Below are 60,349 nucleotides of genomic sequence, written 5' to 3'. Positions count from 1 at the left end.
AAATCAGCAGTACAAATGTACAATAGAATAACTAACTAGAAAAACCAGTGACACTCATGAATTATCTGTTCTAATATGCAGGTAATACAAAACAATTCAAAAGAAAAACTGAAAAAATTGAACATACATGTGTATTTTTTGAAGGTAAATTAAGTTCAATGACTATCAAAATGTCAAAAGAAAGCATTTTTGAAAATGGGTAAATAAACTCCATCTCTTTTAAAAAACACTTTTACATGGTTTCTACAAACAAGAGGGCCATGATGGCCCTGAAGTCGCTCACCTGTACATAGGCCCCCTGAGCAGGGCCAGTTTAAACCCCGGGGCTTTTATTTTAACAAAGTTGGAAGACACCCATTAGAAGATGTTTCATGTTAAATATCTTAGCTCTAGCTCTTTGGGTTCTTTAAAAGAATATTTTTAAAAGTTTTTACTATATGTATTTAGGGAAAATCAATGACCCCCTGGGGCGGGGCCAATTTTGACCCAAGGGCTTTTATTTGAACAAACTTGGTCAACATCCATTAGAACATGTTTCATGCTAAATATCTTAGCTCTAGCTATTTTGGTTCATTAAAAGAAGATTTTTTAAGTTTTTACTATATGCATATAGAGAAAATCAATGACCCCTGGGGCGGGGCCAATTTTGACCCCAGGGCTTTTATTTGAACAAACTTGGTAGACACCCATTAGAAGATGTTTCATGCTAAATATCTTAGCTCTAGCTATTTTGGTTCATTAAAAGAAGATTTTTTAAGTTTTTACTATATGCATATATAGAAAATCAATGACCCCTGGGGCGGGGCCAATTTTTACCCAAGGGCTTTTATTTGAACAAACTTGGAAGACACCCATTAGAAGATGTTTTATGCTAAATATCTTAGCTCTAGCTCTTTGGGTTCTTTTAAAGAAGATTTTTTAAAGTTTTTACTATATGCATATAGGGAAAATCAATGACCCCCTGGGGCGGGGCCAATTTTGACCAAAGGGCTTTCATTTGAACAAACTTGGTAGACACTCACCAGAAGATGTTTCATGCCAAAAATCTAAGCTCTAGCTCTTTGGGTTTTTTAGAAGAAGATATTTTAAGTTTTTTCTTTTGGTTGCCATGGCAACCAGAGTTCTGCATGGAATTAAATTCTTTGAACAATTTTTAAAGGTGACCACCAAAGGAACATTCCTGTGAAGTTTGGATGAAATTGGCTGAGTGGTTAATGAGGAGATGTCATTTAAAGTAAAAGTTTACGGAAGACGGACGAAAAGCGATCACAAAAGCTCACCCTGTCACTTTGTGACAGGTGAGCTAAAAAGTACAAGAACAAAAATCTTTAAATCCCAACTCAAAAGTGTCTGTACATATACAATTAATCATCAATATGTATCAAAACACAATACAGCCAATGTTGTGATAACTCATCTAAAATAAATAATCTGATGTAACTGAAATTCACACTTTATAAATATAAATTTTTAGCACTTCAAGCTCAACAGTAATGTTTCATTTTGTTTGGTTTAAACCCTTAACCTGCTGAATTTGTGTAATGACCTGCTCTGTATTTTGGACAGTTCATTTGAAAATTAAGGTATTTCAATTTCAAAATAGAGCTACTAACAGTATACAGGCTGGTTATACTGCATGAAAATGTAGACTGGTCTGGATCTACACAGGAGGGAAAGGCTTATCACAACATGTTAAGGTCAGTCTTCCAGCGTTATTTCTGACTAAAGAATCAAGGTATTCATTTAATATGGAGAAAATGGTTGAACCTTAGTGACCAAATCATGCCCGAGGAACATACCTTAATTACTCATTATAAAGACTACTGATTGTAACAAATGTCTCTTTCAGAAATGATGTCAATGCATAAGTAAGTAAAGATATACAAGGCTCATCCTTGAGTGCAATATTTTACTTGCAGAAATTTATTGAAATCTATGAAATTCTTTCTGAATATGTCTAATATGAATAAAAGAATAAAAAAAATATGTATGGTAAGCCGTTTCCCTATAACAGGTCAAGTAAAGTTGCTCTTTTCTTAAAAAACCCCCCAAAAAACCCCCAAAAAACGGCCAGTTTTTTTAATGACACTATATATTCATATTGTAACCAACTATAGTGTTTAAACATAACATATCTACTTTGTGGGAAGTCAAAACATGTTTACCTTATATTTACAAAGAGACTGTGTAGCAATTATCATTAATTTTTAATATCAAATTTGAGCATATCTTTAACATGTATATTCCAAATTAAGATACCACAGCCTAAGTTACTGCAAAACCTGAAGCCATCATATGTATAGACAGATAGTCATAACTATTCTACTGTTTGTCTAAATTTTAAACTATAATGGCAGAAAAATGAGGAAAATATGATTGGCAAGTTGAACAAGTACATTGTATTTATCAAAACAAAATTGTATAAAATCGGATCATCATCACAATACATTGTACTAAACTATAATATACCATTCAATTAAAGCATATGAGTATAATTTTGAGGTAATTGTGTTGCTTGTTCAAAAAAGATTATTGTTTACTATACAAAGCACTTCATGTTCACATTACAAATATATTACAATATACTGATTCCTTAAATATCTTAACTTTACACACTTGATTCCTTAAGGTATTCAGATTTCATTTTTTGCCTCATTTTTATTTCCTTTTCCTGTAGAGCCATTTTTGTCAGCATTTTAGCGGTCTGTAAGTGAGGCTGATATCTTGGAAAGTCACTACTGTGGTCTTGATATAGGTGTGGATTATATGTATTTATAGGGGCACGAGACCTCGGTTGGTGGTATAATATTCTAGGATCAGCAGTATGACGATGTAGATAATCGTTTTCTGCAAACTGTTCTATATGATAATCTTGTCTGATAGGCTGCATCGTGGCATACCTGCTGGCACGTTCAAAGTTGGATGTGTCATCAATAGGCTGTGACAAATAGTACTGCTCATGTATGTCATCTGTGTTCACCTGGTGATAGGACATTGGTCGCTCCGCCTTCACCCTCATACTTCTTCTCTCTGTTAATAAATAACATACATACTATTTTAGAATTGACCAACCATTTAAGGAAACAAATAATGGAAATGAAGGGAAAACAAATGCAAAAGCATGTGGTGTTAACGCTTGTCTGCTAAGGGCAATGACAATCTTGGTAGACACCCACTAGAAGATGTTTCATGATTAATGTCTAAGCTCTAGCTATTTGGGTTTTTTAAAGAAGATTTTTTCAACTTTTTACTATATACAAATATGGAAAATCAGTTACCCCCCGGGGCGAGGCCAATTTTGACCCCCAGGGCTTTTATTTGAACAAACTTGGTAGACACTGACTAGATGATGTTTCATGCTAAAGATTTAAGCTCTAGCTCTTTCGGTTTTTTAAAAGAAGATTTTTAAAGTTTTTTCTTTCGGTTGCCATTCTGCAATGAATTAAATTCTTTGATTGACTACCAAAGGAACATTCCTGGGAAATTTGGATGAAATTGGCTGAGCGGTTTATCATACTTTATGAGGAGGTGTCGTATAAAGTAAAAGTTTATGGATGGACGGACACCAGAGGGCCGGATGCCGGACGAAAAGCGATCACAAAAGCTCACCATGTCACTTTGTGACAGGTGAGCTAAAGAGATGAAAATATCAATAATTTGTTCTTCAAAGTCAAGGTCATTTATCAGTGAAGGCCAAGGTTTGTCTGGTTAACTTAAAGGGCTATCCTAAAAGTTTATTACATATATGTTCAAGTTTGAAGACAATCCATTCAAAAATAACAAAGTTCAAGGTCATTTGTGGATGAATGTCAAGGTTAATCTGGTTTACTGAAAGGTCTTGCCCCAAGGGTTGTTGTGGCCAAGTATGAAGACAATACACCAAGAACTTAAAAAGTTATGATCAAGGTACAAGTTTGCGGACGGCGATGGCAACGCCGAAGCGACTGTAACGACCGATACATAAAGAAAAATATTCTATAACGGTACATGATAATGCAATTATACAATACCGGTAGTTGACATAATAATTCCGACATATACAGTAGGGAAAGGTTTAATTTTCTGCAGTTTTTAAATCTGCGGTGTCATTATGAAAATCAGAAATAGCAAATTTAAAGTTCCCGCAGAAAAAAGTACTTATATGGTACCTATATTGAAAAAAAAGAAAAAAAGTCGAGCTAAAAAGGAGAGAAATAACAGATATGTATAGAAAACATTCAAACAGTTTGCAGTTATTTGAAGCCATCAGCATTCTATGACTCTTAATCCCATATTAACTATTTCAAAGAAAGTTTTACAAGAAAGTTACTTACCATGTCTGTCAGCTGATCTATTCCTTGTTCTTGTTTCTCCTCTATTACTTGACCTTCTTGAATCAAGTTCACTTCTACCTCTTTTATACTGTTCTTCTGTTCTCTCACCAATAATGACTGGTCTACTGTCACTGTAGGCCGGTTCTCTAGTACTTAATGCAGTAGACCTATACTCTACATTACTGACTGGTTTATCAGTATAATCTGGTACCCTATTTTCGCTATATTCATTCCCTCTAACATAAGCAGAGACTGGTCTACTGGGAACCATTCTGTCATGTGCAGTATTGATAGCACTCTGCCTATGTGCAGTATGACTAGCTTTAACAGGAAGAGGGGGCTTATCAGCACTTGTTCGAACTTCTGCAGGTAAACTTCTTGGCTGCTTATCTAATATTGCATGACCTTCAACTTCCAGCCGCTGACTTTCATACTGGGGCAGTGGCACTCTCGGTGGAACAGAAAATTGTCTGTCAATGGCTGGTCTATTACTGTTATCGGAATACTGTTTTCTTTGTGGTTGAGGAGTAGACCAACCACGACCAGTTACAACCGGAGGGGAAGGTGATTTACGTACTTGTTGTGGAGTTGCAAACACATCTGGTCTCGGTGGGGGGTTATTATTATTAGACACACTGTTGACAACTTTTTGATTATCAGTTTTTGGTGGATTGTCATTTTGTCTTCTACCATCCATGTTACCAGAGCTGTCTTTATAGATTTGATTTGAATGGATTTTTAACTTTGGCACATATCCATTTAATTGAACACTATCTCTTTCATTGTTTAAGATATTTGATTTATTTCTGCTGCTTTGGTTCTGATACAAAACAGCGGCCGTCCTACTACAATCATCTAGTGGTGATGGAGGAGAACTATCAGTGGGACTTATTTCACTACCAGATGTGAACGAATGACTGTTCTTACTAGAATCAACACTATCCGATCTTCGGTAAATATTTTTCACATTACGTGGTGATGGCACTGAACCATCCACTCTATCATCAGATTGTTTACTGCGCACTATTTGCTCCGCTACAGTTATTTTATTTCTTCCATTTGTTCGTGAACTAATCTCATCAACATACTGATTTTGGGAAGCTAAGTTTTGAGTTCTATTTGGAAATAATTGTTTTCTAGGAGATTCATGTTTAACAGTTTGTCGGGGAGAATTAATGCCCATGTCTTCACGCCTTGGTGATTGATCTTCAAGCTCTCTAAGAGAACTGACAGGTCTTCTATGCTCGACTTGTGGTGAGTTGATACCCTGTCTCAATTCTTCCAACAACATTTCCTCTTCTTGTTTATACCTATCTTGAGGTGGCTCTGATTTCCCTCGTGACTGTTTTACAGTCCTGTAATTGTTCTCAACATCCAGTTTCACTCGCTCCACATACAAATCTGAATAATCTCGTTCAATACCAATTTTACCTCCAGAAGGAGAGTGAACTATTGACTTTGCCTCTTCCACTGGTGAAGAGCTTACAACCTGCATTGACTGCATTGACCTTGGAGGCCCATATACTGAGAACACCCAATGTTTTTGAGACTGAAGAGAATCTATTGTCTGTTGTGTAAGTTTCCTTCTCTGATAAAACAGAAGATAGGCAGCTCTAGAGACAATATCCCGTTGCTGAAGAGGTTTCACATGGGTATCATCATACTCGTACCATTTCATATCTACTGGATTCTTACAGAAGGCTGAAATATGAAACATACAGAAATATTTGTCAAAGCTGGTAACCAAAGTGGTCAAATATAAAAACAACCTTGGAGTATGAATTTTCAAAATCTTGTATTTTTTTTTTAATTCTGATAGAAAACTAGGAATGTGTCCATAGGACATGGATGTCCCACATTCTGTTGCAGGACAGTATGACTTAAAGGACAAAGGAAATAATACATGACTCCCACTAGGTGGTTGGGGCATAAATGACAATGCTGACATCTTAATTTTTCCTAATATTGAGCTGCAAGAATTTCAAATCTCAATTTTATATCCTGAAGTATGCTTGAAAAACATAAAAACAAGCAGAACTCCAGATGCACAACTACACATGCAGACCAACATTCATGTAAAGTGTTTCGTGACTCTATGTTAATTTTTTTTTTAGTTAGATATGACATAAGTTGAAACCTGAATTTTTTAATCTAGTCAAGGGAAATACCTTTACAAATACTGAATAAGTCCATACGCAAACACCAAGGTGAACACAAATGCTGACCAACATTGCTGTAAAGTTTCATGACTAGGTCAAATATTTTTTGAGCTACATGCAACACATATTGAAAATTGCAAATTTTTACACAACAAAACTTAATTAATCCAACGCAAAACTCCAGGTGCACAACTTCACAGGCTGATCAACATTCTTGTAAACTTTCTTCATCCTATCTCAAGCACTTTTAAAGCTACATGTGACACAACATGGAACAGATGCACGCACAGACAGGGACAAATCTAAATGCCTGCCAAATGACCCAATTTGAAAATAAGTTAAAAGCTTTTAACTCAAATCAGGGTAAGAATAACACAAAATATGATTTTTTTATTTAATTATAGAGTGTATTTCTTCATTTTCTTTTGTATATTTTTTACTTTTAAGTGTCCCAGTTGACCTCAGAGGAGTTCCTTAAACTGCACATACTGATAATATTTAACTCACCTGTGTAATGACCTCCACTCATGTTACCATAGTGATTAGAGACAGCATAGAGGTCATAGAGGTCAGATGTTATTTTACCCTGTGAAGTGTCATCTTTAATTAACAGATGATGACCCATCTCGAGATCCGAGACTGGAAAGTTCACTAAAATGTTTAGCTTGTTCCTTCTTAACCCAGACTGTAGAAAAAGAAATTAAAATATAATCTTTAAGCAAGCCACTGATAAATACTGTACTTTAAAAGTTTAAAGGATTTAACTCAATACAGGATTGGAGCAGTACCTCTAGACGCTTGCAGAAATCATGATCACAAAAAAGACAAAAATTGTTGTTTTTTTCACCGATTTTTAACATTCTTCATTCATTATCATACCTAAATCGGTGTGAAAAGATGAATTAGACCTATTAAAGTTCATTCCGTTGGGTAAAAAGGCAAGATTTTAGCATTTTATCATTCAAGCGCCTTGTCTGGTATATACTGGAATACGGTATTTAGTGCTGTGCTCCAATCCTTTTTTTAGTCTCACTCAAGTTTAAATTTTAATTATATACAGATTTGTTGATCTCTTTAGTGTTCTCTCTCACATTGGTGTCTGAAATTTGTATCAACTTCAACCCATTTACTTTGTTAACATATACATCAAATGATAATAAAATAAGGCTGAAACAATAACTTATCTCTCCAAACAGTTACTGAGCCTCATTACCGCTGTAAACAGTTACCCTTGACATAGGTATTTCTGTCTATTATGACAGCCAGTGTTTTACCTTTTTCTTGCATATTAAATATTGGTATTTCAAGTATTGATAATATTAGACTTACATGTCTGAATCGTTTAAGATGCATAACAAGAATATCAGGTGCTGACCACAGTCCTAACTTTTTAGTGGCCCCTTCCTGTGTCTTCTCACAATTAGGGCATTGCCAAGCATCGCCATCTCCAAGCTACAAGAATCACACTTATTTTATATTTTGAAAAAAAAGGACTTATTTGGCCTTTTAATCCCAATATAAGGTCATTTTAAATATACAGTATTTTTCCCTGATACTTTGAATTCCAAATCATAATTAGTAAATTACAGTACACTAGTTTAGTAGCTGGCATCAAACATTAAGGACCATTTTAATTTTATACTCTGAACTAACCAAGAGCACACCCACTTGAAAACTGCTGGTGTTGTATGAAGAAACAGAACAGGTTACACATATGAAGGCAGACATCTTTACTGGTAACCCATCACTCCCCTTGATTTGAATCAAAATATCTTAAAACATATCCTAACTTTTATCAGTTGTTTTAAGATATATTGGTGTATATTAGAAAAAATACTTTATAAAACAAACTAGTAAAGTATTTAGTGTTTTAATTTCAAGATTAACCATTTTTTGTTTGTTTAAACAATACGCAACAGATATTCTTACGAAATAAACAAGGATTGTCAATACCTTCTCCTCTTTTGTGAAGAGTTTCAGACATTCTTCCAGGCTAACATATGAAGGTTGTTGCTGATTTAACCGTGCCTTATGTACAGACGGATGTTCCTCAACATAATCTTCATCATCATCGACCAACCTATTTATAAAATATATTAAATTACACCTTCATCAAATACCTTATTTTACGAATACCGTATAAGTACTTATTTCTGAGGGCTTAAAATTCTGCAATTTTTGTAAAAATAAGGGGTTGTTAATTTCTGCGTATCTTATTTCTGCGGTGTCATCAATTCTGCATTGCTGCTTTTTATTTCTGCGTCATAATTCAGATATTTTTACAAAATTAACCGACAAAAACAAACAACATTTCAAGATTTGTTGATGTAACATGTACACTACTCCCGGTTAACAGGCAGAAAACTGATAATGTGTTTCGCCGCAATCATCATGTATCGGATATATAGGATTATACATGTTAATAAACATGCAATGACAACAATTTTAATACTGTATGTGTATAAATATGAAGTGTGAATAATAAACAATGGCAAAATCGCAGTATGCACAAGATATTGTACAAAATCAAAAGAGTATGTTTATTGCACCTGTCATACTACAATAGTTTGATTCTACAAAGGAATCAAGCTAAGGCTGAGCAAAAATCATACAAACATGATATTTATTTAAACTAAAGAGAACAAGCAATGTAACATTTTTTCTAATATTTTATTCACGACAGATACATAAAGAAAAATTCCCACCTACAAAAGCTGGTAACGGTACACGGTAATGTAATTATACAATACCAGTAGTTGACATATTCCGACATTTACAAGGACGGCTTAATTTTCTGCGGTTTTTAAATCTGCGATGTCGTTATGAACCGCAGAAATAAAGTTCCCTCGGAAAATAGTACTTATACGGTATATACCAAAAATGTATTTAATAATTTATAAATTACATCATCATCAATTTATAGTACATGCATATTACATATATCAACATGTTAACATGGCCATCCCCCGCCAAATGTGTTTGCTCATTGGAAGAATATATATGTAGTAGAGCAGAATAATTCAATACTAAGAGGTCTTTTGGTAATGAAAACTGATGGCTGAAGTGATATTAGTTTCAGATTTGAAACCTATGTGAATACTGATGGCTGAAAATAACAAAGGGCAATAACTGAAAAATTATGCATTGTAGCATTATCATTCAGGTGTTGCACTCCTCCTAAATGAGATCTATCCACCTATCAAGTTTCAAGTTGATACCTCTAACACTTTTTGAGATAAGCTCCGTACAAAAAGTATGAAAAATAACAAAGGGCGGTAACTCAAAAATTATAAAGGGAAGAGTTATCATTCTTGCACGCAGCATTCCTCCTCAATAAATAAATCCATTTATGAAGTTTCATGTTGAAATCTCAAAGACTTTTTGAGTTATGCTCCACTCAGGTGAAAAATTAAGTATGAAAAATAACAAAGGGCAATAACTCAAAAATTATGAACTGTAGAGTTATCATTCTTCAGCACTGCATACCTCCTGAGTGAGATCTATCCACCTATGAAGTTTCATATTGATATCTCAAAAGCTTTTTGAGTTATGCTCTAGACAAAAATTAAGTTCGAAAAATAACAAAGGGCAATAACTCAAAAATTATAAGTAGGGTAGAGTTATCATTCTTGTGCACTGCACTCATCCTCAATATGATCTTTCCACCTATGAAGTTTCAAGTCGATACCTCAAATAGTTTTTGAGATACCGGTATGCTCCGGACAAAAATCTCGGACGGAAGGAAGGACGGACGGTGACTATTTCTATATCCCCCGCCCCCTTTTGGCGGGGGATAATAATACTATCATTTATCAACTACTTTATTTATGAAATTAATTCTACCCAATCCTTTGCATAATTTTAAATTAAAAAAATCTAGCACATTTTATAGTTACCACATGAAAATTTGAGGTAAATACATTTCCATTTAAAGACAAATGTTAATACAAAACATTTTTTCTACAATGATGGAATGAAAAATGCTGACATGCAAATAAATACAAGTAGATTTTATCAAGAAAAATATCTTATCAATATCAGATACTAAAGGATAACTGATTCATATAATAAGGATATTAAACAAGAGCGATCAGTAATCACATGTGTCGCCTCATGATGGCCAATTTTATGTTGGGACAAATTTTGTGACAGACGGACAGACAGTGCACAACTAGACTTGGTACTGATCATTCCTGTAAAGTTTGGATGAAATTGCACCAGTAGTTTATGAGGAGTAGTCCGGACAAGTTTTGTGACGGAAGGACGGACAGACAGACAGACGGACAGACAGACGACGGAGAAGTGATCCCTATATGTCGCCTCTACGGGACACAAAAAGGATACTGATCCAGAACTTGTATTTGACTTGATGATTTTGCTGGGCTCACAAGTTACGGATCAGCATGCTCTTATAATGAACATTTTACCTCCTTGAATTCAAACTATGTCAGTATGTGTTCAACCATGATGTAACACCATTACAACATCCCTGATCACTTCTATATAAAATACACATTTTCTTTCTAGCTTTCCTGTTGCATCTGTACATGTGATAAATGCAGATAATATAGCACAATATGTACATAAATACCTTTTTTTCATCTCAGGATCCCACTCTATGACAAACTTTATGTGAGTTGGTCCATAATCATCATTATAGATAGAGAGAGCCCTACAAAAACAAACACTGATTAAATACTGAGCAGTAAGTTGCACCTGGAATACATTAGTCATCTACCAGTTAGAACCCCAACAACATTCTGAATGGGCATTGGCCATTCAGTTATGTCATTGAATGAATGAATGAATGAATGAATGAATGAACAAATGAATGAATGAATGAACTTAAATCTGCTGAGTTCTTAGTTTGTCTATATCCTAGTAATGTGCTCAGTTCCCCTGTCTAGTAATGAAATTATGTTTATACAACAGATAATCAAAAGATCCAATTTTCTCAGGATGAATATTTATAACTAATGTTTCAACTTTTCTCTATCTTAAGTAAATTTGTTGGAAAAGTTCTTTAAAAGTGACCTCAGGAAACAGTTTTTAGGAGCAGACAGACAGACAATCTGACAAGACACCCTGAGGGTAAATCTTTATGGATGCTATATTTATAACCCTTATATTATTATGATGTTGGAGTTTGAAGTAAATGCTATAAGAATCTAAGTTCAAGGGGGACATAATTCTGGAAATAGTCAAGCCAGAGTATTTAACATTCTCCCAAATGATTTGAGTTATAATAAGACACATATATATGAAGTTTGAAGTAGATACAATAAGAAAATTAATAGAGAAGTTATGAAAAACTTGAATCAGAACTCTTGACAAGGTCACTGAAGCTTGGTGAGTACTGGACAGCTCTCAATATACTCCATATAGTAAAGATTAAAATGATGTGTATTATCTCCATACTGCCATCTATCCATATTTTATGTTTCATAAAAATATTTTCAGTACTTTTTGCGTTGTCATTGGATCCAGTGTTAAATTAGCATATTTTCAGTCTATTTGTTGCCATAGCAACCAGTTTTCAACATAGGAAAAAAAGAAAAAAAAACTTGCATAATCTCCAGACTGCCATTTATCCATATATCAAGTTTCATAAAAATATTGTCAGTACTTTTTGCATAATGGCAGGATCCAGTTTTGTGGACTGACAGACGACATACAACCAAATTGGGATTAAGGCCCATTTTTATTGTTATTTTCTTTTGTTTAATAGAGGGCCATGGCCCCTTATTCTATTGTTACAGAATAAATTTTATTGTTCTTTTTTGTTTACAGTTAGAAGGCCCTTTTGCGGACAGACAGACTGATGGTAAACCTAAAGTCCCCTTTGGTTAAACCGGTAGGGGACTAAAAACCCATCAAATCCCCTAAAATCATCACACCAGAGTTTAATCATTTAAGGTTTATTTCTTAATTGTTATTTTCATTTTCTTTTCCTTGAAGTGGATAGAGGACTACAATAAAACTATAAAGTCATGCTCTACCTATCAATTGGTTCTGTATACAGTGGCATGTCAACATCATCTGCTAAGTAACTGTCTTTAGGTCCGCTGTCAACTACTCTGATATCAAATTTGGCACCTTTGTAAGTCTACAACATCAAAGACAACTATTTTATATACAGTAAACACATATGTATTTGTCTTTTTTATGAGGTTCTTGTATAACATGTAATGTCCTAGTCAATAAAAGACAAAAGATAAAATTTATGTAAGTATTGAAGTTGTCAAGAGTGTAAATGAAGAAAAAACAACCTAATGTGCTATCAATAATTGTAATTATTATTTTTTTTTGGTTTAAAACAAATCATTTACCTAATACAAGAGGGCCAAGATGGCCCTAGATCGCTCACCTGATCAATCAAACTCATCAGAGCAATTTCTTAGACAAGCATCCTGACCAAGTTTAATGACAATTGAGTCAAAAATGTGACCACTAGAGTGCTTACAAGGTTTTTCCATATTTGGGCAGTGTGACCTAGTTTTTGACCAAAGGTGACCCATATTCGAGGTTGACCTAGAAATCATCAAAACAAACTTGCAGACCAATTTCCAGGATATTTGGATAACAACAGTAACCACTAGAGAGTTAACAAGATTTTCTATTTTTAGCTCATGTGACCTAGTTTCTCATCAGAGATGACCCATGTTCAAACTAATCTGAGCAAGTACCTCGACAAGCATCCTGATAAAGTTTGATGATGATTGAGGCAAAAATGTGACCATTAGAGTGTTAACGAACAAATGTGGACGGACGACGGATATTCAACGATCCTAAAAGCTTACCCTGAGCAAAAGTGCATGAATTTCATTGGCTCAACTACTGATACATGTATAAACAAATAATGCATGAATCTACAATGTGTTGAAAACAGGCAATTTTCAATAAATCAATAACAGAACATTTTTATAAAAAATTGCAAACTATATCTTGTTTGTTAAAATAACAAAACAGATTAAATTCCTTATTTTTGTCAAAACATTTATTCAAGCAAACATGTGTTAAAAATTTAGGTTTAAAACAAGAATATTTGTTATACCTATAGATGCTCATCTATGTGGCTTTTACAAAACTGAAAAAACGACCTTACTATTAAAAGTAGGAAAATCTTTAATAAGCCATCTAATATCAGGGAGCATAAAAATATCAGCCTTACATTGCTCTGATCCAGTACTCGTTCAGACACTGCAAACCTCATACTCTTTAATATACATCTCTGTAACTGTAAGAACTCTATATCTCTGTTGATCTTTATAACTTCTGGGCAACAAAACCTAAAACTAAACAAATATGTACCAAATTAGTTAAACATGTATTAGAAGCACTAAGTAAATTTTTTCCAGAAAGGATAGTTTTCAAAGTTATGGTACAAAAATGTGTGATTTAAAACAAGCAAGCTTTCTGTGATGCAAGTCAAATGGTGAATGGACCACCATTACCTATGTGTAAAGAAAAGACATTATATTGTTTGATTTTAATTACCAATATCATATGTCCTTATAATTATGTAATCAGGAGTTGATCTGATTAACCTTTATTCATTTTGACTTATATACAATTAGACAACAGATAGCATGACTTGCATCTTTATTGTACATGTAAACATCATTTATATTTACCTTTTGGTAGCAGAAAACTTTTCAATATGGACAATCAAAATTTGGATAAGATCTGATCCTGGTGTTTTGTTAACCTCACTAAACGGAAATGTTTCAAACACATAAATTGTCTCTGATTCATGAATATCTGACAGTGGTTGATCATCACCAAATGTGTTTCCAAACCCTTTCTCATTCAGTTGACAAAGGACAAGCTAAAAAGAAGTTTTAAAAGAATCATTATCAATAAACAGGAGATATTTGCAATAAAAAGCTTACAACTTACTCAAAATTACTCCATTTTTTCACATATAAAGCAGCAGAGGGCAAAGCTAAAAGCTTTGTTCTTTTAGAGATAATAATTAGCAAATGATTTCTTTGTGATAGATTTTGATTCACTTGTACATTTTCAAGGATCAGAAGATTAACTCAATCACAAATGTATTTATAAGCAAGATAATGTATTAACAAAATAGTGATCAAGTTTTTCATAACATACAAAACTAAAATTCATATGCATTATGTAGCTAGTGTTAAATCATGGCTACACACACACACTACAGAATAATGTCATTATGTGCATCATTGTAACACAATTTGTACTACAACAAAGTATAACTTTTTGATTTGATCATTACAACAATGTATTTTAATACAATAACATGAAGAAAGTAGTCAGTAAGTAAGTATATGTACCCACCCTCTTTGGTGTAACATATAGTTCATGTGCAAGTTTGTCCCTTAGTTCTCTAATGGAGTCCATGATGTTCATTTCTAAGGCAATTCTCAACTGCTTTGGTGAATCATCTAAGTACACAACTGTTATATATACTGGACGTGTGCTTTTTTGAGGTACAGGAAGTGAAAGACAGAGGTATGATTCGTATGTATTGCTTTGCTTCTTGCAATCAAGACATGTTAATGATGATTGGTACAATGCTTGGAATTTATTGTAAATATCAAAGCCACTGCAAGCATTCAGAACCACTTCTGGACTTGTTAGGACTGTCACTTCATTCTAAAGAAAAGGAATTTGTGATTAATATTACTATTTACAATTATGGTTTTTCATTTAAAATCAAACAATTATCAGCAAATGATTCATAAACATTATAAAAGTCTATTATAGTTTATGTTATCAGCATTAACCATGATACAATTAACGTTACGCAGGTTTGTAAAATACATATAAATGTATGTTACTCACTTACATGTACTATCAAAATCTGCTAATAAATTATAATTATGTAATCATCACAGGGATGGAAAATTCCACTCGTCCAGATTCAAAGTGAAATCTACTTTGCTGTGCTTTTTTACTTACTGCATAGACAGTTTTTTACGTATCACACAGCGCTTCACAATACGCCTCTGGGCATAAGTAAAAGGCGACTTCTGATAATTGACTGCATAACATATGTGTGTGACATGATATGCAGCGCCATCGGAAATATTGAATTCGTCGATGTAAACATCCCAATTAATAACTCATAATTTATATGACATGATGTGTTACTTTTAGATCTGCGAGTTTAAAAAAGTTACACTCTCAATCGGTCCAAGCATATTTGGCAGTAACAACAAGCAATGTCACTTAGACTGTGTAAATGTACTTGCATATAGATTAATACATAACAGGAGCACAAGTAAATAGCTCACTACAGTTATTTTCGCATCAAATTAAATGTTGGCAAATGTCGCAAAAATACAGATTGACGCAGGGCTTCCAATAAGTTTCAAAATCTGGAACTCAGAGACTACAAAATCTCTAATATATAGTAAGTCACATTATATAGGTAAAGAAGAAAAAAGCATTAAATTTTGGAAGTCAAAAGCCAAAATCAAGGAGTAAATGACTCCCAAACTTCCATTAACGGAAGCCCTGTTGACGGTCGATAAATTGATCATTTAAAAACAAATAAAGAATGAAGAATTTATAAGTTTTAGCGATCAGTATTTTTTTTCATGTTTTGTGTACTTTACTAATGCTTTACAAGCATTTCTATAAAAGAAAATTTAAAAAAAAAAAAAATGATTTACATATGATAAACAGAAAAAAAAACTTTTGAAATCATAATCTTTATTTGATTGAAATGATAGCGCTATGATGTTCACCACTTGATTTCAGTCGATTTAATTTAGGACTTACTGTATATCTAATAATTTATGCAATATAATACTTGTTAAAAAAATACTAATTAAAAAAAAAATTGTGTTTGAATTAAATTTAAAAATATGTATATATGTATTATTGTTATGTACACCTTTAATGGCAGCAGGCTTTATACAATAATTTAAAGATGACTATTACAGTATTACTGAGTAAATGGATAAAAATAACTTTTTATAGATCAAATCAATGCGCTTAGCATCCTTTCACTTCTCCTTATGTCCTCAAACTTCTCCTTGATGGGAGCAGAGTGAGAAGTCACTTCTCCCTAAATTTTTGGTCTAGCTACAGCCCTGGTACTGTACACCTATATTCTAATTAATAAGTAAATGTATCAATTTAACACAAATTTAACACAGACTAGTATTCATCAGTTTAAATATAAATATAATCACCTTTTCCTTTTTAGTTTTAGAAAGTGTTTCTTTTGCCTTTTTCTTTGAAGAATGGTGAAGCTCATCATTAAGTCTATCAAGCAGCCAAAGTAAAAATTCTTGTGCATCATGCTGAGATGAACCTTTATACTGTACATTGAATTTGCTTACTACATTCTTAAAATGACTTGAAATTTCAGGTGTATAAGATCCTGACCATAAAGTTTCTAAAAGGCGTCCCACCTCTTCACAAACTTCACACTTAGATGCACCAACCAGCCTTTTAGTGAAACCTTTTCCATTAAACAACTCTTTGTATTTTTTCTGTATAAAGTACTCAGAGAATAAGTCTGTGCTACTAAGGCACTGAAGGATAGTGTTCATAAAGCAAGTGTTGCCATGGTTTTGAATTCCAAGTATTCCAGGTGGGGCGTCCCATATCGGCAGTTGTACAGAAGACGATAGCTGTGTCATGTGGGTTTGATGAGACAAAATACTCTTTTGAGAACTATGGCTAACATCATCATCATAACGAATGACTTGTAATTCCGAGTCATTTGCTGGTGACCGTCTTCGTTTAGATGTTGGTGTCAGGCCTCCTTTTAATTCAACTGGAACATAATCACAATCACTCGTAGCACCACGACTTTTATACTCTAACATAGGCACATTCATATAAAATAAAGTCTATAACAATTAAAAAAATCATGTAACCAAATAATTTTAAAATATCATAGTAAATCACGACTGGAGACGAGTTACATTTTAGATGATTTTCATTTTTTGTTTTCCTTAATCTACTTCGGCTTTCTTAATCATTTCCGTAACTTTTCAAACAAATGAACATGTTGCCAGTGGTAAAACATTAAAAATACCACATAACCTTTTATGATCCTGTATAAATCTACATTGGTAAAGCGCGTGAAACAAATATTCAGTAAATATATTCTGTATTTCCGTGTTACCTGTCAATTAGAAACCATGTTTACATAGAATTGTGGGTAACAGGTGTTTTTTTTTGAAAACGAGGCTTTGTTGTTTTTGATTTATCGGAAAATCAAAACAACTTTCATCGATCAGTCAGTCAAGACAGACAGCCTGACGTATCAGTAGAATTTTCCAAATTTGAACGAATAAAATTAACGAATGACAACTTAATTCATTTATGTGGAAAATTTAATCAGTAAATTATAAAAATATAGGATTTAGATTAACTACGGCTTTAATTAAGTCTGTGAATTAAACTGTCTGGGGCGCGTTGTCAAATAAAGCAGACCTATTTGATGCTGGTTCATGTGTTACTTCCATACAATAACCAGGGTCATTCAAACAATTGAAAGACCATGCAATAACCAATAATATCTGGGATATAACGACATTTTTTATGTTCCAGATAATATATTGGGACTCTGAACATACATCATATCTTAAAGAAGGCTTAAACACAAGTCCTGTGTATGATAAATTCCTGAACATCATTGATGATCATAACCTTGTACAAATGGTCAATGAAAGTACACGAAATGACAATATTCTTGATTTATTGCTCATTTCAAACCACACTCTTGTTAACAACGTCAAGGTCATACCTGGCATATCAGATCATGACATCATATCCACAGAAATATCTTCTAGGCCTACCCTCCTCAAACAAAAGCCTCGTACTTGCACCTTGTATAAAAAGGCAAACTGGACCGAGTTGAAAACTTTCATTAAAACCTCAACATCTGAAATACTTGAAAAAGCTGAATCTTTGTCTGTTGAAGAACTTTGGTCGCAGTTCAAACACACACTTGAGGATGGCATATCAAAATTCATACCCACTAAAAGAATTACAGCTAAACCATCTTTGCCCTGGATAACAAAATCCATTAAAAAATTAATTCATAAAAGAGACCAGCTCTATAAAAATATTAAAAAACCAAAAACAAATAAAAATAAATCTGATCATGATCAATGGCTAAAATTTAAAAATTTGAAATCGCAAATAAAAGCTAGAATTAAACAATCATATGAGTCTTACTTAGAAAACATCCTGAACCTTGCAGATGATGATGATGAAACTAATACACAAAGTAAAGTCTGTACCAAAAAACTATACACACTTATAAAAAACTCTAAACAAGATTCACAAAGTGTGTCTCCATTAAAAGATCAAAAGACTGGTTCTCTCAAAATTAATAACACTGAAAAAGCAAACATTCTTAACAAACAATTTCAATCAGTTTTCTCACCAATTATACCACTTACACTTAAAGATCAATGTATACAAAAACTGAGACTCATGGATCCCAGAAAGTATTGTCAGTACCCACAAATGAATGACATCATCATCAGTAGGGCAGGTGTACTAAATAGTGTTGTCCCGATTGTCTCTGAAAATCGATAACTAATCGGACCACCCCAAAATCGGCAACAATCGATAGTCATTTTTAACAATCGATTATTTTAATGTTCTACCACCGCTGAATTGCTTAGGGCGTAACTTTTTTACACACAGTCAAATAGAAGTTTACCGACCAAATCTCTTTAATTCCAGAGGATCCTATAGTCTTTTTTTGTTTGCCTTATCAAAAAGATATACAGAAAAAACATGGCTAGTGAATAAGTGGGCAATTTGAACGACTTTGTTTCCTGAACACCAAAGCAAATTCATCTTTGCCTCTCACAAAGTAGTATTAGGTATTTGTGTTGTTTGTTTTGAATTCAAAGAGTAAATCTTACTTTAATCAAGGAGACAAGAGCTTATTTATTCTCAAAATATGGTCACTACTGTATAAAAATACATACAAGGATTGGTACCTTAAAGGAAAAAGGGCCAAAAAATGCAAAACTCACCACCCACAACATACTCTTTGATCTTCAGCATGGATTCAGAGAAAGACGATCATGTGAGACACAACTCATTGAACTTACTGATTACCTTGTGAACAACCTTTCAAATGGCAAACAAACAGATCTCATACTTCTTGACTTCTCCAAAGCATTCGATAAAGTAAACCATCTTAAACTCTTAGATACCCTTCAAGAACATGGTGTTTGTCCTCAAATTATAAACTGGATACAGTCCTTCCTTATTGGCCGTAGACAGACAGTAGTTGTGGATAGTGACTGCTCATCTGAAGTCCCAGTTACCTCTGGAGTGCCCCAAGGCTCTGTCCTAGGGCCCCTTTGTTTCCTTCTATATATCAACAAGCTACCATCTTCTGTCCTTAAATCCCAAGTCAGATTATTTGCAGACGACACTGCTGTATACTTAACCATCAATTCCTCCTCAGACCCCCCAACTCTCCAACATGATCTAGACAATATGGTTCTGTGGGAGAAGCAGTGGGACATGGAGTTTAACCCTTCAAAATGCCAAGTCATCCATATCACCAAAAATAAAACCATAATTAAACACAAATATATGCTCCATGGCCAAGTCCTAGAGTCTGTTACAAATGCTAAATATCTCGGACTAGATCTATCTGCTGACCTGAAATTTAATACACATATATCTCGAATAACTTCCAATGCAAACAGATCCCTTGGCTTTATTAAAAGAAATGTCATCACTAAAAATGAGAAAGTGAAAGAACTAGCATACAAGTCCCTGGTCCGCCCACAGGTTGAATATGCCTCAACTATTTGGTCACCTTACACTAAAACCAATATTGACAAAGTTGAGATGATCCAGAGACGCGCAATTAGATGGGTTAAAAGGGATTACTCCCCTCACTCTAGTGTCACAGCATAGTGTCCCTCATAGCATTATACTATGGAATAAACTTCCTAGTAACATTGCCACCCTGCCCAACCTGAGTCAGTTCAAACAGGCAGTGGTGGGTTTGCAGTACTAGTCTTACTCCCAGTGTTTTTAAACTATTTTATCTCTTATCATCTTGTTTCACTATTAACATTTTAACCATGACTAGAATACATTTTCAGTCTCACCTTCCAAGCATGTCAATGTTTGGACTTTTCTTTTTTAGCTTTTCTTTTCACCTTTTACTAACAATCCGACGTGCACTAAATTCCTGCCTTTAACACTCGTAAGAGGGGTTGGCAGTATCCAGAGATAGATAAATATATATACGCGGATACTGGTGCATGTCATGCGCAGGGTACCGTTTGTTTTCAGTTTTAATCATTTTTAAAAGAAGGGGACATACATATACCGACGAGCAATTTATGGTACCTTTAACTTATAGATTGGATCTTTCTCAAATTTTACAAGCGCGTGTTTGGCTACTTTTTGCACATGCTTTTAATTAGGTCACTCATCCGTGATAAGTTCTGCATGAACATGAGAAATAAATATGAGATTCAGCTGCATGTCTGCACGAGGAAAGTGTTGATATCAGAGACGTTAAAATACATAAGTAATATGTCTCTGGTGTTATGTTTGTTTTTTTCCCCAATTATTAATAGTCTCTGAAAGTTACCCACACGGATAGACAAAAAGTATCTTTAACATGTAAAGTGATTTGCATGCAATTTCTTATATACTAGCAAAGAAGTGACTACATTACTTTTAAATGTGCTTTGTAAAAGCTGCCTTTTATAAATTTCATAAAGCAAATTGCTACAATTGTTTAATAAAATGGGTTTCATAGCGACATCCCGTTTTTTTATTTTGGTGCCCAGACGACAAAAATGAGCTTTATAAACTTTAAAAGTCAGCGACCTCATTATAGCGAAATCGAGAGTACATTTCCTATTTACATGTGAAACTTCGCCTTTGGTCATCCGAACATCAACAGAAAATCGTTCATTATCAATGAAAATATTGATCTTGCATGTGAACTTTTTACTTTAGATATTGCTAAGCAATGCATTCCAACATATACAGCGTTAGTTAGGCCTAAAGATAAACCTTGGTTTAATTCCGAAATTCGAAAAACATCGCGACTTATGGATAGACAATTTCATAAAGTATTGAATTCAAATAACATATATGACTGGAAAACATCAACAACAACAACACAACAAGAAATAATGTTAATTATATAAACAAAAATGCTAAAAACGTTTTCTACTACAATTTAGAATTTTCACTAAACGATCTTAATAGTAATTATTCGCGCAAATATAGGAAAACGGTAAAAATGCTCGTCAAAGAAAACTCTTCTGATTCGGGAGATATTCCACGTCTTAAATGTAATATCACAGATATATCATTTTCGGACACAAAAAAAGCAAATACGTTCAAAGGTTTTTTTTGTTTCATTTAATGTTGTTTTTTCTTCACTCTTTCAATTTACTTTGTTTTAAATGCTGTAAATTATATCCCCTTAAAACTTTTGTTTTGTGCTGTACGCTCCTTACAAATGTATGTCTCAGTATAATTGTTTGTTTTGTTTGCTTTTAATTAAAAACTTCTTTTTTTCTCCACCCATAAGTTTGTGTATGCATACTCTAGTTAATTTTAGTTAATTTTTTATGTCTAGTTTTTATTTGTTTGGGTCGTCAGACCAAACAAATAATGGTAGCGAAATTTCAGACCCTGATATGCTTATTTGCAAAATTCGCAAGTAGTCCGTCACGAACTCCTCGAAGCGGTTACATCCCTTTATAAGTACACAAACGCCGACAAATTAAGGGGAGATCACTGAATAAAGATTGTCAAATGACAGGCGCATTCATTTTCAAACCTTCTCACGGAAGAAAAAATATTTCCCGATTGGTCGAAGATTTCTAATATTGTGTAATTCTTTAGCATTTCCGCAAATTACCTGTAATATATTTGTCGTATGGTCCCTTTCACATGTAGGAATGGCTGCTTATGCCTGTAAGGACATAAAACATACGCCTTGAAAAATAAATAAACAAGATAAAGTATTTCTGGCGCAAACCAAGAGAAATATTTATATCAGAATGCAAAAATAGAGTTCCGAAATACATAAACGATCAATGGAAATATGCATGATAATGAAACATAATGAATAACAACAATTACCTGTAAGGGCATAAAACATACGCCTTGATAAATAAATAAACAAGATAAACAATTTCTTGCGCAAACCAAGAGAAATATTTATATCAAAGTGCGCATGCGTGAGGTGGTTTTTCCGGGAAGTTTGTAAAAACGGAGGTCCGGCATGCAAATTATGTCAAAATGAAATATGAGAAATTAGTTGTTATAATGAGATGATGAAATGGAATGATATAGGAATGATATGGGAAAATGGATTGTATATCGGACTGTAAAGAAACATAGATAACAGACAAATACAAGTGATATATATACAAATACAAGGACAAAATGATACATAAAAACGATATTCAAAAACACGAATATCGACCACATGACATATTCAAATAAATTTGTTACGCGGATTGGATGAATATCATGTTAATCAATGAAAATTGCTAGGCTATTTTCGTAAAGCTTTGGATTATTGTTATCACCTAAATGAACATTCGTTATTTAGACTTTCTGAAAAAAATAAGTAAGGATGTTGACTCTATGACAGGGACGACTTTAGGCAGTCGACGATCAATAATCAATATCAATTTGATTAGAAATTAATAAGGATAACAAACGCTAATTTAGAATAAAATAGTTTGCTGTTTTCCTATAACATCCCCGTTGTCCAGGGGTTACACGCTCGTTTAGGAAGCAAGACGTCTGGGGTACAAATCCCAGTTAAGGCAACTTATGTTTGTTTTTGTTTTTAAATTGTTTAAGCCAAATTAACATTGAATTGAATATCAGAGTTGCAATTAGCCTTATAGGCAATTTACTACATTTATTACACTGGAAAGAGCATTGCCGGCACTTCACAAAAACAAATTGGTTTATACAGAGACATAGATAACAGAGATAGACAACTTCCCAGCCAGTTCAGATATCACGCGTGCTTGCTAAACTTACAACTTGTAGCAAGTAAAACTTATTAAGCAAATATCAAAATCAGAAAAAAAAAACAATACATTTTCTGAAAGCTTATGCATTTGTCTATGGCTGCAGGTAATAACATTTATAATTCCCATTTACATAAATAATTTAATCATCAATTTTTAAAGACAACTACTTATTAAATTTTGTTACAGATCTATTCATATGAAAAAAAACTGGCTCAGTGGTTTTGTTCTGCTATGCTTTTCTGGGAAGTTATCAATATTTTAACATGCAGCAATAGATAAAAGATTTAACTTTCAAATGGTTAATAATATTAAAGGATCAAATCTACATCCATTAAGTTTTACTTGCTACAAAATGCCTTATTTTTTCAATTTTTGATAGGCATAAGTGATACTTCAATGGAGTATATAGGAGCTGCTTATTCTCTGTTATCTACATCTCTGGTTTATGATCTGACAACCTTCACCTTTCCGACATTCTGAGACCCAAACAAATTCAGCGCCTTCTGGGCTTTGATATATCCTTAAAGTCATTTATCTGTTATTTTTAGGCAGTTTTTAGATTTATATGCTAGTTTACGTTAGTTGATTAACAATCTTTTAGCAAATATTTAGTACTGTATATACTCTAAATATCAACTAGTAGTGTTTTCCCTATTTTCTCTTGTATTCTACTACAATGAAATTATTAGCCAACTTTATTCTATAGTTCTTATTACAATTCAGCTGTACTGTACATGTCACTGCTTTTGTTTTAACCTATATTATTGCATATTCTTCTTAAGTTTACTGCTTTTAATTATGCTTAAGCTATGAGTATTCAAGAGGAACTTTAATTTTTAGGTTAAGTGTATGTGTTTTATAGTCTTTGTTATTATCAGTAAATAGTTTATTAGTTAATATTTTTAATGTTTTATAATTTGTAAAAAAAACAACAACAGATTTTTACCATTTTTATACCCCCTCACTTCAAAGATGTGGGGGTATATTGCTTTGCATTTGTCTGTCAGTCGGTCGGTCAGTAGATCAACTGGTTTCCGATCAATAACTAAAGAACTCTAAAGTCTAGGAACTCCAAACTTGGTATGGGGATTGTTTATGACCAGAATATGAACCCAATAGTTTTTGGGGTCTTTATGTCAAAGGCCAAGGTCAAATTGACCTTGAATGTCAAAATAGTTTCCAATCAATAACTCAACAACTCATGGGACTTTTACCTTCAAACTTCAAAGCTCTCGGCCTGTAGATGACCCCTATTGATTTTAGGGTCAAGTGGACAAAGGCCATGTTGACCTTGTAGGTAAAAACGGTTTCCGATAAATAACTTGACAACCCATGGGCTGTTGGTCCTAAATCTTCGTAGATGCATTGATCTTGGCAGGTAGATAAGCCCTAATAATTTTGGGGTCAAGGTGTCAAAGGTCAAGGTAATATTGACCTTGTAGGTAGAAACGGTTTACGATCAATAACTTGACAACCTATGGGCCATTTGCCCTCAAACTGATAGGTGCATTGGTCTTGACCAGTAGTTGATTTTGGGGTCAGTTGGTAAAAGGTTAAGGTCACGTTGACCTTGTATGTCAAAACAGTTTCCTATCAATAACAACCTATGGACGCTTGAACATCACACTTTACAAATACATTGCTTTTGGTCAGAAGATGACCTCAATGGATTTTTGGGGTCCAGGGGTCAGAGGCCAAGATCACATTAACCTTATAGGTAAAAACTGTTTCAATATATCAACAACTCATGGACCCTTTACCTTGAAATTTCACAGATGCATTGGTCTTGGCCATTAGATAACCTCTATTGATTAAAGAATCAAAGTCACATTGACCTCGTACGTAAAAACTGTTTCCGGCCAATAACTCAACAACTTAAGTTGCCTTGGTTGATATTTTTTATTAAACTAAAATCCTTTTGATATACACATTTCAAGGTCTAATGTAATATAGCAAATTAGCTGTCATTAAGGAGGCCTACATGATTCATAAATTTATGCATATATTATTTGGTAAGATTTGTGATAACTTTGTCATAAAATTGCTGCACATAACCTTCAATGTCAAAATGACCTACTGACAAGTCATGACCAGTAGATATACTAGATAATCCCCTATTGAATTTTGTTCACCAGGTCAAAAGTCAGTCCCAATAATCTGAACATATGACTGATTAGCTGCCGATAGGGGGCATACATGTTTTACAAACATGTCTTGTTTCTTTTACAGGCATACTGTATTTCTTTTAGATTTTGCACTTGTTTGATAACTGATTTCAATAAAACTTTAGAGACAAAACATATACCCTGATAACGAAAATGTTCATTTTTTTTTTGATGAAGGTGTTGCGTTAGAAGTGAACTTATTTTGTAGTGGTTAAAATTTTAGAACATATTCAGGGGATGTACTATTCTCCGGTCTCCTAACGGTAATTCCCGGTCTCTCCCGGTCTATTTTGACCGTAATTTACTAGATATCACACGTTTATTGTCCGGTCTCTCTCGGTTTTGGAGTAGATATTTTATTTGATAACGTAACAAATAAATAAGATTTTTTCTCCAAAATTGAATGTTTGTCAGTTTGGTTACAATAATTAATTAACACAGATCATCTCTCAAATTTATTTATTGATCATTATTATTATTACTATAAATAAACTTTCAATTCTAAAAATAATAATTGCATTTTCATTTTATTTATGTATGATAAAAACAATAAATACATAGAATAATTGAATAAAATGGTACATTTTTATGGCATTAATGAAACATTATATCTACTCGCGTTTAGTGAAGAGATTCTAAGTTACAAAGTAAATTTTATGAATTATTTAATTGATTGATATACATGTACCTAAAAAATAAATAAATGGTTATAATATATTAAATCATAAAATAGAATAGAATTACATTAGAAATAATGCAAATAAATAGCAATTAAATCATCATAATGATTATTTTCGATAATAAATATTAACAATTTCTGATAATATACGTCTACAACCAGCAATTTTATTGTAAAAATCTATTAAAACGCTATAATTCATATTTCAAAAACTTTCGTCAAAAAAGTCACTCTAGTTTTTTTAGGAAACCCCCAATTTAAAGATATTCGTTAATGTTCTTAATATTTTCTTTTTTTTTATAAACATTATTTTCTTAGAAAGTCCCAATAATAACTCCCTTAAAAAATTCTTTTTAAATTTATCCACGTGAATTATAGCTTTTTTGCAGGGTTTTTTTTTCGCCCTTCATTTTTTATGTTTTGTAAATTATTTTTAAGTTCCCACGGTAAATTTTGGGCACGATATTTAGGTTTTATTTTTACTGTTTCCCTTCTTGTTTAAATTTAAAGGCGAAAGTTTTGCATATAAATAGGGATTTTTATAAGTTTTTTTGATTTAAAAATGGGTGAAAAAAAAATTGAAAGACTGATTTGTTAATAAAAGGTTGTTAAGTCAAATAATTAAATTACATTTGTAATTATTAAATGAAATTGTTTAAATGGATTAAAACTTGTTGTGTTAAATTAAATTTAAAAAAAAATATTCAAAAAGGAAATGTGTTCTTTCTTCAAATGTCTTGATTTATAAAATAAAATTAAAAGGAAATTCGCGGCAATTTAATTGTTTAATTCTTTTATTTGAAAATTTTATCTTTTTAGATATTGTCATCAAATGCTATATACTGTACTTACGCTATTTACAGGCCGGATTAATTTTTCTACTTCTTGTCCTTTGCGAAATAATAACAACTACCGTATGTTACTATAGCTAGACGCACTCAATTATATAATGCATCGTTTTTACCATCCTCGCTGGGACATACGATTATCGTATGTCCCAGATCCTCGTTAGAATTATGGAATAACCTCGACCCCAATATACGAAACTCTCAGACACCAACATATTTAAATCTAGACTAAAAAATCTTTTTAAAGCACCAACTGTTCCGAAGCATTATTTTTATGGCAATATTGCATACACGTTTAAGAAATAATTGTAGTAATTTAAATAACGATTTATATAATAACCATTTGCATGAAGACCCTTTTTGTCAATGTGATATTGTGATTGAAAATGCTGAGCATTTCTTTCAATTTTTAATTTTAGTTTAACAAGAAAAAAATCTTTCAGAAACCCATTTAACATCCTTTAAAAAGAAATTTGGGGTGTTGAAAATTTTAAAAAACGAGATACTTGTCATTTTGAATCAGTTCAAAAAAATTTTCAAGACGACCGACGTTTTATAATATTTTTTTTTTCATTTGTTTTTTTTCTAAAATTTTTTCATTTAATTGTTATTTGTCTAACTAATTACTTAAATAAAAAAATATTCTTACAATCTTTTTCCCAAAAACCAAAATTCAACTTTATTTTTAAAAACTGCAGTGGGTCGGATGGAACCCGTGGTGGATCGACTTAAAAAACAAAATTTTCACTAAAATTTTAAGAATAAATAATTTAAAATAAAAAACATATTTTTTAAAATTTTTTGGGGTTAAAAGTAATCATTGTTGCCTTAAAAGTATTTTCTTCTGTAATATTAATTTCTGGGAAGGGCTTAAGAACTTGTTGCCCAACCCATTTGCATTTTGATATATACTCATTATTTGTATGATATGTTTGTAAACATGTATTTAATACAATAAAATATGTTTAAACTAAACATTATAATATTAATGCTGCACTTATTTATTAAATAATGAAAAAAAATACAAACCGCTATATATACGAAAATTTAACTTATATCAACACATTTTAAAAAGATCTAATAATGTTTAGAATACCACACTTACCGGGCCAGTAAATATGATAACTATTCGCCGGTCTCTCTTAAATTCCGGTTAAAATAGACCGGGAGAGACCGGAGACCGGAAGCGACCGGACCGGTGAGTCTTTTTGGCAGATGGCGGGAAAAGAGTTGGTAAGGTATTTTGCACATTCTGACATTTTTGTGTCGCCTCTACAGAGTGGTGGCGAAATATAGGGATCACATCTCCGTCGTTTGTCCGACTGTCTGATCGTCAGTCACCAAAGGGCTAGTTTCACGAAGTATTTCAGGCAAAAACGTTTACTGATCAATATCTCAACAACCCCTGGCCTGGGCTCTTTACTTTCAAACTTCACAAGTGCATTGGTCTGGGCCAGTAGATAACGGTAGACAGACGTTTCACTATTGAGACAGTTCACACCAAGACGGTTCACACCAAGACGTTTCACTCCCAAATGGGAGTGAAACGTCTTCAAGACGTTTCACTACCTTTTATAACCAAAAATTTTTAATTTGATATATACTAAAATAGACCTAAAAATATTGAAAATGAAAATTGAATTGAACTAAAAATAGACCTTAAATTTTAATAAAAATTAATAAAAAAGGGGGATTCATTTTTTTGTCAATGACTTTAAAAACTCTTTATTCCTTCTTTATTGTTGTTTTGAAATAAGGTGTTCTTTATTCTTTGATCTATATGTGCAAATTATTTACATTTATTTCACTTAAAAAAACATACTTTTGTGATTAAAAATAACACTTTAAATATAACTAACTATTTGATCTTTTGTAAACATGGAACTCAAATAGGCAAATTTATTTAGCATAAACAATCTTGTGAACAACAATTAGCTTTGAAGTAACGTGTTTTTTTGTTGTTAATTTTAAAACATGGGATAAAAAATTGTTAACGATTATTTAATGCTAGTATAACAGTGCTTTGCGAAACATGTCAAAAATTTTATGGCCATTGAAATCAGAAATATTCGTTTAAATTAAATTAGAAGCATTGGGACTTTTTCAATATTTGTCATGTATAATCATTTTTTGTGGACAATTTCATTATGTATAAACAAACTTAGGGAAAGAGGTTTCCTATGTTTAAATTGCTGTTGTCAATATTTAAATGATCCAATAAACAACTGATTAGTAAACTGTTGATGCTTTGAGTGGAGTGTTTATACAACTGATTTTAATAGTGGTGTCGAAACGTTGTCTCAGTGTTTATACAACTAATTAGGGGCATGAGATAACACCAACAATAAAATTAAGTTTGTTTATGGCGTACTGTTTAATAAATTTGGTTGAAGAAAATATTTTTTAAAATAATTTATTTTATAACATGTTTCGCATTCATTGTTTAGAGACTTTACAAAAATAATCATTATAACTTCATTATAATGAAATAATCATAACATTATATAAATATATTAAATATATTGAATATTTTATTGTTGAATAATATTAGATACTTTAACTGTGTTGATTATCAATATTTTAAATGATACTTTATATATGTCTTTATTTTTCTTCTGTATTCTATTTTTTTTTTTTTTTTTGGGGGCGTCCGTGGCCGAGTGTTAAGGTCGTCTGACTTCAATCACTCGCTCCTACACCGCTGTGGGTTCGAATCCCGACAGGGACTTTTTGATTCTTTCATTGAGGGAAAGCTATCCCAAAGCTAGCTATGGAACGTCGGGTGGTTCTACTCAGGTGCCCGTTCGTGCCTGAAATAATGCACGGAAGGGCACCTGAGGTCTTCCTCCACCAGTAAAGCTGGAACGTCGCGATATGACCTATACTGTGTCGATGTGACGTAAAACCCAAAACAAACCAAACCAAAAACTATTTTTTTTAATTTACTATAAATGGAATTTTCTCATGTTGTTACACTTATAATAAAAGTGATATTTCAGAAATTTGTTTTTTAAATGAGTAATCTTCTAATAATTTGTATTAACAATACCATTGAAATCAACAAAATGAAACATTAAATTGAATTTCCTTTTTACACTGTTTGATTTTAATGAAATTAAAATTTGTTAACTTTCCTGGTAAACATCTCTTAAAAATTGGGAGTGAAACGTCCATACAATTGACAAAATGGGAGTGAAACGTCTAGGTGTGAACCGTCTTGGGAGTGAAACGTCTCAATAGTGAAACGTCTTGGGAGTGAAACGTCTGACATTCGTAGATAACCCCTATTGATTTTTAGGTGACTGTGTCAAAGGTCAAGTTCAAAGGGGCTTTTACTAAAATTAACCCTGTACGTTAATGCCCCAGAGTGGGTTATGTACAGTATTGGAAGAAGAAGAAGCTTGTCTGCTCATTAATGCCTACTGGTTGGGGAGATAACTTCGGCTGGTTGATAAACTCGGCTTTTTATAAATTAATCGACTTATCGGCCTTTTATCTGGAAATTTTGTCAAGTTTGGTAAGATATTTAAAAAATAGCACAGACATTTACCCGTTTGTTTAAAAAACATGCCTATAAATAGTACGGGAAATCCGATTGCTGTACGCATGCGCAGTAGATGCTCATTTTGAGGCCCGTACAGGGTTACTTTTATATATTGACCGACTACCTGTAAAGCAGACGATGTTCACGGATACATTTTGTAGATGAATTTAGACTCAATTTAGTCTTGCAAACTCAGAAAAAGTCCGATTGCACAAATAATCACAAATGTAATCTTTAGTGCAATGGAATTGAAAAACTGATGTAAATGCTCCGTTATATGTTATGTGTAGGTTGAATACCACCTAAATTAATATATTCCTTCACTTGTAAATTTTACGAAGTTCCCAAGCCAAAATACATTTGAGTCACTAATTCTAAAACTACATATTTCGTATGTTGATAAATGAAAATACATGTCTTTTTACAAAAAAAGTATCCGAGTTTTTTGTTGTTTTTTACACATAACATTGTATAAAAGTAACAGTCCTTATTGAAAATTTCTGATAAAAAATATTTTGTTATTTGACATATATGAATAGCAAAGGAATAACAAAATGTCTAGACATGTTATTCTACGTTTTGATTTAGGCCATCCTTAAAAATATGTTTGTTTGCAGTAACGCGACCGACTCACGAAATTTGCCCCGACTCAAACTTTTTTTTATGGTCTGGAGAAAAAAAATTTTTTCGTCGCCGAAAATTACGCCTTTTCGTTCTTTTAAAGTCCTTTTTGTTTTTTAGTCAGCGCATTATATCCGATGTTTTTTAGTCAGCGCATTATATCCAAGATGGCGTCGCCCATCAAAACGAAACAAATCACATTTTCTGTGACCGTAAACCTCGTAAATAACAAGAATAATATCAAAACCCTGACAAAAAATGCTATTCGTAAGTTTAATACAGACAATACGTGGTTTGATGTCTTTGACATAACATGTGAAGGAATTCAGTTGCCAGAAGAAGTCGAAGAAAATTTTGAGAAAGTGGCGAAAGTGAAAGTGTGTAGCACAATTACGTCAACTGATGTTTTTGATGCGGATCCATATGACAATATTAAAACTTTAATTGATTTTGACTCTAACTTAAAATATGTCACTATTAATTTGAACGTTACTGACTCTGAAGGAAGTAAACAGGGTCCAGCTCCTGGTCAATTGAAAGATGCTTTCTCTGTGTTGATGTTTACTCAGGGGCCAGCAGGAAGGATACAACCAAATAAAATTCCATTAGATAAGCCAAGGTTTAATGGTATGAATTTAATAAGAAAAATATTAAAGCTGTAAAATTAAATTGAAAGTCTCTTTTTGGTGTTTTTATTGTATTTATATCAAAGTGTGAGATAAAAACTTTACATTCATTTTTTTATGTTTCAATATTTAAAAATGTTTTGTTTTTATTTGCACATATAAAATCTGCATTGATATACAAGAAAAGTTTCAACTTCTTGTTTTACAAATTTTAATCATAATTAATTCAATGTCAGAAATACATTAACTTTTTGAACACTTTAAATTAAGAAATTAAAAATCTTTTTATAGTTTTTTTTTAATCTTAATGTTAAAATGTCCTTATATTTCAGCCAAAGATAAGTTGTACAATGACTTGGTGGATGACATACCTGAAATTAAATTTTCTAGTTCTTTACGGCAAGATGATGTAAGTCGTCAGATGAACATACTTGTTAATGCTTTATGGTACATTGATGGAAGTCAGGACAAAATTAATTCAAAGACAGATTGTAACAGTAAAATTCCAACAAGGTTGGTAGTACAACTAACAATGAAATATGTTTCCTAGTATAGATATGACTTTAAGAAAATGACTTGAGGAATATTTATTTATATGAAAAAATATCTTCAATTTAAGTTGCTTCAAATAATTTTTCAAGTTTCATATTAAAAAAAGTTTTTAAAGCAGTATACTGTTTAGAACTTTAAACATCTGGCAGTACTTGTTTATTTTACTCTTATTACATGGCATTGCTTACAGTACATTACTTTATATGTAGTTGATAATTAAGAAAAATATACAAAATACATCTATTCCAGATTGACCAAATACACAGGTTACAATGATTTCAAGAAGAAGCGCAAGGCAGCTCCACAATTATCATCAACTGAATTAAAACAACATGCAGATCTGGTACTTCGATTGTCCTCATCAACATATGCTATTTCATGGGGATCTTTTAAAGAAGACTTGACTGGGTTATCTGTGTGCTTACATCAGTATGCATCCTATCTAGAACAAAGTAATACTAAACAGAAATTCAGACAATCCTTACTTAATCCAGCAAGACCACTTGGGGATCATGCTGTTGTTCAACCATATCCAAAGTGTGTAGGTTCAGTCAAACCCTGTTACATGATATTGGATCAAGTTATGTCAGAATCTGAGGAGTATATTCCAGTGCTCTTTGATGAAAATCTTCATACACGAGAAACATTTACTAAAATGAGTAGAAAAAGATATATTGAAGGGTTGTCCCTCACTTATTCTGTGGATGTCCTCTCTTATGATCCAGGTGCAGGTCTAGGAAAGGTTGTATTTTTATGGCGTGTTCCAGAAAACAGGTCTCCAGTTGAAATGATGTCGTCTGCTGCCCGTGTATATAAAACTTTAGAGGCAAAATTGCCTCAATACCATACAAGGCAAATGCGTAAAGAATTTGTTAAAACTTATTCAGGTGTAACAGACATACCACCCCATATCTTGAGGGCTATTTACTTAGATTTAACATTAGATACCTCTGCTTGTCAGAACCCAGCTATTGAGTCAAGACTTCGACATGCTCTATTAACAGATGACCCAGACATAGCAATTGATCTTCGTTCACTTAACACAGGTAGACCAATTGACACTTTTGATATATTTTTACCAGCTGGAAAAAGAACTATCCTCTCTAACGGCAACAGATGAATGCCGACACAATTCTGTTGAACATTTCAGTAAGTATATATCTGTTAGGGATCTAATTGATCAGACTTCAAAGAAATGCCCGGAAGGAACCAAAATTCCAAAAAAAAGTACAGTTCTATTTTCATTTGTGCCAAAAAATGCATATGTTAACACAGCCAAACTCTATAAGGGACGCATTAACTTACAACACAAGGTGCAGACGAGACAATTAAGGCAAGCCCATTGTGATGAGCATTACTGTGCTGCAATTTTTTCATATTTAAAAAGATATGCAATTAAGTTTAGGGACCAATCAACTCTTGTTTGCATGGATGATAAGTCTAAAGTAGATTATGGGGAGCCAGGGATGGCTGTTCAAACTGGGGTGCGTGGGAAAAAATCTTTGGTTCCTGTGTCATCTGTACTAGGTGCCTTAGACCATGATGTCTCTACAAAGGGCTCATTGACACCTTCTGTGTGCTTAGAGGTTGACATCCCTGAAACGCCAGAGGATAGTTTCTACAGGGGACAAGTGTATGTTACATTGAAGGACTCCATCTTTCAGCCATCAGGACCATTCAGACACGCCACAGAGTTAAAGGATCTGCTTCTAAAAACTGCCAGACACTACGAAAAGCCATTCCTGCTTATGTATACAGATGGTGGCCCTGATCATAGGACAACATATGCAGCTGTAAAACTATCACTGATTGTGCTTTTTAAACTTTTGGACCTTGATATTCTCATAGCTGCAAGAACAGCTCCTGGGCACTCATGGGCCAATCCAGCAGAAAGGATCATGAGCCTTCTGAACTTAGCTTATCAAAATGTAGCATTGAATCGCACAGAGATGAGTAGTGATTATGAACAAAAGCTGAAATCATGCAGTTCCATGAAAGACATTAGAAAGAAATCTGAAAAAGAAAGAGTTCTAGAAGATGCATGGATGAAATCAATTGAACAGATTGTAACTTTTCTAAATGAACGCACTGAACGAGTACAATTGAAGGGTAAAACATTTAAGACCGGTATTCCTGCATCCAAAGATGACATTGCTGAGTTTGAGTCCAAGATTCATGAGCTAGTGGCTCCAGAAATTGTGCTGGGGAAGTACACACAGAATGACATGAAAAAGATTAATGGTTATAAAGAGTTTATGGAAATACATTGTCGAGAGGGTCACTATGTTTCCAGGTTTGTTGACTTTTTTTAACTTGCATATTGAATAAAATTTCAAAGGAGAATTCATTATAGATGTTCAACATCCATCAATATGACAGTTTGCTGACTGTATTAAATAGTTTACTCTGTCATAATTTGACCGTGTAATACATGAAGATATAAGACACCATCTAGCAAAACTCTGAGTTAACCTCCACCATGTTAAACATTCTTAAATGTACCATAATTGTTGTCTTTAGTGATGTTTTAAGAATAGAATATATTAAAGTTTAAATCCTCATTTTACTGTAAAACTTAAGTATTAAAGGCCAATTATAGTTTTATTTTTCATTTATTTAATAGTTTCAAAATTTCATTATTAATATCAAATATTTTTCTATAACCACTTAGGGTCTTCAAATGTAAGTATATGCGTACAAAATTAAATGTCTAATGACTAAACTAGTATAGCTTCTTTGTCATAACATTTTCCCCATGAGTTCAAGTCTAACTTCTTGCTTTCTCTATGTCTTGCACCGAGTATACCGGTATATATTATAATATTTTCATGTCTTAAATTTTTTGAGTGATGAAATATGATTAAAAGTCCATATTAAAGTATCAAATTGAACATCTGATATTTGTTAAATTCTGCATCTTTAAAATACTAAGAATTCCTGATACCAAAACACATGTTTAAATGCTCTTGGCACTGAATCATATTTCAACACTAAAAAGGTTACTGGTGACTGGCAATGTAGTTAAAAGTCTTCACATGTATGCAGCGGCTAGATATAGATATTAAAACAGAAAACTGGTTATTTTATAATTATTTATTTCAAGTCAATATTCAATTCAAATACAATTTTATAATTGGTTTAAAAAATAATATTACAATTTGATATCATCACTTTTTGTCAATATAAATAAATTAACTATGTCAGAAAGGTAATTAAATTTTATAGAACTATTTAAATGACGTAAGTCTTCAGAATAAATAGCAGTTATTAAATTACAATCTATTTACATTTATATCCTGTTTAATATCATTATAATTTTAGCAAAATGTATTTTTTATTTCTTAAATGGTTACTTATATATATTCCTAGGTAAGGAAGTGTGATTTACAGACTTGCTGCACACCCGTACGAAATGCTTCAAAAGAAATTCCATTATTTCTACCTGACCCAGAAATAGATCAAGGTAATAGAGACCACTTCAAAAAGTTTGAGGATGTTCTTGGCACTGATACTTCTGAACAAGACAGACCATCTGGGCAGACTGAATCTGTTGCAAAAGTTGCTGAGCAACAGCAGGTATTAATGTGGTGTACCTATTGCATGTACATTAAAATTCCGGGATAAAAATTAAAAAAAAACAATTATTTTTTTTACTTATTAAAAAACTTGGTGATTGCATTTTTTTTTTAAATACTACTATTAACGTTTTTATAAATATGGTGAAAAGAAAGAATTTTTTTTAGATGTTTTTTTAAAAAAATATTTTTAAAGAGGGGTTAAGGTTGTTGAATTCAAGCCCCTTGCCTGTCAATACTGTTGAGCTGCACCAGTGACTGTGAGAAAGCTATCTAACTAGCATATGGAACATAGATAGTTCTACTTGTACACCTGTCATGAATATCTATTTATTCAATGCAGCAAAATATGTAATAAAGGGATATAACTTATTTTTGTTATTGTTATAGGGTTGTCAAAACCGCATATTAGTTGCCCAAAATGTGAGAAGTGTGGTAACTTGTTATGAATGCGGCAAGCCCAGATGTATCTATGCCAAAAAAGCTCTGACAGTCCGCGAGACAAGAGGTTTAAAAAGGACCCTTGAAAAATACCAATACACATGTGGGTCATCCATAACTGTTGATGGTAAGACCAATATTAATTCAATTATCAAGTCATACTATTAAAAACTTAAACATGTGCACTGTTGAAACATCTAGGCAGTAGTATTTAGTATTTTAAAAAATGTATTTGTTGCAAAACAGTCTGAATAAAGCCTAAAAGCTGACATCATTTGTTCTTCATAAATCTTCTTTCCAGGCATAATATACATAATACATAATATCTATTTCAATATGATAATTATTTCAAGTTTAAATTAATATAGAGCATTGAATGTAGTAAAAGTCTTATTTTTTTTCCCATTTATTTAGGTGACCAGTTACAAGGGGTTGTGTTTGTTCGCCTACAGTTGTGCTGTACCAGTCCAATAGAGCTACCTTACTATTCTGCTGCAGCCCAAGCAGTTGGTCGCCAGGACATATGCTGTTACTGCACTGAAGTTGGTGTGCGGGATGAAGATTCTTTAAAATCATTTAGAGTAGTTCTACCAATATGTGACAGTTGCAAAAACAGTGGGAAAAAAATAATTACAAGATTACCAAAAAAAAATTGAAATCTGTTTATATGTATTGAAAAGTCATATATTCCTGGAAATAGAAGAAATAAAATGTAGTTGTTATTGAATTAGCATTTAGTTGTCAATTTATTCATTTTTACTCGATTATCAAAGCATATAATGTCGATCATTTAAAATTCTATGTCTTCTTGGGAGTACAGTTCAATCAAGAAGAAAAAAAATCGACCTACCTACCCACCTTGAAAATTCTGGGTCGGGTTACTGCAAACAAACATTTTTTTAAGGATGGCCTTACTCATTAAAAATGATTTAAGAAGAAAAACAAAGAGCCGAAATTATCTACTCGCGCGTGTTAAGAATGTGCTTTTTACGTACCTCTTCCAGGGCCTCTCAAAATTACCCGTCTTGTTTCTAAATATAACTTTTATGGTGATACCTGAATATCGAAGAGCTGAAGTTTAGTATGGTACAAGATTCATCAGAATACGTAAACAACTAAATGAAATATGCCCCCAAAACACCGATTTTCGGCCGAGTTTATCCCCCAAACCAGTAATAATACTTAGCCCGGGGTTCTATGATATCACGGTACTTAACGTTGATCGGAAAATATTTAAATATAAATATCATAAATGAGTGAGATTTTTCTTCCATCTTATAATTGAACCTTTTCCAGAACTGTTTGTCAAAAAATTATTTCAAAAGAACCAATAAAAATGACATTTTTTAGAATATTTTCAATGTCTGCCATTTTGGGTAATTTCAGAAGAGGTTACTACGGTATCAAGGTAATCCCCAAAAAAGCAAGTATGGAAGAGAGATGGGTCAAGTTCTTTCAGTTTAAGTTGTGAAAATCTTCCAACAGTTAACTTGCTATAAAATTAAAAAACTATATGAACAGACTATATGTCAGTATATGTGTTTATAACATATTTTAATTGACTGTGTAAAAACCATTAAGGAAAATGGTAGTCAAATATGAACGTTTTATAAAATAGTTTTCTTGCAACAAATACATTCATTATTCACCAAATTAAATTTATTGGCAGATGAAAATGAATCTAGTGTGCAAGTTTTACAAATATTAGCATCGTCATGTGTTGCTTTTACTAACAGTCACAGAAAATTTAAATACCTTGATATCATAGAACCCTTGATATCATAGGAACCGAGTATACTGGTCAGGAACCAGTTTCCGGACATAATTCAAGTTTTTTTAATTGTCTATTTTTTAATAATAATCATGCATTAATAAAACTAACATACCAAAAACCTGAGCTCTAACTACATCCGATAACACAATTAATACTGCCTGGTGACGTAAGCTATGTACAAACTGAAGGGTTAAATTAGGTCATTAAAAGTGTAAATTGTTCACTCTTGCAGAACCAGTTTCCGGACATATATTAATTAAGCTGCTATTCATTTCTTTTTTTAACTGATAATTACTTTAATATAACAAAAAAATTATTCTCACATATTAGCTTTCTTATATAATTAAGCTGATTTACTGAAAAATGTTTATGATAGGAAAAACAATGATCACGTGATGGGTCTCGGAATGACTGAAAAGTGAAGTGTACGGCAGCAAAGAAGTGCAAACGTGGAGTAAACCTAGCTAAACACCTTTTTCCGATACGTTACAGATTTAGCTCTGGAAATTACACCCAATGAACTTCGAATGAAGTACATTGTGCATTAATTGCTACCCCAAATTATATCTCGAAATAAACAAAATATTGCGCATGCGAAGAACAAATTACATGCCCCAAAGGTATATAAGGCTGTTTTTAAAACACAGGTAAGATATCCTCACGAAATTTTAATGATGTATCAACTTGGAAGGAAGTTTATTTTCACAAACAATCAAACCAAGTTTCTTCATGACATATAATACCGGTCGTCATCGATAAAGCCAAAATTAAGCCGTTATAATACTTGTCCGGAAACTGGTATTGTCCGGAAACTGGTTCCTACCAAGTACCCACAGTGTATTAATTTTGACATTCCACAGTGTATTAATTTTGACATTTATATAATTATTTTCTCATATTCACGCCATGATGATGGCAGTGGCAGTTCTAGGGTCGTAGGAAGGGGCGGATCTTGAGACAGGGCGGACTGTACCAGGGGGGACCTTATGTTTGGACAGGGCTGACCATATTTTGGGACAGGGCTGACAGTGACTCGAGACAAGGCGGACTGTGCTTAATTTCAAATTTAATATTGCTATTTCATTTATCTTTTTACATTTTGATATCAATGTCATCCTAAACATGTCATATTCTAAGCATTTTCATATTGAACAGGTTATTATTAACATTTAGCCATGCAATTATCAGTAGAGTAAAAATCTCTTGTATGTAAAACATATTTTCCTTTTGCACTGATATTGAAAAACTTGACAGAATTGCCATAATTTTTTTATGTGCAATTCATAACATTTAAGCTGTATAGAGGAAAAATGATCATTTATATTAGTTTTAAATTCGTTTCTATAGGAAAACCAAGAAATGTAATCATGTATATAAATTCTCTAAACAGACAGCATCTTAATTAAAACAAAGCAAATAAATTAACTCATCAAAAGAATCAAAATTGAGAAGTCAACAAGGAGCATGCAGTCAAAATTGATAACATTTTAGATAGAGTATTCCAACAAGACACTTTCCATCAAAACATTTCTAGATAGTTGCACAAGCCTTAATGGCCGTGCATTATAGTGCATTATATTATATGTATACAATCATGAATGTATTTTAAAAAGTAAATCAGTCGATATGCATGCAGTTTTTAGCTCGACTATTCGAAGAATATGAGAGCTATTGTAGTCGCCCCGGCGTCGGCGTCTGCGTTGGTTAAAGTTTTTTGTAAAGTCAAATATCTCAATTATTACTTGAGATATTCAATTGAAACTTACAATACTTATTTATAGTAACAAGGTACATCAGATTGACAAGTTGGATAACTCTGCCTACAATATTGACAGAATTATGCCCCTTTTTAACTTAGAAATTTTGGTTAAAGTTTTTTGTAAAGTCAAATATCTCAATTATTGCTAGAGATATTCAATTGAAACTTACATGTACAATACTTATTTATAGTGACAAGGTACATCAGATTGACAAGTTGGATAACTCTGCCTACAATATTGACAGAATTATGCCCCTTTTTAACTTAGAAATTTTGGTTAAAGTTTTTTGTAAAGTCAAATATCTCAATTATTGCTTGAGATATTCAATTGAAACTTACAACTACTTATTTATAGTAAACAAGGTACATCAGATTGACAAGTTGGATAACTCTGCCTACAATATTGACAGAATTATGCCCCTTTGGAACTTAGAAATTTTGGTTAAAAGTTTTTTTTGTAAAGTCAATATCTCAATTATTGCTTGAGATATTCAATTTGAAACTTACAATACTTATTTATAGTAAAACAATGTACACCAGTTTGCGAAATTGCATAACTCTGCCTGCAATATTTGCAGAATTATTTGCCCCTTTAAAACTTAGAAATTTTGGTTAAAAGTTAAAGGTCTTCAAAGATATTTACTGGAAACTTTACACATGCACTTAGGGTCATAATTGGAGGGGTCATAATTGTATGTCACTGACCAAGTTCCATAACTCTATCTTGCATAAAGGCTGATTCATATCCCTTTTCACTTAGTCTCTTGGTTAATGTTTACATGCAAGTTTTTACATATCTCAATAACTATTAAAGATATTTATTTAAAACTTCACATATGCATTTAGGGTCATAATTGTAGGTCACTGACAAAGATCCATAATTCTATCTTGCATTTAGGCTGATTTTTCTCCCCTTTTTCAACACTTAGAAATTCATGGTAGGGTTTTGCTTGTAAGCTGTTATCTCAATAACTACTGAAGGGTTTGTGCCTTTTTTGGGACAACTTTTATGCATTCATAATAATAAATCAGTGATTTACTTGATAAAACATCTTAATAACAAGCCTTTGTACCTTTTTTCAAATTTATGTATTCATAGGTAATTAGTAATTATTATACTCAATAAAACACCCTTGTGACATTACCTTTCGAATAGTCAAGCCAATACTGTATAATTAGACTCTCTCTAAGGCCTATAACATGAATTTATAAAAAAAAATTAGCCCTTTTGTGAACTTAAAAAATTTAACATTATCAAGGCTCCTTTACTATCAAGCACTAAGAATAGTCGAGCGTGCTGTCCTACCGACAGCTCTTGTTAAGTTTTGTACTCGTATATATGTTTGTCTGACTATGTCATTATGTTTTAAAATATCTTTTAAATAATAAGTCATCTTTTCTGTATACGATGTAAATTTTGTCAACCTTTCGTGATCATTTTTGTAATGTCACTCATCATCATTTTACGCTATTGTTTTGTATTGTTTTTCAAATGTCAGACGTGAATAACAAGCCTTTTCTATATGTATTGTTTTATAAAGGAATACCCTCTTATTACTTAACAAACAATGACATGCATTATCCTAATAATTGGACAATTATCAACTGCATAATGTCCAACTCGATGCTGTTTTAAATAATTTCATTAATCAAATTTATTCTAAATTAATAACTGCATTGATATTTGTATATGTTCATAATGATTTAAAGAAAAAAAAGAAAAGGCAATTATATTTAAATATTTTTATTACATTAAATCACGGTCCGCCTTGTCTCGAGTCACGGTCCGCCCTGTCCCAAAATATGGTCCGCCCCGTCCAAACATACGGTCTGCCCTGTCTCACGGTCGGCCCTGTCCGTAATTCAGTTCTAGTTGGCACAAATCCTATAACTCTCATTTGTTTTAATGCCGCAGCATCTGCGATGGCATGTAGCGATTCACCTGTGTTTGTGTGTGTGTGTGTTACTAAGCTACATAGATTATATAGTGAAATGAAAAAATCTTCTTGTGAAAAACCACTTGTCCAATTTCAACCAAACTTAGCAGGATTGTTCCTTGGGTGAAGGGTTTCCAAAGTTGTTCAAAAAATTTGATTCCATGCAGAAATCTGGTTGCCATGGCAACCAAAAGAAATGATAAGAATAAATTTAAAAAATCCACTTGTACAGACCCACACTGCCTAGAGCTTAGATATTTTGCATAAGGCATTTTCTGGTAGACCTGTACCAAGATTGTTCAAATTATAGCCCTGGGGTCAAAATTGGCCTCGTGCCGGGGGTCACTGATTTTCACTATGTACATATAGTAAAAACTTTAAAAAATTCTTCTTGTCTGAAGGTGCAAGGCTTAGAGCTTTGATATTTGGTATATGATGTCATCTCTAGGTCCTCTACCAAATGTTTAAATTTTGCCTCAAGTGTCAAGATTGGCCCAGCCCAGGGTTCATAGGTTTTCCATATATGTATAAAGTAAAATCTTAAATAGTCTTCTTCTCTGAATTTACAAAGGCTAGAGGTTAGATATTTGGCAAGAAACATGATAGTTCAAATTACAGCCTGGGGCCAAAATTGGCCCTGGCCAGGGTCATTGATTTTCACTTTGTACATATAGTAAAAACTTTAAAAAAATCTTTTTGTGTAAGAGGAAACAACTTGCATTGGAATTTCTAATACATGTTATGCAATTTTTATGTAAAATATTCAAAGGCTTGGAGTAAGTCTAAAGTTCATGATTTTCAGAGATATTTATGAATTGACTTAGGTCATGAACTCTAGCAAGACAGTTGTTAGCTTTGTAGAGATATTAAACAAAACAATTTGAGCACATTATAAGGGCATTATGATTCCACCATGACATGACACCATGTTTATAATAATGATTTTGTTTTTAGAAATTGGTAAATTAATGCTTAATGTGTCTATTAATTTGACATGCTGAAATATGACCTTGACCCCCAAATTTACTAGACACTACTGCATTATGGCAAAGTTCAATTGTGTAGTAACAAAAAAATCTACTTCTGTTATATTAATGCGGATGGACTTAACACTGAAAATTACAGTTTCTGGAACATAACACAAGTTCCATTTGGCTTACATTGTTCAAACTTCATAGGATGATTGCCTATATTGAATAAAAGATCCATATCTATATTAGAGTCACAAGATCAAAGGTCAATATCCAATGACCTTACTATTGTTTAAGAGTTTTACAACTGTAAAACTTCATAGGATGATCAGTTATATTGAGTACATTAATTATATGCCCTAAAAAATTAGCTTATGTTATACCCCTGGATTCCTTCCGTCCATCCGTTGTAGGATTTTTACTTGCAAGATAACAACTTGATGGTGGTGCTTTCATATATATATATATATGAAGGTTCTTCAGCTATGAAGGAGGATTGCTTTTTAGTCCCCTACCAGTAGATGGCAGTATAGAGATTATGCATGTCTTTTACTTTTCATTTACACTTTATACACATTTAAGACATAATGTTTTTTTAGTGTTCTTGACTTGTAAGGTGCAGTAAGCCTCCTTTTCCTTCTCTGCTTTGTCCTAACCCATCTCCTCAGTAAGGAGAGTCTCTAAGGATACTTCTTTCAGGGCAGCTCTGACAGGATAAGAAATACGATTATACCAAGTATTTTGATTTGTGCCAAATAAAGCACATACCAATTTTTTTGTTTTAAAAGTTTACACCTATTATACAAAAAAAATACTTACATTGATTTTGTGATTAAAAATATCATCATGTTCAATAAATTATTGCTAAATAAAATGTGCCAATATATTCTTAATTATAATATAATAATTAAATACAATTTTCATGTATTTTGTTATACATATAAGGCATATTATAAGAACTTGAACCATTTTTACGTGAAATGAAGTAAATGTATACATGCAAACAGTTGTGACCTACACTGAATTCTTTTCGCTTGTGGGCTAATAAGCAACCATTTATTTACCAAATTATATGTTGAGATTACTGTTTTATTTTAAATTTAATGGACTGTAAATTATCTAACATATAAATGAAATAAAATAAGGTGTGAGGTATAACTTAGTTTCACTGTATTTTTTTCTGAAAAAAGAGGAGCTAGGTACAAAATAAAAGGTTGCAATTATTAATTTGTTTTTTACCTTTCAATGTTAGACTTTTGGATGTTGAGAACCCCTTCTGTGGCCCATTTTCCACCCATTTTGTGCTTACAACACAAGGCACATTTCAAATGCACTACATCTGTCGTATCTGACGTTACAGACAGCCACGGGAAACCTTTACACCATGATTTGATCGTAGCATCTAATGCTGTCGTATGTGTTTTTTGCTCTTGCAAACAATAGTCAAAATTTCTTCAATAATTGGCTGAATTACACTCTGAGAAGACACTGGGCTTGTTACACAGTAGAATGTGTCGATTTTTTGTGTTTGGGTTTCGAACAAGACATTATCAATGTATACAACTTGATAATTTGATAAATTTGACAATATTTTTTCTTTGACTTCTATAACGTGACAGACACTTGATTTATCTTATATACATCTATTACCGAGCGTCTCAGGTATATACAATGTCGACTGGTTTGCAATTATATACCCAGGCTGAGAAAATAACACACCTTTATAGAACAGTACGCTAACCAGTCAGTCATTTTTATCGGTGTCAATGTAAACACTAAATGCGTAAACTGTAATTATTATGCGTAAATATACGCCAAAATGAGTATTTGCTTGCGTAAATGACGCCGAAACGCACGCTTTCTCTAATGCTGTCTAGTTTTAAGTCTTTTTCACCAAAAGTTCTTTATTTCTTAAGATATTTATTTCAAACTTCAAACATAAGTTTCTGGTCATCAACCACATCATATATGACAAGGTTTTAACTCTAGCACAAAAATTATCAGAATTGCCCCCCTTGAACTTGCATGAAAAAAATGTTGTTTTTTTTGTTGTTTTTTTAATAACTTCTTTATTTCTTAATGTATCTTCTTCAAACTTCATATATATGATTCTCATTATCACTCAAATCATTTGTGAGAAGGTTCAATGCTATATCAAGAGTATTTTCAGAATTATGTCCCCTTGAACTTATTTTTTTTTTGTTGAGAAATTGGTATATTTTATTCCAACTTCTTCATTACTTATAGGATTTACTTCAAACTCCCACATCATAATAATATGACAAGGTTTATAAATCTAGCATTCTTATTTCCAGAATTATCTCCTCCTTAAACTTTGAATATTTCATATTCATTCTTTTAACTTTCTTTTACTTCAAATTCAGAATAAATATTCATTATGAAAAGCTTCATTACTAATTGTTCTTTGTTACATTCACATCATGTATGACATCTTGGATCTTTATTTCAAGAGTTATCTCCTCTTTAAGAATTTTTCTTTTAAAAATGTTATATTTTGGTAACAGGGATGTTTAAAAAATTAACTTTAGAGTGTCCTTCAGTCTGTCTGTTCATATAAACTGTTTCCTGTGATCACTTTTAAAGAACTTTTCCAACAAATTTGCTTAAAAAAGAGAAAAATTGAGACATTAGTGAATGGCCAATGGCACTTCAGAATGTTGCTGGGGTTCTAACTGGTAGGGGACTTCTGGATTGCTTGCAATACTATGATAATTGCTTGTTGAAGGAGGTAATACTTTATTTTATTCCCATGTCTTACAAATGCTTCATCAGGGCTGCAGATAACATGCGTATTTGCATAATTACCCAATTAAAATGTCAAAAAATGCAATAGAAATAATAACTAAGGGTAAGAAAAAGTAAATAAATTCTTATTTATGCAAACTGCATTGGAACTGGTGGGTAAAGACGTAAGTTTAATATACTTAACGCCGTCAATCAGACAGGTCATACTGTTTCAGACTGTTTCAACCTTTAAATTATATCAGGCAGCTAATAAACCATAAAGCATAGTAGTAAGTAGCTTTTTTATTACCATACAAAACCTACAACAGTCTACAATGAAGGTCAGAAATTTTTGGTAAAATACAAGAACATGTGCTTCAAAACCCAAAATGGTTAAAGAGGGTAGGGTAAAAAATGCAGAAATAACTCTAAGAAAATCAAAAAAACCCAATAGATCTCAAAACAGGGGGTAATCACCCAATATATACAAAATGTTATCTGTAGCCCTGCTTCATCCTTACTAAAGAAAAAAACAACACTTTTCGGGTATAAAATGCTCCGCCTAGCGGTGCTCTTGTTTCACAAAAGAATTCTTGTTTTGCATATTATGCCCCTTCTTCGACTTGTTTGGTTAAGTTTTTGTATGTAAGCTGGTATTTCCATGACTACTGAAGTACATACCCCTCTTCTCTGTGATTATCTTACATGATTGGTACAAGTACCATAACTCTGATTTGCTTTTTTAACTCACCTGACCACAAAGTGGTCAAGGTGAGGTATAGTGATGGGGCTATGTCTGTCGTCATGCGTCTTTCGTCGTCAACAATTGGGTACAGTCTAGCAGTCACAGTTTTGATTGGGTCATCATCAAACTTTATCAAAATCAAACTTTGTCAGAATGTTTGTCTCAATGAATACTGATAAAGTTCGAAGATGGGTTTTCTTGGGTCAAAAACTAGGTCACAGGAGGTAAAAATAGAAAAAGCATGTTAACACTCTAGTGGCTGCAGTTTTTATTCAAATTTCCTGATAATTTGTCAGGAAGGTTGTTTTGATGATTTGTATGTCAAGTTCGAATATGGGTCATCTCTGGTCAAAAACTAGGTCACAGGAGCTTAAAATAGAAAATTTTTGTTAACAATCTGGTGGCTGCAGTTTTGATCCAAATATTCTGGAAATTTGTCGGGAAAGTTGTTTTGATGATTTCTAAGTCAAGTTCAAAGATGGGTCATCATTCTCTGGTCAAAAACTTGGTCCCAGGAGCTAAAAATAGAAAAATCTCGTTAACACTCTTATGGCTGCAGTTTTGATCCAAATTTTCTGGAAATCGGTCAGGAAGGTTTTTTTGATGATTTCTAGGCCAATTTTAATATGGGTCATCTCTGGTTAAAAAACTAGGTCACAGGAGCTAAAAATAGAAAAATATTGTTGACACTTTAGTGGTTGCAGTTTTGATCCAAATTTCCTGGAAATCGGTCAAAAATGTTGCTTTGATCATTTGTAGGTCAAGTTTGAATATGGGTAATTTCTGGTCAAAAACTAGGTCACAGGAGCTAACAATAGAAAAATCTTATTAACACTCTTGTGGCTGCAGTTTTGATCCAAATATTCTTGAAATTGGTCAGGAAGGTTCTTTTGATGATTTCTAGGTCAAGTTCAAATATGGGTCATCTCTGGTCAAAAACTAGATCACAGGAGCTAAAAATAGAAAAATCTTGTTTACACTCTAGTGGCTGCAGTTTTTAACTAAATATTTTGGAAGTTTGTCAGGAAAGTAGTTTTGATGATTTCTAGGTCAAGTTTGAATATGGGTCGTCTCCGGTCAAAAACTAGGTCACAGGAGCTAAAAATAGAAAAATCTTGTTAACTCTCTAGTGGTTGCAGTTTTTATCCAAGTATCCTTATAATTGGTCAGAAAGGTTGTTTTAGTGATTTCTATGTCTAGTTTAAATATGGGTCATCTTCAGTTAAAAACAAGGTCACAGGAGCTAAAAATAGTAAAAATTTTGTTAACACTCTAGTTGCTGCAGTTTTGATCCCAATATATATTGGAAATTCGTCAGGAAGATTTTTTTGATGATTTCTAGGTCAAGTTTGAATATGGTTCATCTCCGGTAAAAAACTAGGTCACAGGAGGTAAAAATAGAAAAATCTTGTTAACACTCTAGTGGCTGCAGTTTTGATCCAAATATCCTGGAAGTTGGTCTGCAAGTTTGTTTTATGATTTCTAGGTCAAGTTTGAATATGGGTCACCTGGGGTCAAAAGCTAGTTAACACTGCTCAAATATGGAAAAACCTTGTTTACACACTAGAGGTCACATTTTTGACCCAATTGTTATCAAACTTGGTTAGGGTGCTTGTCTAAGACATTGACTCAATTGTTATCAAACTTTGTCAGGGTGCTTGGCTAAGACATTGACTCAAATATTATCAAACTTGGTCAGGGTGCATGTCTAAGACATTGCTCTGATGTGTTTGACGGGTCAGGGGTGCTATCTAGGGCTATCATAGCCCTCTTGTTGCATAATTAAGCCGTTTTTCAACTTAGAAATTCTTGGTTAAGTTTTTGCATGTAAGCTGGTATCTTCATGACTACTGAAGGGTTTGTGCCTTTTGTGGCAATGCATTCATAATAATCAAACAGTGATTTATTTGATTAAACATCTTAATAACAATTTTATGTATTCATATAGGTAAGCATTATTATACTCAATGAAACACCCTTGTGATAACACTTTCGAATTGTCAAGCTTTGCTGTCCTCCAACAGCTCTTTTAAAAGTGAATTCAGAAACTTTCAAAACTAGATATAAACTGTTAATACATTAAATGAAGATGATATAATGATCAGTTTTGTGCTAATGAGCAAAGTTAGATGTGTTGAACAATAAATATTATAAATATTATTACCAGGATTTCCATGTCATCAAAGATGAGACAGTGCCCTTATGGGCCAACAAATACATTTACATTCCAAACTCCTATTGGCCACATGGCTATGACATGCTGTCCTAAAGGATTACATACTCTAGGTATGGCAGGAGAAATAACAGATGAAAATTTCTCACCAAAGCCAAGGTAGTATGTCTCTTACAGTAAATATAGATTTAAAGTTCACAAGGTATATATTTATAAATTGGTTCAGTTGAAATTAATGAAAGCAAAGTTTTAATTAAATCTATATGCAAGTCAAAGATTCAAAAGATTTCCTTTGTAATATAATGAGCAGGATTAAAGTTATAAAGCCGCAGTCATGTATATGATATAATTCTAAAGTCTTGTAAGGGCTTTTAATGTTTAGAGAACAAGTTCAGATAATGTTTGATGGTAGGTAATGGTGTTTTGCCCATTATAAATTCAAATGAGATATGGGAATTATGAAATCCATTTGAAACTTAAGATACTTTATATTTGTTTAGCTTCTTACATTGAAGTTGATAAGAAATTGAATTTTACATACAGTCTGTTACCTTGTTATGCTCCCCGAAAAATTTAGAGGGAGCATAAAGTCGCCGGGTTGTACGTCCGTCCTTTCAGTCTGTCAGTCAGTCTGTCGGTCCGTACGTACATCCCGAATTTGTGTCTGGCCCATAACTTCGTTATTTGAAGTCGGATTTTACAACTATTTCACAGAAATGATCACCATATTGAGATGATGAGTCGCGCGCAACATTTGGGTCGCTACCTTGAAGGTCAAGGTCCTTGCAGCAAAATCTTGTCCAGCCCATTACTTTGTTATTTGAAGTCTGACTTTACAACTATTTCACAGAAATGATCACAGTATTGAGGTGACGTGTCGCGAGAATTATTTGGGTCGCTACCTTGAAGGTCAAGGGCACAGCATGACATCGTACAAAATCGTGTCCGGCCCATAACTTCGTTTTTTGAAGCCAGATTTTACAACTATTTCATAAAAATGATCACCATATTGAGACGTGTCACGTGCAACATTTGGGTAGCTACCTTGAAGGCCAAGGGCACAGCATGACATTGCAGCAAAATCGTGTCCGGCCCATAACTTTGTTATTTGAAGCCAGATTTTACAACTATTTCATAAAAATGATCACCATATTGAGACGTGTCACGTGCAACATTTGGGTAGCTACCTTGAAGGTCAAGGTCACAGCATTACCTTGCAGCAAAATCGTGTCCGGCCCATAACTTTGTTATTTGAAGTCGGATTTTACAACTATTTGACAGAAATGATCACCATATTGAGACGTGTCGCAATGTAAATTTGGGTTGTTTTTACACTTTGAACTTTGTCTGTGACATAACTCTGACACTACAAGAGGTATACCTTCCTGTGTCCAAAACGTATTTGGGGAGCATCACCCAGTTCAACCGGCTCTTGTTTAAAACATGAAATATGCTTGATTATGAATTCATTTTATACGAAAGTTACATTTATCTAAACTTTACACAATGTCATATGTATATATGTATATTTTTTAATCTTAGTCTTGATGTGTGTTTACTATCACAACTATACCAGGACAATGGCTACATGTACAAACCTGCAAACCAGTGTCTACAATGGTTACAGTCGTACTTCCATAATAAAGACAACCATGACATTGTAAAACCAAATATTTGTCAACATATTGGAAAAGAAGGTATTTTTTTCATTTATACAAAATATGCCTGTACCATCTTTGCAAATCAAAGTGCTACATATTAACCAGCTTTGAAACTACATGTAGTTATCTTTTGACAGTACATCAATGCATTTTTACAAAAAAATGTCTTGCACCTTTCATTATTATCCCCTGCCGATGAAATCGGGAGGGGGATATTGTTTTGGCGTTGTCCGTCCTTTCATTCGTTTCCACCCTAGTTCTCTGCAACTACTGGCTGGAATTCAACAAAACTTTATGGAAATCATCAATATTAAGAGGAGTGAGCATATTGTCTGCTTGTTCCAATCAGACCCTTCAACTCAGAGTTATGGCCCTTGATTAATTATGCGTATAGCGCAAAATTTGTTTCTGCGCTACTTCTCTGCAACTACTGGCTGGAATTCAACGAAACTTTATGGGAACCTTCAATACCAAGAGGAGATGCGCATATCGTCTACTTGTTCCAGTCAAACACTAACTCAAAGTTATAGCCCTTGATTAGTTATGCAGTATACCTATAGAACATAGCTGGTAGGGTTATTAATTACCTTCAGTGATAGGTCTAGTTATGCCTGATGCTGAATAAATAGGGGCACTTGTTCTGTTCATTTTAATTGGCAAATAGTTGACTTTGTTCTAGGGTCAGTTACATTTCAATTTTTAGCTCAACTGTCACAAAGTGACATGGTGAGCTTTTGTGATTGCTTTTCGTCCGGCCGTAAACTTTTACTTTAAACGACACCTCCTCATAAACTGCTAAGCCAATTTCATCCAAACTTCACAAGAATGTTCCTTTGGTAGTCAACTTTAAAAATTGTTCATAGAATTTAATTCCAAGCAGAACTCTGGTTGCCATGGCAACTTACTTAAAATATCTTCTTTTAGAAAACCGTAAGAGCTAGAGCTTAAATATTTGGCATGAAACATCATCTAGTCAGGGTCTATCAGGTTTATTCAAATAAATGCCCTGAGGTCCATATTGGCCCTGCTGGGGGGGGGGGGGGGGGGGGTCATTGATTTTCCTTATTTGTATATAGTAAAAAATTAAAAATCTTCTTTTAAAAAACCCAAATAGCTAGAGCTAAGATATTTAGCATGAAACATTTTCTAATTGGTGTCTACCTTTTTTGTTTAAATAAGGGCTAAAATTAGCTCCGCCTCAGGATTCATTGATTTTTATGCCCCCGCCATATAATGGCCATAGTGTTACCCTGTTCAGTCATTCCGTCCTTCTGTCATTCCGTCATCATCAGTTTCCGTTCATTATTTTAGTAACGGTTGCACACATTCAACTCAAATTTGACATATAGATATGTCATGAGAAAATACAGGTCAAATTCGAATTTGGTCATGGTTCGATGATTTTTGGCAGAGTTATGCCCCTTTTACTTTGAAAATAGTATGAAATTTTCTGTTTCCGTTTATTATCTCCCCAACGGTACAACGGATTCAACTCAAACTTGACATATGGATATGTCATGAAAAAAAAAACAGGTTAAGTTTGAATTTGGTCATGGTTCGATGATTTTTGGCAGAGTTATGCCCCTTTTACTTTGAAAATAATATGAAATTTTCAGGTTCCATTCATTATCTCCCCAACCGTACAACAGATTTAACTGAAATTGATAATGGATATGTCATGAGAAAATACAAGTCAAGTTCGAATTTGGTCATGGTTAGATGATTTTTGGCAGAGTTATGCCCCTTTTACTTTGAAAATAATATGAAATTTTCAGTTTCCATTCATTATCTCCCCAACGGTAGAACGGATTCAACTCAAACTTGGCATATGGATATGTTATGAGAAAATACAGGTCAATTTTTAATTTGGTCGTGGTTTGATGATTTTTGGCAGAGTTATGCCCCTTTTACTTTGAAAATAATATGAAATTTTCAGTTTCTGTTCATTATCTCCCTAACCGTACAACGGATTCAACTCAAACTTGACATATGGATATGTCATGAGAAGATACAAGTCACGTTCGAATTTGCTCGTGGTTCGATGATTTTTGGCAGAGTTATGCCCCTTTTACTTTGAAAATAATATGAAATTTTCAGTTTCTGTTCATTATCTCTCCAACAGTATTACACATTTAACTCAAATTTGACTTATGGATATGTCAAAGGAATTGGCTGGTCAAGTTGGAATTTGGTCATGGTTCGATGATTTTTTTGGCAAGAGTTATGTCCCTTTCACTTTGAAAATAATATGAAATTTTCAGTTTCCGTTCATTATCTCCTCTAGGGTATTACACATTCAACTCAAATTTGACATATGGATACGTCAAAGAAATGCGCAGGTCAAGTTTGAATTTTGTCATGGTTTGATGATTTTTGGCAGAGTTATACCCATTTAACTTTGAAAAAAAGGAAATTTTCAGTTCCCATTCATTATCTCCCCAACAGTTGTACATATTCAACTCAAAGATATGGATATGTCATAAGAATGTATTGGTCAATTTCGAATTTGGTCATGGTTTGATGATAGCTGACAGAGTTATTCCTCTTGAACTTTGAAAAAAAATCAGAAATTTTAAGTTTCCGTTCATTATCTCCCCAATGGTTGTACACATTCAACTCAAATACATCTTAGGAATAAGCAGTTTAAGTTTGAATTTGGTCGTGGTTCAATGATTTTTGACAAACTTATCTTTCCTGAATGTTGGAAACATTTTGAATTTTCAGTTTCAGCACTCATACTTATGTGGAAATGTATGTAGCCATTATTTTGGCCTCAAATATGCAATATGCAATTTACAAAAGGTTAAGACTGAATAATTTCAGTGCCTTCAACATTGTATAAAAATGGTTTGTGTTAACATTGAAAAGTTTTAAGGGCTTTGAACTTAAAATGAAAAAAATAATTTGTGCAAACAAATTTGGAACTAAATATTATAACATCTGAAATTTTGGCTGCATGCGGGGGCATCCGTGGCATGATGACACATTTCCAGTCCTTAAATATATATATAGTAAGAACTTAGAAAATCTTCTGTTAAAAAACCCAAGATATTAAGCATGAATTATTTTCTAGTGAGTGTCTACCAAGTTTGTTCAAAATTTGGGGGGGGGGGGGGGGGGGTCATTGATTTTCCCTATATGTGTATAGTAAAAACTTAAAAAATCTTCTTAGAGCTATATCATGAAACATCTTCAAATAGGTGTCTACCAAGTTTGTTCAAATAAAAGCCCCTGGGTTAAAATTGGCCCTGCCCCGAGGGCCTTTATACAGGTGAGCGATTTCAGGGCCATCATGGCCCTCTTGTTAATTACCCCATTCTGACAAGCAATGACTAACAAATGCCTTATTATTTGTCAGCAAAATTTAGAAATATTTACATCTTTTCCAGGATCTTTCAGATACAAAGTGTGGTTTACTCTTTTAAATGAAATTCCTTTTGGCAAGACTATCTCGTACAAGTGTTTAGCTGAACTATGTGGTAATGCAAAGGCCTGCCGTGCTGTAGGTCAGGCAATGAGCAACAACCCAGTAAGCTTTGTTATCCCCTGCCACAGAGTTATACAGGAAAATGGAGGGCTTGGTAACTATTCACATGGTACCCGGAATAAGATGAAAGAATGGTTGTTAAGACATGAAGGTGTCCTAAGATAGATTAATACAGGACAACAGTCAATCACACGATTTTATGGACAGCTGTTGTTTTTCTTGATGTAATATTACTGTGATAGACGTTTGAGTGAGAAATGTGGAATGATGGCAAATAAAGTGTGAAAGATATCCCGGAGAAATATAAGAAACTTTAAGACAATAGTGAAGCTTTATGTAAGAAATTTAAGACAGATTTCAGATACAGTGACAGATTTAAGTGATAAAAATTAGACACTGTATGGTGCAATGAAGTAGTTTAGTGAGTCTTTAAAATATCTTTATATTAGTGAGAAATTCAAGACATTTACAGTTATATTGTCTGTATATTGTTAAAGTTTTTAAGGGAGAAATTAAACACAGATAATGTGAACAATTTTGAAGAGAAGGTGAATAATTTTTTGACGCAATAAAAATGTTAATACATTGAAAGACATATACAATGTATGAATCTTTTTATTTTATGGTTTTGAGTGGGTTACTGATTTATCTGTGAAAAGTATATTTGATTATTTCACTGTGAAAATTATCAAAACATAACTACACTTTTTAATGTAGAGAATACTTTTTAAAGATTTTCCCCATGTAGTACCTCACTTATTTATGTTTATAATTCCAACATATCCAGGGCTGTTTAGAATAAAGCTGAAATTGATAAATAAGTTAACCTCATATATACGCAAAACAATGCACTTTTGATGACCCCCCCCCCCCCCTATATTGGCCCAAACACATGTTTTCCTTTGAGAAATGTTGCTAAAAAAAAGTGAGCACTTTTTCGGTGGCGCCCCCCAGGACAAAAGGTACATGAGGGGGTTGCCAAAAGGGGGATGTGCCCCCTTCTGTTTGGGGGGGGTTTCAAGGGGGGTGGCAGTCCCCCTCATCGCCAAGAAAATTTTGGACTTGTGAGGCTAAAATGGACCCCAGGTCGATCATACGGTAACGTGTAACCAACGCTGAAAAGCCTTTGACTCTATCACAATTCATTGAGAAGTTGCAGCACTTTAAAATCAATTTTGATGGAAAAATCAAGGCAACATAGTGATTTTTGGCAATTTTGAGATGTCCCCTCATTGCCATGGTAACAGGAAATTTAAGACTGAGCATGTCGTTACAAAGGCAATGGTCCAGTCAACAGTTGTGCCAAGTTTGATTAGTATTGAAGCATTTTTCATAGTTTCATAGCAGTTTGAACTTGTAACAGGAGGCTTTTCAATGAAAACGGCCATTTTCACAATATGCTCATGAGGGAAAGGGTTAAATTCTAAGTATTGGAATGAACTTGTTGCAAAAAAAATAAAATGGCTGGGGTTTTTCTGTAGGACTAGGTTAAACATACAAAATGATTGATATTAAAGGTTTACATTCTGCTTAAAGAAAGTATGCTAACACATTGGTTTCAATTTATGTTTGATTGTTTATGATTAAAAAGTATTATATGGATTCTGTTTAAATGACAACAATGTCTAGGTACAGTTCATGTAAATAATGTAACACATTGTATTTGAAGGTGCACCCCCATAATACCAGCTTATGCAGAATTCAACATTCAAACATGAAAGTTGTGAAATATGTATTATGTTGGAAAGGTGTACTTAAATGTTGTTCGAAACATTGCCATAGACATATTCATAGGACAAAAAGTCAAATAGCTTTGAATTTAATCTTCTAAAAAAATCCTTGAAAATTAAAAAAAAGGTCCTTGATAAGTCCTAGAAAAGTCCTTAAATTTTCAAAATGTCAAAGAGTAGGAACCCTGTTATGAGAAACTTTTCTGAAATTGAGGCTACTTTTGGGGAAAACTGATTGTAATATTTAAGTTAATAAAGGAAATTTCTTCAAACTTGTTTTTAAGCATAAAATAAAAACAAAATCTTGTGCACTTCAATAACAGTATTCTCCTTGGAATACTGTTTTATTCTTTAAGCACACTTGATGAAATAAAAATTTTTATATTATACACAACATACAAATATCCTCCATTTCATATACAGTGAAATAATCTTATATGCCATATCTCCTGCAGGATGACAAAATCCCCAATTTTCGACCTTGTTTCCCCATCTCCTGTCATGGGACTGATATTCCTGATTTTCAAGAATCAAACAATCAAAAAATTAAAGGAGTAGTTTAAGCAAGAAAAAAATTTAGAGGTATTGATTAGAGGTATTGCAAACTTAAATCTAATTTCTTGATTATAAATTTTTTAAGATCCTGTATGTTATAATTGAGATTACATACCGTAAAATTCCTATTAAAAGCCCCCGGGGGCTAAACATTTTCCAAAAGGGTGGCTATTATTACAACACAGTTTTTCCTAAATCCAAAAATCAGTGTGAATACATTTAGTGTTAGCAAGTGTTGGCAATAACAATAAAAAGTGTTTAGATTCATACTATAAAATAAAATGGATTCTGAATGATTTGAATGAAATTATGGATTTACTCATGAGTTCAGCACTGATGAGTAGATTGTTTTTAGCTCACCTGTCACAATGTGACAGGGTGAGCTTTTGTGATCGCTTTTCGTCCGGCGTCCGTCGTCCGTCCGTCCGTAAACTTTTGCTTTAAATGACATCTCCTCATAAACCACTGAGCCAATTTCATCCAAACTTCACAGGAATGTCCCTTTGGTGGTCACCTTTAAAAATTGTTCAAAGAATTTAATTCCATGCAGAACTCTGGTTGCCATGGCAACCAAAAGAAAAAACTTTCAATATCTTCTTTTAAAAAACCATAAGAGCTAGAGCTTAGATATTTGGCATGAAACATCTTCTAGTGAGTGTCTACCAAGTTTGTTCAAATAAAAGCCCTGGGGTCAAAATTGGCCCCGCCCCTGGGGTCAAAATTGGCCCCGCCCCTGGGGGTCATTGATTTTCCTATATGCATATAGTAAAAACTTAAAAAATCTTCTTTTAAAGAACCGTAAGAGCTAGAGCTTAGATATTTGGCATGAAACATCTTCTAGTGAATGTCTACCAAGTTTGTTCAAATAAAAGCCCTGGGGTCAAAATTGGCCCGACCCAGGGGGTCATTGATTTTCCCTATATGCATATAGTAAAAACTTAAAAAAATTTCTTTTAAAGAACCCAAAGAGCTAGAGCTAAGATATTAAGCATGAAACATCTTCTAGTGAGTGTCTACCAAGTTTGTTCAAATTAAAGCCCTGGGGTCAAAATTGGCCCCGCCCCGGGGGTCATTGATTTTCCCTATATGCATATAGTAAAAACTTAAAAAATCTTCTTTTAAAGAACCATAAGAGCTAGAGCTTAGATATTTGGCATGAAACATCTTCTAGTGAATGTCTACCAAGTTTGTTCAAATAAAAGCCCTGGGGTCAAAATTGACCCCGCCCCAGGGGGTCATAGATTTTCCCTATATGCATATAGTAAAAACTTAAAAAATTTTCTTTTAAAGAACCCAAAGAGCTAGAGCTAAGATATTTAGCATGAAACATCTTCTAATGAGTGTCTACCAAGTTTGTTCAAATAAAAGCTCTGGGGTCAAAATTGGCCCCGCCCCAGGGGGTCATTGATTTTCCCTATATGCATATAGTAAAAACTTAAAAAATCTTCTTTTAAAGAACTCAAAGAGCTAGAGCTAAGATATTTAGCATGAAACATGTTCTAATTGGTGTCTACCAAGTATGTTCAAATAAAAGCCCTGGGGTCAAAAATGGCCCCGCCCGGGGGGGGGGTCATTGATTTTCCTTATATGTGTATAGCAAAAACTTAAAAATCTTCTTTGGAAAAACCCAAATAGCTAGAGTTTAGATATTAAGCATGAAACATCTTTAAGTAAATATCTACAAAGTTTGTTAAAATAAACACCCCGGGGGTCAAAACTGGCCCTGCCCCAGGGGTGACATTGTTTTTAACTATATGTGTATAGTAAAAACTTTAAAAATCTTCTTTTTAAAAATGCCAATGAGCTAGAACTTAGATGTTTAGCATGAAACATCTTCTTATGGGTGTCTACCAAGTCTGTTCAAATAAATAAATAAAAGCCCTTGGGTAAAAATTGGCCCGGGGGTGGGGGGCCTATATACAGGTGAGCGACCTCAGGGCCATCATGGCCTTCTTGTTCTTTATTAGGGGCGTTTATTAGGAATTTTACGTTTTTTTTTTTGTTTTTTTTTAATGCGTTTATTTAAGGCCGCCGCAGGAAAGCCCATATGGGCGACCGTACACTCAAGTCGGACCATCCTAGAGCGTCCCGCCGAGATTTTTACGTTTTTTTTTTTTTTGATGCGTTTATTTTAGGTAGCCGCCGGAAAGCCCATATGGGCGACTGTACACTCAAGTCGGGTTATCCTAGAGCGTCCCGCCGAGATTTTTCGTCAATTTTTTTCCAGCTTTATTGGTGGAGGAAGACCCCAGGTGCCCCTCCGGGCATTATTTCAGGCACGAGCAGGCACCTGGGTAGAACCACCGACCTTCCGTAAGCCAGCTGGATGGCTTCCTCACATGAAAGATTTTGACCCGAGTGAGGATCGAACCTACAGTGGTGAGGGACCTGTGATCTCAAGTCAATGACTTTAACCACTCGGCCACGGAGGCCCCACTTTTTTACGGTACCACACTTCAGTGAAATTATATGTATATAATTATGATTATAAAACAATTTTCAAAAATCACAGAATATGTAAAATATGTACTGCAGATATTTGTACATATTATATGTAATCATTAAAATATATGCATTCATTTCTTTTTGAAAAATTTGACTTAGACTTTATAGAAAATAGATTTTTTATTACCTCCCTTTATTAAACCAGACTAAACATGACCTTCATTCATAAATGACCATGACATTCAAGGTCGGATTTCTAAATTTTACTTTATTTTTGCTGATTTTGTGATTGCAATATGTCCAGCATCCGTCTGTTCATTGTCCATCTGTCCATAAATTTTTACTTTAAACCGCTTAGCCTTTGAAAATTGTTCAAAGAAATGAATTCCATGCAAAACTCTGTTTGCCATGGCAACAAAAAGAAAAAAAACTTATAAAATCTACTTTTAAAAACCCAAAGAGCTACAGCTTAGATATTTAGCATGAAACATCTTCTAGTGGTTGTCTAGTAAGTTTATTATCCCCCGCCGATGGAATCGGGAGGGGGATATAGTTTTGGCGTTGTCCGTCCGTCCGTCCATCCGTCCGTCCGAATTTCGTTTCCAGAGTAGTTCTCTGCAACTACTGGCTGGAATTCAACGAAACTTTATGGGAATCATCAATATCAAGAGGAGATGCGCATATCGTCGGCTTGTTCCGGTCAGACACTTTAACTCAGAGTTATGGCCCTTGATTAGTTATGTAGTATGCATATAGAGTAAAAATCGTTTCCGCACTACTTCTCTGCAACTACTGGCTGGAATTCAACGAAACTTTATGGGAATCATCAATACCAAGAGGAGATGCGCATATCGTCGGCTTGTTCGGGTCAGACACTTTTACTCTAGTTATGGCCCTTGATTAGTTATGCAATATGCATATGGAGTACAAATTGTTTCCGGAGTAGTTCTCTGCAACTACTGGCTGGAATTCAACGAAAAATTAATGGGAATCATCAATATCAGAGGAGATGCGCATATCGTCGGCTTGTTCCGGTCAGACCCTTTAACTCAGAGTTATGGCCCTTGATTAGTTATGCAGTATGCATATAGAGTAAAAATCGTTTCGGCACTACTTCTCTGCAACTACTGGCTGGAATTCAACGAAACTTTATGGGAACCTTCAAAACCAAGAGAAGATGCGCATATCGTCGGCTTGTTCCGGTCAGACACTTTAACTCAGAGTTATGGCCCTTGATTAGTAATGCAGTATCCATATAGAAAAATATTTGTTTCCTCGCTACTTCTCTGCTACTTCTGGCTGGAATTCAATGAAACTTTAAGGGATACTAAGAGGAGATATGCATATAGTCGCCTTGTTCCAGTCAGATACTTATAACTCAGATTTATGGCCCTTGATTAGTTATGTAGTATGCATACATCTCATTGGCATTCCCAGATTTTACTATTTAAAACAAAGTTATGGCTCTGTTATTGCCCTGAATATTTATCAAGTTAAAAGAATATTACTGTTTATGCCATGATTAATATATAAATAAAGCCTTATGTCTTCAGTTGTTGTGTTAATAATAACTAGTACTCGGCAGGGATATAAATTCAAAGAATTTGCTTGTTGAAATAAAATCCCTGTAGACATAATTGGCCCCTACCCCAGAGGATGTTTGATTTTCCTTATATTTATATAGTAAAATCTTAATTTTTTTTAAAAAACCCAAAAAGCTAGAGCTTAGATATTTTGCATGAAACATCTTCTATAGGGTGGCTACCAAGTTTGGTAAAATAAAAGTCCTGGGTTAAAAGTGGCCCCGCCCGGTGGTTGGGGTGTCTATATATATA

General features: G+C 33.4%; 2 protein-coding genes across 6 annotated transcripts; one reads left to right on the top strand and one right to left on the bottom strand.

The window, feature by feature from the left end:
* Nucleotides 1–573: 573 nt before the first annotated feature.
* LOC132749492 (ubiquitin carboxyl-terminal hydrolase 31-like) lies at nucleotides 574–17,637 on the bottom strand. 2 transcript variants are annotated; one of them, XM_060739247.1, is made up of 12 exons: nucleotides 17,595–17,637; nucleotides 16,651–17,240; nucleotides 14,786–15,103; nucleotides 14,107–14,300; nucleotides 13,644–13,767; nucleotides 12,472–12,578; nucleotides 11,064–11,144; nucleotides 8,426–8,552; nucleotides 7,802–7,924; nucleotides 6,980–7,157; nucleotides 4,314–6,014; nucleotides 574–3,030 (listed from the first exon to the last, which is right to left on the bottom strand). In XM_060739247.1, the coding sequence occupies exons 2-12, from the start codon at nucleotides 17,101–17,103 to the stop codon at nucleotides 2,609–2,611; spliced, it is 3,828 nt and encodes a 1,275-aa protein (XP_060595230.1). In that variant the 5' UTR covers nucleotides 17,104–17,240; nucleotides 17,595–17,637; the 3' UTR covers nucleotides 574–2,608. The 2 variants fall into 2 exon arrangements, with proteins under 2 accessions (XP_060595230.1, XP_060595229.1); XM_060739246.1 differs by having other exon boundaries at nucleotides 16,651–17,635.
* Nucleotides 17,638–28,263: 10,626 nt separating this feature from the next.
* On the top strand, nucleotides 28,264–59,271 carry LOC132749491 (methylated-DNA--protein-cysteine methyltransferase-like). Of its 4 annotated transcripts, none has more exons than XM_060739241.1 (4): nucleotides 28,264–28,411; nucleotides 48,631–48,795; nucleotides 50,179–50,333; nucleotides 53,687–59,271. In XM_060739241.1, exons 1-4 carry the CDS (start codon nucleotides 28,389–28,391, stop codon nucleotides 53,947–53,949), a joined length of 606 nt encoding a protein of 201 aa, XP_060595224.1. In that variant the 5' UTR covers nucleotides 28,264–28,388; the 3' UTR covers nucleotides 53,950–59,271. The 4 variants fall into 4 exon arrangements, with proteins under 4 accessions (XP_060595224.1, XP_060595225.1, XP_060595227.1 ...); XM_060739242.1 differs by having other exon boundaries at nucleotides 28,276–28,406; XM_060739244.1 differs by lacking the exon at nucleotides 28,264–28,411 and adding an exon at nucleotides 28,448–28,543.
* Nucleotides 59,272–60,349: the final 1,078 nt, after the last annotated feature.

The sequence above is a fragment of the Ruditapes philippinarum genome, unplaced genomic scaffold, assembly GCF_026571515.1.
Source record: "Ruditapes philippinarum isolate M1 unplaced genomic scaffold, ASM2657151v2 ctg575_1_1_1_1, whole genome shotgun sequence".
Lineage (NCBI taxonomy): Eukaryota > Metazoa > Mollusca > Bivalvia > Venerida > Veneridae > Ruditapes > Ruditapes philippinarum.
This window is presented reverse-complemented; position numbering and strand designations above follow the sequence as displayed.

Coding starts and splice junctions, on each gene's coding strand:
- LOC132749492 (XM_060739246.1), bottom strand. CDS start 17,304: ATGAATGTGCCTATGTTAGAGTATAAAAGTCGTGGTGCTACGAGTGAT. Junction 14,301..14,785: donor TATATGTTACACCAAAGAGG/GTGGGTACATAT, acceptor ACTTCTTTTTAG/CTTGTCCTTTGTCAACTGAA. Junction 3,031..4,313: donor TAGATCAGCTGACAGACATG/GTAAGTAACTTT, acceptor ATTTATTAACAG/AGAGAAGAAGTATGAGGGTG.
- LOC132749491 (XM_060739241.1), top strand. CDS start 28,389: ATGGCGGGAAAAGAGTTGGTAAG. Junction 48,796..50,178: donor AATTTCTCACCAAAGCCAAG/GTAGTATGTCTC, acceptor TTTTAATCTTAG/TCTTGATGTGTGTTTACTAT. Junction 50,334..53,686: donor TCAACATATTGGAAAAGAAG/GTATTTTTTTCA, acceptor CATCTTTTCCAG/GATCTTTCAGATACAAAGTG.